This window comes from Coffea arabica, chromosome 6c (assembly GCF_036785885.1).
Source record: "Coffea arabica cultivar ET-39 chromosome 6c, Coffea Arabica ET-39 HiFi, whole genome shotgun sequence".
In the NCBI taxonomy this organism is placed as follows: domain Eukaryota; kingdom Viridiplantae; phylum Streptophyta; class Magnoliopsida; order Gentianales; family Rubiaceae; genus Coffea; species Coffea arabica.
Genome location: NC_092320.1, coordinates 27,693,908 through 27,765,996, shown reverse-complemented (window position 1 = coordinate 27,765,996; position 72,089 = coordinate 27,693,908). Strand labels below are relative to the sequence as shown.

The following is a 72,089-nucleotide window of genomic DNA, read 5'->3' as shown; positions in this document are numbered from 1 at the left end:
TGTCTAAGACCCTGCATGTTAATTCTATGAAGTTAATTGATGAATTAAAGAACCTAAGAAATTCTGGTTTGATGTCAATCTTCTGCCGAGCATGACTAAAGACTGATTTGTTTAATTAGCCTAATTTTGATTGTAACACTTGAAAAGCTGGGTGTATTGGAACATGAACTAAAGCAAATTTTGAAGGAAAATATTTTCCAGCATGGCTGAATTGGTTGGGACTTTTAGTGAGTTTATTTGTTGGATTTGTGTATTATTTGCTTTAATTTGGGTTGGTCAGATTATAAGCTATATGTTTAGTGAATCTAGCAAGTAAAAGTCAAAGGTTTAATGGACACCTTGGATTGAATTTTGCTGGGTTTTTCTTGACTACCGGATCAAGAAAATAAAATCTGAATTTCAGAACTACTCGGGAGCCAAGTTGGCTGTAGTTTTATTCTTGTTTTGAATGGATTGGTGTTTGAAGTGAGAATTGGTTGTCAAGAGCTAATGATTGATGAAGCTCTTGACCATTTGAGTAGTTTTGCAATAATTTAATTTTTGGTGAATTTGTTCAAGTGATTGGTTGAAATGCAATTTGAAGGTCCACGATTTGTGATTTGGAATTTGTTGTGATACCTTGGACTTCCTTTGCTGAATTTTGTTTGGAATAAAATCTGTTGAGACCTAGGGCTAATGATTGATGAAGCCCTAGCGAGATTTATATTTGAGTTGCGTTTTAGCTATATTGGCAACTTGGAATACAATGTGCATATGAATTGGAATCGTAAAGTCCATTTTAATCTCTTGAATTCAAATACCTTTAAATCAAGCCTTGTAGGTATATTTTGTCTTAATAGCAAGCTGTAAATATATATATATATATAGTATGGTACATTAATATTAAAATTTAGATATCGGGACTTTTACACCCTTGCCGACTAGTTAATTCTTTTATTTTGCTTAAACTAGTTTTATTACCTTTAGAGAGTAATTGTATTTAACCTTTAAACTTTAAGTTTTCATAAAACTATTCTTGACTAGTTGTTTTAAAGGAAATTTGGAAAAAAATACTAGATTTGAATAATTTCAAATAAATGGCATAGAAAACTTATTTGGCAAGAAAACCCATTTGAAGCAATTTGGTTATAGTTTGCCTTTAGAGGGAAATATCTTTAAAAGAAATCACACGAAACATTTTATTTCTTTACTAGCTTCGATTTTTAGAAATTTAATAACTTGTTTCGAGAAATTAAATTAGTTTTATAAGATAACCTTTTATATATAAAACAAGAGTTTGTTTGGTAAAACTTATAGTTTTTGAAACTTGGATTTCTAGGATTTAGCGAGGACTTGGACTACGATTCCCGGCTTGACCTTTGAACTTCACTCTTGGTGAGTGTTCCTTATTTGTTATATTTCTTTGGCTTATTGGCTTGATCTTATTGCTTGATAATGTGTTAAATGCTTTCAATGATTGTCAAAACGAGTTTTCAAGGCGAGTGTGTACTTTATCGCACTTAGCCTAAATGATTATGAAATTTTAATGATTGAATGATTGACATATTACTTGTGCATGAATGTAAGCCCTTTTGGGCTGAACTGGCCATTGCCCCTTGTTACCGGTCGTCTCGAGCCAGTCGGACTCGGTCGAGCGATTAGGGACCTGGGTGAACGTTTCGGTATACTCGAGTATTACCCTGTAGGTTGGTGGAGCCTGGCCAAAAGCCAGGGACGGGGTGAATGAAAGGAATGAACGAATGAATGAACGAGGGGTTTTACTTATACAAAATGCGTTTTGCAAATGACTGGAGGAATAAGGGGAAATGTCAGGAGAACGAACGAACGAACGAACGAACGAACATATGGCTCCCTGTGAGCCCGTATCCTTTTCATGAACGTGTTTATTACTTTATTTGTATTTGTCTCTTGAATTATTGGTTATATGTAATGAATGCATTGATTTTCTTGTTGCCTATGTGTTCGGAACCTCACTGAGCTTTAACTCACCACACGATATTTGTTTTCCTTAACAGGTTTCGGAAATCTAGAGACTTGAAGTCTATTTTATCATTTTGTAAATGTTATTTCGAATCATACTTGTATCTTCGTTTTGGGTTGCCACTTGAAGCTGGAAAAGTGCAAACCCTAAGATTTGGCTTGTATGAATTTTATCTGAGCTTCATGAACTTACTGTGTGGTTTGTATTGTATATTTGAGATTATGTGGTGATCTGGTCAGAGATGTATTTAGGAGTGAACGGGTGGATGTTCAATGGTAAGGTTATCTCTGAAGTTAATGTGTTTTAGTATTCAAGTCGCTTAAAGGTTGGCATGTTCGGATGGCGAATTGTGTTTTGGTTTAAGTTATACGTGGATAATTGGTCGGTTTGCTTGTGTGAGTCCTGGCGAGAGCTGGGCAGGCGACCCGCCAACCCTCTGGTTCGCCTTAGGGAGAAGTGGGGTCGTCACAGTTTTAAGTTAAATTGGTCAAGTTAGTTATTGAGTTTTTGTAAATGGGTTACCAACTTAAAAACTTAGGCCAAATATTTACAAATTGGTTCTTCTTTCAAGGCTACGATTAAATAAAAGCCATTCAAACTATATGTCTATTGGGCCACTATGGGTCAATTTGGAACTAGTTATAACCAGAAAATTTTACATTGGACCAAAATTCTTATTGGGCCTATTTAGTCTTCTAAGAAAATCAACATAAAATTTGTTTATTAGACCCAAAGATTAAAAGTTGTAGCATTTATATTTGGGCCTCATATTTAGTCATAAAATAATAAGGCACAAATACAGCTTAGTTTTAATCGTCATAAATCTTCTTTTAATGGATCAAGCTCAATGCTTCTTTTAGTAAAACTATTCAATTAGCCTAGTATTAGCAAATTGAGCCAAGAATAACTTCTATAAGCTCAAATTAACTTCTAAACCCAAGTTTAAATTTTAAAAAAAATTCAACTAATAGATTATCTTAGTCTTAGAACCAAGCACCACTACAAGAATTTTGGCCATCAGTGACAACTACCTTTCGCCACAAAAAATAAAAAAGTAGTCACTGATGACCATTATTGACAACATTTCGGTTGTCGCAGGGTCGTCACTGAATCTCCGTCGGTAAAAGTAAACAGTGACAACTTTAAAGTCGTCAGTGAATAGAGAGTTTTTAATGACAATATAGGTCGTCAGTAAAAGCAGAAAGTATACAGTGATGACCCTAAAGTCGTCAGTGAATAAAACTTTTTTATGACAACCTATATCATCAATAAAAGCTATAAATCTAGTGACAACATCTTTTCTTGTCAATGGTGCATGAAGGAACGGTAGTGAGGGTATATGGGAATTAGTGACAACTTTGTTGTCAATAAACCCCTTATCAACTGTGACTATAGTCCCTTATCAATGGACAGTTTTGATTGAGTGACAATAACAATTGTCAATAAAGACTATTCTGCCTGAAAAAATACTACTCATTTACAGTACCTTACACATGATTTTCCTACTACAATAATATCTAAAAAATGAAAACATCGGCAATGTTTAATAAATAACAAACGTAGGCACCCATTACAATAGAAAATGCCAGAATAACATATTAAATATTCAAATATCATAAATAAGTGCAACATCATAGTACAAATATTTTCATAAGTTTCAGTAGAACAAATACTACTCATAAGTCAGGGCTGCACTAAAAAACATATTTCAAGTCTCAAAACATTTTCTGTGCTACCGAAACATTTTCTAAACCTAAGACAACACTATAACCATAGTTTTTGAGTCGACATGTAAGCCGTACTGCTAATTTTCTTCGAAACCTCCAAAATGAGCAATATATCTGCAATAAAGTAGTAAAGTTATTAGTAGATGATAAAAAAATTTAAATGGTGCATAGAAGACCTTGAAATCTGAATATACAGGATACAGAATACAAAATAAATGACTAACAGTACAAAAAGAAAGTTCATGGTCACAAAGAGAAAATGCTTTTTAAGATCAGTTAAGAATAAGCAGTGCATAAAAACACTAACGAGTTATTAAATATTATGTGCGTGTGTGGTTCTGGGAATTTGGTTCAAAAGTTTCAGTAAAATTCCTCTCCTTCATTTGGGCCGCAAAGCAGGAATCAGTGCAAATAAAGACATCAGTATATCAGTTTAAGCTTCTTTAGATGTCGAGGAAGTAATTTACATCAGAATAGAGAATATGCCTGCAGCTAATGTATTTAATTCTGGGATTAAACACCGTATCATATTCATTAATCAATACCAACGTTATTGTTCCATAAGTTTAAAGTTCTTCTAGATTTGTCCAAGCAGTAGCTTTAAATCATCAGTAAGTCATGCAAACGTGTCAAGCTACATATGCGGCTGCAGAATTGACAGAGAATTATGATTTATGAATGTTCTACTCAAACTCTTGCCATGCGAGGGGGCGAAAAACACAAAATTGCAATTCGGACAACTCCGGCAAAAATAAAAATGAAAACAAACATGTGAAATAAAGTTACAATTCGCCCGCATTAAGTGCAAATAGATGCAGAAATATGCTACCGCAGGCTTGGTGTAACAGCAAATTAAACAAATTCCAGTAGATCCAGTGAAAATGAAAAAAGCAACGAAATGTCTTCATAGCAGAGATAATATTGATATTAACACAATAAATTTAAGGGAAAATAAAGGAGGAGGGGGAAGAAAGAACTGATAAACAAAAGTAGTACCAGTTGGACAAAATTTTAAGGACGAAATCTGAATTTATTTTTTATCTGGATTGTAAGTTTTATGTTACGCCATTAAATGGTGCATAGAAGACCTTGAAAGCAAGCTGTAAGTTTTATCTGGATTGTAAGTTTTATGTTACGCCATTCTAAACTTCTTTGTTTTAATATGTAGATGTCAAAAGACAGCAACATTGCAATTTAGGCGACAAAAGCAAAACAATCTCTAATTGCTAAATAAACAACAAAAGTAACAAGCATTCACTAATATCCTCAGTCTTGATATTACAAGTTAATATTGTACCCTATCAATAACTAATTTTCAATAACTTATGTTAACTTTAAACCATAGCAGCCATTATATCTATTTAGACAAGTATATATAGTTTAGAATTGCTTACCAAGCAGTACGTTCAGATGTGCCTTCATCAACTTGCTTGTTGGCTTGCAGCTGTGCTTTCAAAGATTTAAGGAGATCTTGCATTTCACTTTGTTGGTTCTGCATTTCACTTTGCTGGTTCACAAGCTTCTCCATAAGTTGTTGTTGAGATTGGACTGTTATTTCCAACTCAGCTGAGCGCTTCTCTGCTTGTTCTGCTCTTTTCTTGAAATCATCTATCTCTGCGAGCTTTTGGGCAATTATTCCAGCTTTGGAGGGACCATGGCCATGTACATATCCGGTTACACGTCCAGTTACTTCAATGGAAATGTCTTCTTCAGTCCTATTTGCACCACTGGATTCAGATTCCAACTTTTTCTCCTTCATCATGCTCTGTCACAAAGGTAAATTCTGAAGTTAGACGTTGATAAGACTTGTACAACAATATTAGATTACCAATTCCATTTTTCTTACTAAGTTCATAGCAAATGTTTCGTCAACCATTGCATTCTTCTTCTTGCTGTAGTGGGTGATATCATAAAGTTCTATTGGTCCAACTTCCCTCCCCTCTTGTGCTTCCTGTTACATTAAAAAGTTAAATAACCTGTCCAAGCAATCCAAAAGACATGTCTTCAAGATAATCAATTACCCGGTCAGCTTTATGACGAAGAAAGGATTTTGTTCCAGCTGTATGAGCAGTTTTTTGCTTTGATCTATTGATCTTGTTCCTCTCACTTATTTTCTGCACTTATCAAGTTCAGCCGTGATCAAAATTTCACACGAAAAAAACATGGAGAAGCTCAAAAGTAAATGATCAAAAGTCGGACTCTATACCATACAATTTAGACTACAGAAATAGTCACAAAGGTAAATCCAATCAGATTCTTGAACATATTGTGGACGATTTGCAAGTGCTTCCTCTTTTGTACTAAATTTCTTGAAAATCATGTGAAAATTGTATCATCGACTTCTGTACTGTATATTTAACTGCTTAAGAAGTGCTGGCTTAACATGTTCTCCTTCATCATAAGCAAAACTATTCTGAAATATGAGTGAAAAATTCTATAAATGTCAGAAAAAGTGCATAAATGACATGTTGCAAAACTATTTGTACCCAAGTCAAGAAGAAAAACAAGCCTTCAAACCAATTTCACTTACATTAACAAGTTTTAGCATTCCTTCTCTATCAGATTCTTGGAATTTGGACCATTTTTCTGCTTTCCATTTGCCATATTTGCGAATGACACAACTTGCCTCTGAGATATATTGTTGTGCCCCTTCTCCAATTACTCTTCCACTAACTTCAGAGACCTGGACTTTTACCTTTTTGCCGGCCTTCTTTTCCCTGGACAGTGCAATATTGTGAGTATATCCTCTTTTCCTAGTTACATTGATGCCATCTACCAAAACATAGTACACAGTTAAATGGATGTGAGTGGAAAAATCTGACATGAAAGTAGCTGTGTAATATAAATTACAAGTAAATCTTATATACCAGTATCATTCTGTTGAACATCCTCGCTCTCATTATTCTGGTCACTTCCACAACCAATGGACTGGTTAGATCCGACTTGTACTGAAGATGGAGTAGTATCTTGCTGTTGAACAGATGTGGGAGTTGTCAACTCATGTCTTGATGATCTTGTAGCAATTTTGCGACCATTTGAGGTAGTAGGACCCTAAAATCCAGCCAACTACACATTAGAAAGTGATTTTTCGAATATTGCCAGCTACCAAAAGTAAGAACTAACCTCAGTCTCATCAAATAGGCGAATTTGAACTGACTTTCTAGATAGGCTGAATTCAGCACCATTATTGGCATTGCTAGCCAGACTACCTTTTGGGACACCAACTTGCTACAGTGAAGTAAGAAATACACAGCAGGGCAGATGCTTAATTGGTTAGAACCAATGGTATAAAGAAGTGAAGGTACAAGTACATAGTTGAGTCAATTTTCCTTACTTGTTCACCTATTTTTTCTCTAGCTTCTGCTGCATTAGGCATTTCAGCACCTCGAGTTGGTCGCATAGGACATTTTCCTTTCTTCCCTGGTCCAGCCATGTAACTACATCGAAGAAAAAAATATCAGTCAGCGATGCATTTAGACTATGTCTAGAAAGCCATGGCATGGTACAATTACCAGCAATCAAAGGAGGAACTTAATTAATATGCCTTGTATTTTACAATAGATATTGCAAATTAGAAGTTAAGAGTGACTAAAAATAATTCAAGATAAGAAATACACTTGATATGAATCAAAAGTTACATGGTAACTATAAATAGAAACTGAAAATGTTATTTACAACATCGTTTAGTCAGACTCATAGTCATCACTTTCCACAAATTTTTCACTTTCATCTTCACTCCAGCTCAATTGCTGAATCTCATCATCGTCAACAAAAAAATCATCCATTTTCCTGGCACGTTTAGCCGAAGAATCAGAATTTAGGATGCCAGTTTCTATAGCTTCATCAGCTAGCATATCGCCTCTTCTCAAGTTAGACAAATCGACATTCTCTTGAACCCCAATTAGGTCTTCAAGATAATCTTCTTGATAAGCCTCTTCCTCTTCACATGATTTATCTTCATCCTTTTCAACTACAGCATATGATGAACGAGGACAGACTGACTCGATAACATGCCAATCACCTCCAAGCCTCATATCCTTTACATAAAAGACCTGTTCAGCTTGGGAAGCGAATACAAATGGCTGGTCTATATACCATTTTTTTGACAAATTGATGCTGCTTAGATTACTCTGTTTGTCTATTTTAAGACATGAGCTATTTTTTAAGTCCCACCAATCACACTTGAATAGAACTACTCGGCTTTGACTAAAGGAGTATTCAACCTCTAAGATATCTGTAATAGCACCATAGAAGTTTATTTCTACATCAGCATGCTCACCCTTCACCATAATGCCACTATTCTGGGTTTTTCTGTCTACCTCACGTGTTTTGGTATGAAATCTAAATCCATTGACATTACAACCAGGATATTTGATCACTCTAAAATCCAGTCCTTTGGCCAAAGACAACAATTCATCACAGCATCTGCCTTGTGTATGCATGTAAGTGACCTATACAACCCAAATAAGAAATTAGCATGATTGAATAGAATAACAACTATATAAATACCATAAGTTTCCTAGTAGTTTGTTCCATACTTACACGCTTTTCAAACCACTTTGGAAACTCTAAATCGTGCATCTGCTCTACATTCGACACATTTTGCTGCTGAAGCAATTCTTTGTGCATCCTATACAATAGTATTATTAGTTATCTATGTGCTACGGTTAGTGCTATAATTGACTAAACATATAACACTTCTCATATGTATAAGGTAATAAATTTATTACCTTATGTAATCATCAATTTCTTCACAATTTTTCAAGATGAATAAATGTATTTTCATCAACTCTGATTCACTTAAGCAACAAAATGTTGCTGCCCCAAAAGGCCGAGCCATTCCAGAAAAAATAGACAAATTTCCAGCAGCCTCAAAGCATTCTGTGTTTTTTTCTGGTTCATTAAATATTGTAGGAACATTGTGCAAGTACCTAGAAATGAATGTTCGACATTCATCATCCAAGTAACGCTCAACAATGCATCCTTCTGGTCGAGCTCTGTTGTGCACATAACCTTTGTATTGATCCATTTTTCTGTGTCACAAAAATGCAGCCATAAGATGTCATAGCAGTAGGACCCTATGAAGCAACATAAGATTCAGTCTTAAAATAGCCTTTACACTACCTCTCGAATGGGAACATCCACCGGTATTGTGCTGGGCCAGCAAGTTTTGCTTCAGCAGGTAAATGGACCATTAAATGGACCATTACATCGAAGAAATTTAGAGGGAAAATTTTTTCAAGTTTGCAGAGTATTACAACAATGTTTTTCTCCTGTGCATCTAACTCATCTACGTAAAGAGTCCTGGAACAAATTTTCCTAAAAAAATTGCTTAGTTCTACCAAAGTTTGGGAAACATCCTTTGACAGCATGCCTCTAATTGCTAATGGAAGTAGACGTTGCAAGAATACATGATAATCATGACTCTTCATCCCTGAAATTTGGCACTCATTTGGCTTAACACAACGAGATATGTTTGAGGCAAATCCATCGAGGAACTTGAGTGAGCTCAAAAAGTGGCATAGTTTTTGTTTTTCGCTACGGGAAAGAGTGTAGCATGCAGCAGGCATCACCTTTGAATCCCCTCGAGTTTAAAGATGCAATTCGTCCCTCAATCTCATTTCCTTCAAATCCTCTCTAGCTTGCCAAGTGTCCCTATTTTTGTGTCCCGTACCCATTATTGTACTCAACAAAATTTCACACACATTCTTCACACTGACAAATAGGCATATGCTAGAAAATCACTTATAATCCACAATAGAGCGGCCCGTAACATAAATGTTTCTCCCACGGCTGCATCATAAGTCTCAAAGCCAGTGTCAAAAAACTCTTTCAACTCATCAATTAGAGGCCTAAAAATTATATCCATAGCATTTCCTATGCACTTAGGACCTGGAATAATCATTGATAACAGGAAAAAAGGGTCCTTTAAGCATTTCCAAGGTGGTAGATTGTAAGGAACAAGGATTACAGGCCATATACTATATGCATTATTCATGTTTCCATAGGGATTGAAACCATCAGTTGAAAGCCCCAACCTAACACTACGAGGATCTTTGGCAAAAGATGGGTGAGTGTTATCAAACTCCTTCCAAGCTATTGAGTCAGCAGGGTGTGTCATTGTGTTTTCCTTGGGAACGCGTCTCTCTTTATGCCACCTCATATCTTGAGCTATCTCCTTGTTTATGAATAGTCTTTGCAACCTTGATTTTAAGGGGAAATAGCCTAGCACTTTTCTAGGAATTTTAGAACTCGAGGATTTATAACGAGGCGCTTTACATTTTTCATTTGGGCAGTGATCGAGGCTTTCATTTTCTTTCCAATAAAGTGCACAATCATTTTCACATGCATGTATTTTTTCACACTTGAGTCCTAGCTCATGAATTAAATTTTTTGCATCATAGTATGAGCTAGGAATTGATGCCATGGGAAAGACTTGAATGAGGAATTTCAGTAGCATATCGATGGATTTGCAAGTCCACCGATTCATAGTTTTCAAATGAAGGATATGGACAACAAAGGAAAGTTTTGAGTACTTATCACAACCCGGGTAGAGACTTTTTTCAGCTTCAGATAATAATCTAAGAAACTTACTTGCTTCCCCCTCTTGCTTATTTGGTATATCCCTATTATGTTCCCCCGAATTTCTCCAATTCTCACCAAAGTTTGCAGTACCAACGTCATTTAACATTTCTTGAATATCATCTGACTCACTGTTTTCTTCATCTAAAACTATGTTATCATCTTCATCCTCATCAGAATCCTCAAACCTTTCACCATGATATACCCACCTAGTATAGCTCTCAACAATTCCCCCACACAAATGACTTTTCATGACCTCCATAGTTTGATCCTCAAAGTTGTTGCACCCTTTACATGGACAAGGGAGCTTATATGTGGGATCCTTGCCTAAATAAGCGAACTCAATGAATTCTTTCACTCCTGCCAAATATCTAGGATGCAAGTAATCTTTAATTGTCATCCAACTCCTATCCATGTTTTTTCAAAAGCACCGTTGATCCTAACACAAAAAAATATGCAACCATGATATTACAACAACACATATAATAAATATAGGAAATTAATCTTCCCATACAACAATAATAAAAATTAAACAAAATACAACACAGCTATTACTAAATTCAAACATGTCACAATGTAAGCATGTGAGAAGGCTGTGTGCAATGCAAAACACAATGTAAGGCAGATAGGAATTAAAATAAGACTGTGTGCAATGCAAGACACAAACTCGTCCTACAAGCTGAATAAGACTGTGTGCAATGCTTTTGGTCAACTTTAACCAAAAGCAAATTTAAGATGGTAACCTTGACTGAAATTAATTCTGGAGTCTTGTGAGATTTTCTTGGCAAGCACTACTGTATCCCGGGCCACACAAACACACAAACAATCAGCTTAGTTAGCAACATAGCCAGGGCCAGCTAATCAAACCAGAAGTTTCAGGGATGAGAAGGCAAAGTTTAAGCTGTGTAAGGTTCGATCAGTACAGTTTGGACAGAAGGGCATTCCATACCTGAATACCTATGATGGTCGTACCATTCGTTACCCAGACCCACTCATCAAGGCCAATGACACCATCAAACTTGACCTGGAGAACAACAAGATTACTGAATTCATCAAGTTTGATGTTGGGAATGTTGTCATGGTGACTGGGGGAAGGAACAGAGGTTGGGTTGGAGTAATCAAGAATAGAGAGAAACATAAGGGAAGCTTTGAGACCATCCATGTCCAAGATGCCACAAGTCACGAGTTTGCTACTCGTCTTGGTAATGTCTTCATCATTGGAAAAGGTGCAAAGCCCTGGGTGTCTCTTCCAAAGGGCAAAGGTATCAAGTTGTCAGTTATAGAGGAACAAAGGAAAAGGGTTGCTGCCCAGGCGGCTACTACTGCCTAATTTTTCTACTATTAGCGTCTTTGGGAGGGTAACATTTTACTTGCAAAACTAGTATTAAGATGTTGCAATTTTTGAGTTGGGTTTAATGTTTTATTTGTCTTGTTTAGTTACAGTTTTGGACATTAAATATTTGTGTTGGCGCGGTGATTGTACTGCTATCTAGAACCCTACAGTTACAGGTTTAAAAAAAATACATATAGATATATGACTGGTTTCTGATAATGTGCCGCCATTGATGTTCTTTTGTATGTATATTAATTAGCAGTATTCTGTGCCACAAGCAAACAAGGATTATGTGCCCCTACAGTGTTCAACTTTCACTCATTCTCACTTTTTAGTTAAGTTTATCAGAATCTGTCCAACTAAGTAACAAAACCTGGTTAATGGATGGATAAGCATCGAACTTAGTCCAGCTTAGCCTGTCAGATGCTGTCTTAATTTGCTTAATGACTCTGGCAGAGAATCAACACTGGATTTTTTTGTTTTTTTGGTTAGAGGGTACTACGACCAACAAACTCGAATCAAATAGGTTTCCCTCCCCAGTAAACAGTTATTCCAGCCCCATAAACCCTTTTTTTTTTCTCTTAAGACTCAATCCTGTCGCTCTAAGGACTCCTCTAAATTCAAACTGCTTCAGCTCTTATCACTCATTAGGTGTTCAAGTCAAACATACAAACTCCAAAAGCTAAATGAATAACACAAAACAATGAAACAAAACTAAAAAGTGAAGAAGGAATAAAAATGAAAAAGCACTACCAACATGATGTGCGGGCACTCTACTTTTCAACATCAGTCAGATTGTTTACATCCAAGCGAAAGCTCATTAATTACAGCATTCGTTAACAGATTTTATAGGTAAAATCAAGTTTCATCTTTTGAGCAAATACAGTAGCAGTAGTAATGCTAAGTTCCATACATTCAACAAATTCTTCAAACTGAAATTCTTAATGGTGCCAAAAAAACAATGATCTTAAAAAGTCCCTCAGGGTCAGAATTTAGGTAATGAAAATACAAGATTGCATTTGCCTTCCGCGGCCTATTACGAACCCATACATACCCACAATCCAATCCCACTAAAGCCTTTTATCTTGTACAAGAAAATGTTGACCAAAAATTAATAAGGGTAAAACCCACAAGTAATCATATTCCAAAAGGAGGAGATGCCGCCATCCATAAATCAAATGAAACCCAAAAAACTGGACTGAAATTTTTGGCAAAAAAATTAACTAGGGCAAACCATTTGGGGGAAAATTAGGGAGGCAAAAGAGAATCAGCATACCTTTTTTTGTAGAGAGTTGCTAAATGTGGTCTTCTATTTCATCATTTCCGAGCCAAGATCGATTAGCAGATGGCGAGGAGATGTTTCTTGGTTCTCGGCGAGGAGATGTTTCCGGCAAAGATGAGCAGTGTGTTTTTTGGTTCTCGGCAGAGATGAGGAGCAGTGTGTTTTTTGGTTCTAAGTGTTGCTTGTTGGCTGTTGGCTCATGGCTGGTAGTGTTTTGTTCGGTGAATGACTAAACATGACCGCGAGTTGTTGGTTTCACTAAGTGTTCAAGTCAATTCCGCGCTTCTCCTCAAACTATTGACTTTGAATGAAATTTCAATTCCTTACATTTCCCCCCCTACTCGTACCAAAATTTCAACCCAAGTTTTTTAGTTTTGAATTAATATTTTACTAATATATTATTACTTGCAACTTTTAAATATTTTTGTAAAAATATTCATAATAGGTAATTTTTTTATGACATCAAACAGTTGATCCCATATTAATATTGATATCACTTTCGCAAAATTGTGAACTAAATTACAACTTACTTATCTTTCTTTTCATTATTTTTGCCCAAAACTCCAGAATTTTTTTATTTTATAATAAGGATAGATGATTTGTTTCAAATGGTTAATTTCACTTCAAATTATTGCACTAATGTTAATTTACATGACAAAATTTGAGTTCCTAATAGTTAAAAAAATCATTAGAGAGCAAAAACAGAATAACAATTGGTTGTCACTAATGACCAAATTTCTTGTAATAGATTTGCAAGATATAGGGCCTGTTTGGCACCCTAGTTTTTTACCAAGTTTTTTAGCTACTAGTTTTTTAACAACTTTTGCTACAGGAACCCCAAAAAACTTTTCAAAGTTTTTTACCTACACATTTCAAAAATCTATACACAAAAAATTTCTCAAAAACTTTTCTTCCTCCCTCACCCAACCCACCACACCAGACACCGCCTCCACCACCTCACTCGGCGCCGATCACCTATTCCGGCGCCGCCGGTAACCTCAAAAGATCTTTTTGAATTTTTGAGTCCCTCACCCTCAAAAATTTATTATATATATTATATATTTATAATATTATATATTTATTTAAACATATTATAAATATTTTATTTTATTTAAAATATATTTTTATATATTTATATAAATATTATATACCATATAAATTAATATTAATATAAATATGTAATTATACATTTATATAAATATTATATATTATATATTTAATATATATAATACATATTATATATATTACACATTTATGTATATATATTTATATACAATTATATTATGTATTATGTATAACATAATACATTTATACATAATATTAACACACAATATTAATTATACATTTATACATAATACTAATACATTTATATATTTATATTAATTATATTAATGCATTTATACATAATATTATATATTTATAATATATTAATTTATATATTTATATAATATTCATTTATAATAATATACAATTATTACATTTGTAAATATATTTATATTATGTATTATATATAATATAATACATTTATATATTTTTATATAACTATATAAAAATATTTATTTATAAATGTATTATAAATGCATAAATATATATAAATATTTAATCAATAAAAATTATAAATTATAAACAATATTAACTATACATTTATACATAATATTAATACATTTATACATTTATATTAATTATATTAATACAGTTATACATAATCATCATATATATTTATAAATTATAATTTATACATTTATATAATATTCATTTATAATATATACATTTATATTAATTATACATTTATACATCTATAAATATATGTATATTATGTATTATATATAATATAATGCATTTATATATTTTTATATAAATATATACATATATTTATTTATAAATATATACATATATTTATTTATAAATATTTATAAATGTATTATAAATGCATAAATGCATATAAATATTTAAACAATAAAATTATAAATTATAAACAATATTAATTATACATTTATACATAATATTAATACATTTATATTAATTATATTAATACATTTATACATAATCATCATATACATTTATAAATTATAATTTATACATTTATATAATATTCATTTATAATTTATACATTTATATTAATTATACATTTATACATTTATAAATATATGTATTTTACGTATTATATATAATATAATACATTTATATATTTTTATATAAATATATAAATATATTTATTTCTAAATATTTATAAATGTATTATAAATGCATAAATGTTTAAGAATATAAAAATATAAAAACTATAAATTATAAAATACTCAAAAATATGTTTTAAAAATACCTCTAAAAATAATCCAAAAAACGTCTACAGTAACATTTCAAAAACTTCTACAAAAAAGTTTTTCACCTTACAAAAACTTCTACAAAATTTTTTCAAAAACTTCTACAGTGCACTACAGTAAAGTTTTAGACAAACCCTCAAAAAGCTCAGGTTCCAAACAGGCCCATAGATTTATGGGTAATTTCTTTTTTTTTTTTGCTTTCACATATTTAATTTATGTTAAATACAAAACCTACCAGTTTCCCTTTCATAAAAATATTAGTGCAACACTTTTTGAATTTTACTTACAAACATTTATGTATTTAACATAAATTAAATGATTCAGAGTGAAATGCCCATAAAGAGCAAAATATTTGTTCATGTAATGGAGGAAACCCACAAAGAGTTGGTACTTTATGGGCCATTTTTTTTTAAAAAAAAATTTAATTTATGTCGAAAAGATAACCTGCCAGTTTTCGTTTTGTAAGAAATCAGTGTAACACTTTTTGAATTTTACTTACAAACATTTATAAATTTATCATAAATTATATGTTTGCGAGTAAAATGCGCATAAAAAGTTGGTACTTTGAATAGATAATGCTCATTTGCCCATAAACTACACTCCCTGAAGGCTATTTTGTTAATTCCTTTGCTAATACTACTTGGCATGTAGTACAAAGGATAAATCTGGCATAAATTTCTTATTCCATTGATAAAAAGACCTGCCTGCCTTAAAACTATTGTAATGAAAGATATATCTTTAGAGTTTATAACAAATTATTACTTAAGTTTGAGAAAATTATAAAATATTTATGCATAGTTTATCAAGATACCATTCGCAATTTCCTAATAAAAAAATAGGGGCTAAATTGTAAAAGCTAGGGTGTCATAATAGAAATAATAAAATTGGTGTATTACATATGGGGGTTAAATTGCAAAAGTTAGAGTGTCATAGTAGAATTAATGAAATTGGTGAATTACATATGGGGCTAAATTACAAAAGTTAAGGAGTAATAATAGAATTAAAGACATCGGTGTACTACATATGGGGCTAAATTGTAAAAGTTAAGGTATCATAATGGAATTAATGGAATTTTTTACAACATTTGGGGCTAAATCGCAAAAGTTAGGGTGGCACAGTAGAATTAATGAAAGTGACTTAGAAATAAGTACTTTAAACAGTGACGATTAATTCTTGTCACTAAATCCGAATCGGTAGAGTGACAGTGACGATATTAGAAGTTGTCACTATATAGATCATTTTAGTGACAACATTTTTCAAGGTCGTCACTGAAAACTTAGTTGCTTTGAGCAATTATGACCATATTTCTTGCAGTGTAGTTTGTGACGAAAATAACGGGTCGTCACTAAACATTTAGTTGCTTTGATGCAATTGTGACAACTTTAGGTGTCGCGACTAAAGAACCTCCTTTTGTGACGACTTATTGTCATCACTACAAAATGTTGTCACTAATAACTTTTTTTTTAGTGATCAGTGACAACAACAAAAAGTCGTCCGTAAATAGGGCAAGCAATAGTGATGATGTTCTTAATGTCGTCACTATTGTGTGTTCTAAACACTCCCGCGCTCTTGCTAAATCTTGGTGGGAATTTACTAGTGTCGTCACAAATGAGTTGGCTCCCATTAGAGGTTTGTGACGAGTTAGAAAGTCGTCAATAAAGGATCCACTTTTGTGACAACTTTTTTTCGTCACAGAGAAAAGTTGTCACTGATGACCAATTTTCTTGTAGTGCACGAACCTAAATCCGGCCCAAATGAATGTTGGCCCATTTATTCAAAAATAGAAAATTAATTATTGGGTAATTAAGTTAAAACAACCTTTCATAAAATGAAACTTTCTAAAAATATAAAACTTTCAATTTTGGCAAACTTTTCAAGCAGTTTGTAGAACTTCCAAACATGAATTTTAGGGTTATTCAGAATAGAAACATGTACTTTAAGAGTATAGAATACATACTGATTAAGGTATACATGTGCTTATAGGAACGAAATCAATGAAACACATTAAGATCTTTTCACATCAACAGTCTGAGATAGGTGGTGCTTGCCTCTTTGTCTCTTCGAAATGTTGAATATAAGTTTTTCTCAAACAAAAGTATTACCTTGTTATATGTAAAATGGATCATGTATGCTTACTTGAAATACTTTTCTATGCTGTGAAATATAAAATGAGTGGCATGTTTATCAAAGGAAAAGAAATATGCATGTGATATGTTAAATGTGCTTATGATACGCAAAGCTCTGAATAGGCATGAAATGAACGAGAGGGGCTATAATCCTGATATGTTTATGGACAATCATGATAGTTATTGTGCTGGGCTGATTGACTCACGTTAGGATTTATGATCAAGTGATAGTCCAAAAACCTCTTGATGTCACTCAGAAACTAGATATTACATGTACTTGTTTATAAGTTGATATGAAATGCCGTGAGTAAGATGTTTAAAATTGCCACACACTAGTATTTTATGTAACAAGTTTGGTTACGATTTTGAATAACTATGCATGTGATATGTGGACAAATACTACCAAAATTTATTATAGTACAATTGAATGATCCAGCAAAGGTGTAGGTGCTACCTGTTGAATATTTATCACTCAACCCATTTTTTTTTTATTTTCTTGTACTTGAGGACTATGAGGTAGTTTACATCAAGGAATGGAAGATGATTTCTATTAGAATGTTTAGTTTCAAGGAAATAGGTATTTGGTTTAGAATTTGATAATTATGAAGTTGACTATTTGTTAATATTAAATATTTGTTATCTGTCTGAGCATGTGAGCTCAACTGGATATTTAATATTAAAAAATCATCTTCCACATTATAAATAATTTCATTGTTATTTAGTACTGTAGTATTGTTCAATTACGAATGTAGTCTTGTATTTCTCAAGTGAACCTTGAGGATACAACGGATATCTTGTGCCTGACACGTGCAGGCTAGATCTGTGACAAGAGAAGCATTAAGTAGATACCTGTTTGGTTTGCTCTTAATGTATTTTTGAAACTCATATACTAGTTTCATCTTTCTTATAGTTTACTCAATTGATTTCATAAGTAATGTACTCTTAAAGGTCATCTAGTATACACGTCTTGCAAGTTCAGTATGAAGGCAATGGGACTAAATCATTTTTGTGCAATTAAAGATCTTTGAATTTAGTACTTTAAGCTATTTTAAATGCTATATTAGGCCAAGGAACAAATTTTGTATAATTGCAATAAAACAAATTGTTCTAAGTTGCAATAACAGAGAAATGACACTATGCAATGGTGCGCAAGTCCTTGAAACTACTGATGATGTTGTTATGTATAAAACAGGTGGAGATGTGAGTTTAAACATATATCAGTTATGCCTTTGTTTTTTTAATCACTTTTATGCCCTAGTTTATTAATGTGTTTTTGACTTTGAGTGCCTGTTTCAATATATTGCTTTCATTTTTTGGTTGATATAATTGAGGTTGAGTCATACTTATTAAAAGAATTTGTTTACACTGCTACATTTACCAGATTTTCAGTTTGTGGCTGTAAATAAGGTTTTCCATTAACTTAATCGATTTAAATGAGTAATTTAATAGGAATTCTATTGTCTTAGGCAGCGATGCTTAATGCAAGAGAAAGAGAACGTAATAGAAAGGTATGCACTTGACAAGGTGTTTGTATAGTATTTATGGGCTGGATCTTCTTTCAAGGTTAAGATTAAATAAAGGACTATTTGAACTAAATGTCTATTGCGCCACTATTGGTCAATTTAAAATCAGTTATAAACAAAAAAATTTACATTGGGCTAAAATGCTTATTGGACCTATTAAGTCTTCTAAGCAGATGAAACAAATTTGTGTATTATGCCCAAAGAATTAAAGTTACCACATTTATATTTGGGACTCTTATTTAGGGCCTATTTGGAACCCAAGTTTTTTGGCTAGTTTGTTTGCTACTAGTTTTTTAACAACTTTAACTATAGGAACCCAAAAAAACTTATCAAATTTTTTAACCTACACACTTCAAAAATATCTAATACACAAAAAACTCTCTTTTCTTCTTCTTTCTCCCCTATCCCAATCCACCACACCTTCATCGCCGGCCACCACCTCCGCCGCCACTTCCGGCGCTGGTGTTCCCTTTTTTTTCCTTCCTTTCTCCCTCCTTCCCTCCCCTCTCCCCCTCTTCTTCCCCTCCCCTCCCTGGCCACCCTCCCCCTTCCCACGACCACTCTGCTCCCCCTCCCCTCCCACGACCAAATCGCCACCCTCCCCCTTCCCACGACCAGATCGCATCCCCTCTCCCCCTCTTCTCCCCCTCCCCTCCCTGGCCACCCTCTGGTCACGCGACCAGATTGGGCAAAGAGGGAGAGGGAGATGGAGAAGAGGGGGAGAGAAAAAGCAAAAAAAAATTTGAAAAGGGCTTGGGTGCTGGTTCTCTAGCTTCGGGAGGGAGAGGGGGGGAGGATGAAGGGGAGTAGAAAGGGAGAAGGGAGTAGAGACGGAGAAGAGGGGAAGAGAAAAAGAAAAAAAATTTGGGCGTGCTGGTTGTTGTTTCTTGTGGGAGACAGAGGTGGCGGGGGAGAGAAGAGGAAGGGGGAAGGAAGAAGAAAAAGAAAAAAGAAAGAAAGAGAAAAAAAAATGGGTAGGGCCATGGCTGCTGGGGAGGCAGAGGTAACGAGGGAGGGAAGGGGGAAGGGGAAGGAAGAAGAAAAAGAAGAGAGGAAAGAAAGGAAAAAGGAAAGAAAGAAAAAGAAAGAGAAAGAGAAAGAGAAAGAGAAAAAAAAAAGGAAAAAAAGAAAAGGGAAAAAAAGTTTTTCATCTTAAAAATTTTTTTCAAAAACTTCTACAATACACTACAGTAAAGTTTTAGACAAATTTCCAAAAAACTTAAGTTCCAAACGGGGCCTTAGTCATAGAATAATAAGGCGCAAATATAGTTAAGTTTTAGTTGTCATGAATCTTCTTTTAATAGGTTAAGTCCAATGCTACTTTTAGCAAATCAATTTTATTACATTAGCCCAGTATTGTCAAATTAGTCCAACAGTTTCTGTAAGCCCAAATTAATTTTCAAACCCAAGTTTAAATTAAAAAAAAAGCCTAATTAATTGATGGCCTTAGTTTTAGGGCCAAGTCCTAACCTAATTTTGGCCCAAATTCATGTGGGCTTGTTTATAAAAAAAAATGGAAAATTATTTCTTGGGTAACTAAGTTAAAGTAATCTTTAATAAAAGGAAACTTTCTACAAGGGCAAAACTTTTCATTTTGGAAAACTTTTCAAGCACATTTTATACAACATCCAAACATGAATTTTAGGGTTATTTAGAATAGGAATATGAACTTTAAGATTATAGAGTACAATAAGGTATACATGTACTGATAAGTATGAAATAAGTGCGAGACACATTAAGATTTTTTCGTGTAAGCAATTTGAGGTATGTGGTACTTGCTCCTATGTGTTTTCAAAATGTTAAATATGAGCTGTTCTCAAATAAAAGTGTTACTTTGTTATATGTAAAATAGATCATGTATGCCTACTTGAAATACATTATGATGCTATGAAATATGAAATGAGTGGTATGATTTACCACATGGAAAGAAATATGCATGTGATGTGTGAGATGAGCTTATGTTATGCAAAATTCTAAATGGTCATGAAATGGATAATAGGAATTATAGTCTTGATATGTTTATGGATGGTTATGGTAGTTATGTGTTTGGCTGAATAACTCATATGTTATTTGGTCAAGCAGTAATCTAAAAACCTCTTGATTGCCCTCCTAGAAAGGGTTTATTCTTTAAATTAAGTACTTAGAATTTGGATATTACATGTACTTGTTTATGAGCCAGTATGAAATGTTTTACACTTCTAAGATTTATTAAGCTTGACTATGTTATGCCATGAACAACAAGTTTACATTACCATTCAAGAATATTATATGTAACAAGCTTTTGTTAGGATTTTTAATTACCATGGATGTGATAAGCGTACAAATACTTTTAAAATATATTATATTATATCTACATGACCTAGCAGGGGTGTAGGTGCTACCTGTTGAGAGTGCTGAGTGTTCGTTACTCAACCTACTCTTTTTTTTTTTTGTATTTTCTTGTAGACCTCGAGAACTATGAGGAAGTAAACATCGACGAACTGGAAAATGATTTCTATTAGAATGTTCAGTTTCAAGGAAATAGACGTTTATTTTAGAATTTGATAATTATGTAGTCGACTATTCCAGAATATTAAATGCTCTCTGGTTTGTGTTTCTATTAGTTGTTTTGAGCATGTAAGCTCAACTAGATGTTTATGTTATTTCTAATTTTAGACATTTTCCACATTATAAGTAATTTCATTATTATCTAGTGAAGTAATGCTCAATTATGAATATAGCCTTGTATTTTTTTGAGTAAGTCTTGAGGGACAGCGAAGTCTCATACTTAGTACGTATAGGGTAGAGAAGTGATAAGAGATGCATTGGATACGTACCTTTTTAGTTCGCTCTTAATGAATTTTGAACACTCATATACTGATTTCATCTTTCTTATAGTTTACTCCATTGTTTTCACAAGTAATGTATTCTAAATGTCATCTAGTATACGTGTGTAAGTTCAGCATGAAGGCAATGGGACTAAATTATTTTTGTGCAATTAGGGATCTTTGAGTGTAGTACTTTAAGCTATTTTAGATGACATATTAGGCCGACAAATAGTTTTTGTATAATCTCAATAAAGGAAATTGTTATGAGTTACAATAACTAAGAAATGGCACTAAGTGATAGTGCACAGTGTTTGAAACTACTGATGATGATTGTTCTATTAAAACTGATGGAAATGTGATTTTAAACATAGGCCAGTTATACCTTTGTTTCTTTACGTTTTTTAATGTTTTTTTGACTCCGAGAGCCTGTTTCAATATACTGTAGCTTTTTATTTTTTGGATTGTGGTTTTATATAGAAAAATTATTACGTTCCCATGAATACATTTGCCAATCACTTTTTTTTACCTCATAGACATCAAATCTCTACAATACATTTTTCTACAACAACTCCTAAAAATAATAATCCAAACATTTGTGGCTGTAAATAAGCTTTTCCATTAACTTAGCTGATTTGAGAGAGCAATTTATTAGGACTTAATACTGTCTTAGGCAAGGATGCTTAATACAAAAGAAAGGGAAGGTGATAAGAAGCTGTGTACTTTTTTTTTTCTGAAACGATATAAATATATTGATCAAAATCATAACTATACAGTTGTAGAGCAACGGCTCCAAGAAACTTTACAAAGGTGTTAGACACCTTGAGGATCGTTCCATTCCTCATCAACACAAATGCCTACAGCATAAGTACTCACAGATTTACTTATATTGTCATTTGCTATATCAAAACAAAATGAGAATTTTTGAAACAATAAGAAGTTGTGTACTTGACAAGGTGTTTGTAGAGTACTAAATTTAGGACATGTCTCTTCAACCATTTTCTTCATTTATTAACCGGATAAATTTATAATTTCGATAGAGTTATAACTACGGATTACTTGAGTTTAAAACTCTTAGGTGATTTCTAGTATTAAATTGAAACATCATATCAAATTTCTAGTGTTTATCATTTAATTGAAGGGTTATTATCACTGTACCCCCTTAACATTTGGTGTCACTATCAATTTCCCCCTTAACGTTATCTTTTAGTCACTTTACCCCCAAAACTAACGGTCAAACTTAACGGAGTTTGTTAATTAAAGTAAAAAAGACAAGTTTAGCCCTTAAAGTTATTATCATTTTACCCTGATAAACTATAGTCTCGTTATCAATTTACTCCATAGAGTTATTTTTTAGACAATTTATCCCACCATTAAACCAATTTAGTAAGTTAAAAAACTTTAGAAGAAAGTACCCTCCTCTTTGTGTAATAAAAATAATAAAAATTTTAGATTGGCTCTTCTTCTCTTTAGTGTCAAGAAAAAAGGTCAAAGTATTCATTTCTTTCTTCTTGGAAATCTTATTAAGTTTAAAAAAATAGAAAGATCGGAAGGGGGAGGGAGAGGGGGTAAGAGAGATAGAGAGAGAGAGAGAGAGCTCAATTCTTTTTTTAGAAAATACAAATAAGCAAGAATTAAATACTTTTATTATTTTAAAATTATTTCACTTTACTGTTTACCATCAGATTTCAATTCTAATCCCAACAACCTTAAATTAATACGATAATATTAGACTTTTTTTTTTGCAAAATCTAATTTTCTGTCTCCTTCTTTCCTATCTCTTTTTCTTTTCATAGTATTAATAAGTGTAAAAAAAAGAAATTTGAGAAAATCCTTTTATTTTTATATTTTTGGATCTCTTAAAGTGAAAAAAAAAGAAGAATAATCATTCTAAATTTTTTATTTGTAATTATCTATATAAGGGTAAAAATATTTAAAAAATTTTGACCATAGTAGTTAGATTAACGATGAAGTAAAATATCAAGAAAATAATGTTAGGAATTAAATCAATTATATCACTATAATTTAAAGGAATAAAGTAATAATAACAATGTAGTAATGCTATAGAATAAAAGGGTATTTTTGTCCAAAATTTCTTAACATGTTGAGTTGAATTACTTATAAGGTGAAGTGACTAAAAAATAACGTTATGGGGCAAACTGATAGTAGTGATATAGTTTAAGGGGGTAAAGTGATAATAACCCTTAATTGAATGGCATCTGTTCCAGTACTATTAGCCTCGTCACACTCAACTCCACCCCTTAACAAGGTTTTATTGGTAGTAGATTGCCTAAATCATGTCGGGGCTCACTAATCTACTTATCGAAGCACAATTTCTTTTATTGAATTTTACAGTGAAATTAAAAATTACAACACATCCCAATAGAAAAACAAAAATCACTTCACTTCTAGTCTTTTTACATGAAGATTCTAACAAAAATTCGGTCTAATCATTGATAGGTCACTCATATGGCACCTCAGCAACCAAATCAGCATGTGCAAAATCTATTTATGTTGGAGGTGAGCTACACAGTTTAATGAGACCCCTAGGCTTATGTTTTAGACGCATAGATAGACCTAATATAAATTGTACTCAACAAGCAAAGAAAAAATAAATAAATCATAATACAATAAAGGATACGACATTGATTGTTGGTGACAATCCTGTTTCACCTTATACTACCATTACGAGTTCAACCTCCTACTCCTAATCAATAAGTCAGTTCTAAAAATACCTTTTACTCTTGATCTAATAAGTGAACAACCTCCTACCCAAGTATTGCATTGGGACCAATGTGTGCAATGACGTTCGACATAACTCTTGCTTGCTTGACGGATCAAGGCACAATACTGGCATAACTACTTGTACCAGTGTGATAAAGTACACAATTGATACGGTCAAACACATGCAATCACGATTCACTCTTTGACATAACAAATTCATGAACATTTCCTGATGTGGTAAAGAATACAACCGGCAAATGATTCAATTCACTTGTAGACTAATTCAATGATCAAGTACAATCATCATGTATTTAATATAATAGTCGCACATTAATCATTTATGATCACTCATCAGTTAAATAAAATAAGGGCATGCATTATGGTAGTATTTAGATGCACATGAGTAGTAATTTTAATTTAACTTTGTTCGGTTTTAGCATCGATCTAGTATCATTACTATATGGAGTGTAGATCTAAAACTATATGTTATAATAGAACAATATTTGAGAATTATAGTATTTATATAGGCAAAACATATATCTGCATGAATGTAAATGGCACTGACTTTGGATATTCTTGGTGTTAGATAAGGCTCACCTTTTCTGACACTATTTTCTTATTATTGTCTTCTCTTCTTCTCTTTTAGGACACTCCTCACTGTATCCTTTCTCTTTTCAACTTACTTTTTTACTCTCTTGTGAGTGTAGGTAAGTACTCCTAAATTTTGACATATGAATGAGAAGGAGGGCTATTTATAGTAGTTCGTAAAGAAGATGAGTTAGTGCCACAAAAGAGAGGTGATGACACGTGCCACCTCAGTATGTGAAATGTGTCGTGCTGGTTGCCACTTGTCATCACAAGGCGACATATGGTAGACAAAGTGCCATGTGTCTTGACACGTGGTAGATGAAAGATATGTGTCTTGGGCATGTGGTAAGAGGCTTTGCCCAATTGTAATTGGGTACTCCATGTTTGCGTAAACTGCATTTAGGCCACAAGCAGTTCCACCTATCAGCATTCAGGACTTATTTCTGTGTATTTCTATGTAATGTTATTTAAATAAATGTCTCGAACTTTTACATGTCCATTTACTTAAGATATTACGCATAAATAAGGAAGTATCTCCTCCCCTCAATTTGGATTCATTAAAAATAGTTTCAAGGTCAAATTCTTAATGGATAAAAAGTCAATTTTCCCATGAAGAACATATTCTAAATTTTCAGCTCAGGGTTTAATTTTAAGAGTCTTAATTAGTAGGGTTACATGATTAGAAAATTTCCAAAAAAAATAGATTTAGCTTAATTTAATCACAGAGAACAATTATTGGGATTTTTTGTTCTAATTTTCTAAGTACTTTGAATACCTAACTTTTATGGTATTTTTAGTCTCCACATACTGGTCAAACTTTGGTATGATGAACTCTATTTATTAAGTGCTTTATTATATTGAGAAATCCTTCTTCATGAGTGAGACTATATGATCCAATTGTAGGGTTTGACAGCCTCACATCATACATGCAGCAATCTGCAAATTTTTCAAGTCCTCTTCTATTAATATTATTAATTCCATGAATTCTAGTTTGAGTTTTATTCAACTACTAGCTCTTAACCAACACACGTTCAGCCGCACCCATACTTTATTGGAGCAAGCACACAAAATAACACTAACACCAGTCGTAACTGTTGGAGCACTCCACGGAGAATAAAAACTTTAATGACTATTCTATACCATCATTTCTTTGCTATAAAACTAATGATGTATCAATTAGATTCTAATAATTGTATAATTAAATACCAAAATTAGATTTGGATCAAGAACTTAACATTGCAATAGGAGAAACCGGGCCTGACACCTCTTTCTCTTTCCAGTTAGCTTATATTTGGGCCAGACAGTTCTTTTGAATTACATCAATCCATATGCTATCAGACAGGTGACTAGCAAGTTTCCTGTCCTCACTTCTCCTGATAAAACACGGATAAACAGTGTGTATAACATGTGTTTCTTTGTGCTTCTACTAATCCCAAAGGTGTGTTGTGGGAATTGGTTATTAAGTGTATGGGAATTCCCCTTTCTTATTTTGTTTGTTGTTTCTAGTTGTTTCATTTTTTTAGTGTTTTTTCATCCTTTGTGTCAGTGTCAATCTTTCGGCTGGCTTCCTGTGGATGATTGGATCCTTCAACTGTTTCTCTAGAGGTCGATATGACCAACTCGCAAAGCCACACAATTTTATTTTTTACTTGCTCTTATTACCTTACATGTATGACAAAAGAAAACTGACAAAGAATTTTACTATTCTTGAATTACAAGACTTGTAATTCGAAATTTTCAATATGAAGTGTATGACTCTTGAATAGAATTATGCTAGAGTTGAACTTTTGGGTATATTATAGTGTCTCAATGCAATAGTGAGTCTAGCCTGTCCAAATAAAAGAAGGGTGAGTTTCCTACTATGCAAAGGGACCTCTTGCTACCAGTCAGCCGGAATTTTTGAATAAAATTGGAGGAAAAAGAATAATTAAGGGGTGTGCCTGGTATTCAATGAGGTTTGTCTTCTCTTCTGAATTATATAATATCCAATGCCAGCCAAAACAATAAAAATAATAAAACCATCAACCACTCCTATCACAATTACACTCCATTTCTTCAATCCAGAACTCTTGCCATGGACCTGATCTCGACTTCCCTTCGGCATTTTAACCCAATAACTCCCTGTGCTTCCCCTCTGGATCTCCTTAACTCCCCTAACCAATCCATAGAGAAAACATTGCTGCAAGTTTGCATCAGCTTCAGCTGACGAGATGTATAATGCTGCAACACAAGTACAGTTATCCAAACACAGATTTGCACATGTGTCTTTGCTGATATTGACCTCGCTAGGGATTCCCTGCCTCAGAATGCTCGTAACGCCTTGCAGCTCAACCATCTCTGCCTGGTTCCTTCCACACAGCCCTTCAGATATGCCATCAGTACTGCAATCTGGAAGTGACTCGATACCTTTTGTCATTAGTCGAATGCAAGAGCAGGCGTTGGAGAATGTACAAATTCCATATGGATTGCAAGCCAAAGGAAGATCACATGTCCCATTGAGTGCTTGATAGGAAGCTTGGAACATTTGTCTCTCAGCTGAGTAATAGTAGAGCCCTAGATTACCAGTGGAATTTCCCAGTGCTAGAAACCTCACGGGCTGAAGCTGTTCTGAGGTAATCTGAGCCACTTTCTGGAACTTACCATTGAATATTTCAAGCGCTTTTGAAGTCAATTCTATATATGTAATGTTTTTCTCACCATAAGGGTACGGCTTAAATTCCCAATAAGAATACTTCCACTTGCCAGAATTCAAATACAGTACAATCTTATCATACTGAATTTCAAACGAATAGAATAAACTCGAGTTGTTGCTGATGAAAGACGTTAGCCGAGTCCTTGAACTTAGCCTTTGCCCCTGAAGCATTACATCAGTTGGGAAATTGAAAGTTTGCCACTTAATCAAGTTCAGAGGATCTACTAAAATGAGATTACCTGTCTCTAGCAAGTGCAGCCTCTGCAGAAATACAGAATTTGATGGAACATCAATCAGATAGTAGTATATCAAGATTAAAGAATGAGCACACATTTTGTCAAAGAAGAGATCAAGTAAGCACAATCACCTAGGTAATTAAGGATCTGCTTTGCAATATTTACCTGGACGCCTTGTCCAGATGTTCCACTCCTCCATCCAATTATTTCTTTCTGACCTTTCAATTGCAGATCTCCATCCTCTGTGAGCTCGAGCATGCATTTGTCTGCTGTGTAGAATCGAGAGAAATGGCCAGAACTCCATACCTTAACATTTCCTAGGAAGATATCTAGTGAACACGCGTACTTGTCATCCAGAGCTTCAACACTGACTGCAGTTCTAAAGTTGGGCTCGGTTTGGTCAGTTTCCATAATGAAAGCTCTCCCCACGAATCCGCTGCTGTATGCTGGAGGTATAGCCAGTGTTACATGGTAGCCAACGAGAACATCAGAGTCACAATAGGCATGGAAGAAAAGAAAAACAAGGAAAACGAGATGGCAAATTTTCATTTCAAGATTGGATTATAACAGCAGTGCATATTTTCGTGGGGGGCAGCTCTGGTACTTTAGTTTAGGGGTCTTATTTTCGGGTGGAAGCAATAGAAATGAGTGGAAGAAAAGTTGGCATGCTGCCATGCCTTCGATTCACAGACTCAGAAACAGCCTAAAAGCACACTTGTCTAGTTGCCCCTTCATCGTTGCTTTTGTTTTGGTTGGTTTTTTATTTATTCCCATTCAATTGTAACTAATTATCTCATTACCAAATAAAGTAAAATAAATAAACAGCTCATTATTTTTAAATAAAGATTATAATCGTTTAACTCTTAAAGTGATTTTGCTTCCCAACGTATCTCCTAACCTTATCTCCCTACTATTCCTGATTCCATGAATTAAATCCTCTAATGGAAAGAAACAACAGTTTTCTCAGTTTTCTCTACGTTTCATCCTCGATTGAAAAGAACAATAGTTTTCTCTATATTGTTTCTATCGAGAGACTCTCTGCAAAAAGGGTAAACAAATAAAAGAACGCAAAAAAAAAGCATGAAATTCCTTCAACCAAGTAATAATTCTCTAGGAGAAAGCCCAAAAACTCTAGTAACTTACAAGTGTAGACGTTAGAAGATAATACTCGTTTTCTTATTTATACAAATATTGACTTTCACTTCCTTTTGTAAAGCAAGTTGTGGTGAAATTCATCTGTAAGGTAAATAACAATACATCATTTTTCTTTAATTTCCTTTCCTTCTTTCTTTCTTTCTTCTTTTCTTTTTTCTTGGCATGGCCTTGGCCCTAGTACTGTTATTGAAGGACAGTTGTAAGAATAATTAGAGTCAGAAAGTTGCTCAATATAAAATTGAACCAGCAGTTAAGATTGTCCAACTTTCCAGCTCTATCAGGTACTGTGATTTTATGGAAAAACAGAAGAGTGAGCAGGTGGAGGTGGTGGTAGAGCTGGAGTAAAATAGATTGTGATTTGTAATACTGACCCCATGTGTCTGAAGGGTCAATTGGATGCTTCTTCTTTTAAGGTTAGAGCGTGCAATGCCCTTTATGAGTGGTGGATTAAAATTAGACTCTTTTCTGTTTGTGGAAGCTGACGTCATCATGCCGGCATCACCACCTGTGGCATTTGTCTTGGGGTGACACCAACTCTCGCGCATGCATGACGCCTGAAAAGTTTGGTGTGGGGGGAAAAAGAGAAAAAAAAAAAAAAAAAAAAAAAAAGACTGAAGTTGTTACACTGGAGCACAAATCAAGCAGAAATAGCAAAATTTGTTCCTTCTGATGATCACAGATTTTTGCTTATGCTTAGCATGAGACATGGAAGAAAATCAAGGATTGCAATTTTCGACACGGTAAGTGGATAAGACGCAAATACCAAAACGAAAAAAAAAAAAAAAAAAAAAAGAACAAGACTTGACTGAAACAAGATAAAGAAATAATTTATGTCAAAAATGGATTGACACAAACACTGATGTGTTGACACGATTATTCTATTAGTGACATGTCAAGACATTGTTTCGAATGTGCACTTTTTGCTTAGCTAGTAATGATGATAATGATCTTTGTGCTAATGTTAGCTCATATGCCTTAGGCATTTTGATGGATGAGAAAATTATGTTTCCTCCGTGTCTTTGAACATGAATTGTACAGATTTTCGGGCATTTGCTCGAAGTGTATTCTCTCGTTATAAATCAATGCAAGTAAGTTAAAGTTTCGAAACAAAACAAAACAAAACAAAAAAAAAAAAGACTACTGTTCCGTTCCTCCCTCATACGACACCAAAAATGAAGTTGTTCTCATTAAGGTTCAAGAAATGTGTTGGTGTGGATCTTTATCATGCTACTAAATCAGCCGGAGCCAGCAACCTTTGTCGCGAGTTATTACGTTTTAATTACAGAAAGCAAAAAGGAAAAAAAATGCCAACTTGAAGCTCAATTCAGCAAAGAAACTTTTGTTATCGTCAGACGTTACAATTACACATGTAACCATAATTTTATGCTGCGTACACAAAAGTAGTTGGCTTGGTATTCAGCCAAATTGGCACATTCTTTTATCTTGACAGGTGTTGAATTGGTACTCGTTAGATAAGCTCTAATTTTAATTTGATGAATAGAAAAAAAAAATCAATATTTTTAGCTTACATTTTAAATTTTGAATGTTTGCAGTTATTTAGTTAAAATTCAATTCCCGATATCTGATTTATCAAAACAAAATTTGGACGATAACAAGATGGTGGTCTTATTGAAAAAAGTTATTTTTTTTAAACCAAATTATGGATCACAGCCATTGAACACCCCAAGTCAGTTTTATTTTCTATACTAGAGGGAAGTCCCACGCGAAGCGTGGGGATTGATACCTGTGGTGTGATCAAATAATTTAACAGTGTTTGATAACTTGATATCAAGTGAAACACACTTATATGTTCCTTAAGCTTTCTATTGTCATAATTAGCATTACATTTTTCTGGTGCTTGGCTAGATTCTTTTCTTGAGCAGTAACGGCACGGTTCCCTACTTTCTTTTTCCATGTCTAATACAAATGGAAACTCATGGTGTTATCATATGTATCATTTTCCCCTAAGTTTAATCTTTCAAACAAAATTAGCTTGTTCAATCAAGAACACTCACCATTGTTTTGTTTAATAGTTTTAACAAAATGAACATGAATTTTTAGTGCTTTACGCTTATTTTCTGTTGTTCTAATCGTACTTTATCTTTTTCTTCTACTGATAACAATACATATCTTTTTCTTGCCTTTTGATTCCCAAATTGCTTTTAGCATTAAGTTTTTCAATATTGTTTGTTTGATCCATCCTAAATTTCAACCAACAAGCCCTAAACTTAAACATAGAAAATTTATATATAGCATTTGTTTGCTTGACTACTACAACTAAGAACCATTATTTCAATCAATACATGCATCTACAAATAATTAGAGAGCAAATTAATTTTCCTCATTACAAACACTAACTTATATCAAACAATTATCAGGTCTACGAAATTCAATACAAAAATAAAAAAGCATGTAAGTATAGTCATTTATCTATTCAAATGGCAATTTCTACCCACACACAACAACTCAGTCACTTAACTATTGAACCAATAAATTGCATCAACTACAAGATAATTTTCAAAGTGGAACAATTATTCACACACTTGTTCATTTAAGCACATGATTCAAATGGATCAAGTATAATTGTAATAATATTTAATCAATAAATGACATGCATCAAGTGGAAATATAGAGTTACCTTGTACTTTCGGTAGTAAAATGCAATCTAAGAGCAAAATCTCTCCACACTTCGCTCGCTTGCAATAGAAAGCACAAAGGCTTATTCAGGATTTTGAAGAATGGAAGCTATGCAACTCATAGACCAGCAAGCAAGAGCAAAATTGAGCATACCTCTACAAACCCAACTTTGGTATTGTGCAAACCTTCTTAATCCACAATTTTGTACCTTAACAATAGCCATTATTGTAACCTACATTACAAATTGATGAGCAAATGTTGAAGAAAATGGGAGGTCTTGCGTACTCTTGTAACATTTATTCCAAATGATTCTTTACCTCTCACACTTTAATGGCCTTATCAATGTGCTACAGTTACTAATTCAAATAAGTGGCATTTGTTGCAAGAGTTGAATTAATGGTTCTTGAGCTTTAATGATGAAGAAGATGAAACTTTCTACAGTTACAATTCAAGTATTCATTTTTAGCCTTATGCACCAATATTATCTTAAATGCATTTAATTTGCATAATCAATTCAGCTAAACATACTTGAGGGGAATTAATTTCGTTTTTCTACCCACTTTGCTAAATCAATGGCAAAGTAGCCAAACCATTAGCCACTAAAGGGTACAGTAGGTAAACCATGCGAAATTAGGCAACAGAAACTTGTGCATTATGCTTAATCAATACTGTTATATTTTTACCATTACCAAAACGCCCCTACAAATGTTAGATGAAAATCACCCAAGAGTCATACAACAACTCCTTTTTATATATATATAGGATATTCTTATAACATCATTAATGGTCCGAAGCACAAAAATGTAATGTGGCCTAGGCCCTGATGGATAAAATTGGGAAACCCAATTCAAATACCAGAAAAGCAATAAGAAAATTGAGTCCAGAAACTCGAGAATCCCATTAATATGTAAGAGGAATTAAGAGAACTGAGTGCAGAACCTCAAGAATCCCATTGATACTGTTAATGAGTAGATGACAGGGCAGGAGATGGTACATTAAGGAGGAAGATGGAATGAGACCTGGGGAACAACAACAAATGAGAAAGAAAGCTCAACAGAGCAATTGTTTACTCTAAAACAAAATGGTCAAAGCGTGAATACAAGACCGGAAAATGCAAAACGACAAATGGCCAAATAGAGCTATGCCAACTGGATGCTCTAACAAGGGAAAACGGAAATATTGTGGCTTGAGACCTTGACTCCTTTTTTCCAAATCACGCCTTTAGCTAATTAAAAGCACCGCCAAAGAGACACAACAAAAACCTGTCTTACGACCTGCGCCTTCTTCTTAACTTCTTTCTTCCAAATCACGGCTTCAGGTAATTAAAAGCACGTTTTCAGCTCACTTCAACAGAAGGGCAAACGATAACGCCGCAACCCATATTTTATTTTCGCAACAAATTTATGTTAAAATGACAAAACTACTCCTCCAAAGTCTAGATTGCATTAGGACCTGAGAAGGATAATTTTGACATATTGTGCAAAAATGACTGCGGAGCTACAAAATGGCCTGTAACATTAACGGCACCCGAATAGAATGCACGTGACCTAATCAACCCTATAACACCCATTAAACTCCTCGGCTAACTAACTATTCAGGACTAAAGGGTCCAATTATTACCAATGTTTTAAAAACCGGACCGTTAATCGAACCGGTGAAGTGAAAGGGTCGAGGTTCAACCGGTCGGACCGGTTCAACCTCGGTTCAATGAATTTTTTAAAAAATAATTTATATAAATATATATGTGCACAAAATAAGACATGTAATGGATAATTTAATACTTTATATGATGAAAAGTTTACTATTTTTGAATAACTTGGATTTTTAAAAATAAAATTTTTAAATTATAAGTTAAAACAAATAAATTTCATCTCAATTTCAATTATATCTACCAAAAAAATCTTAAATATAATCCAAAAATATCACAATATTTGAAATTATACAAAATTCACGTCTATGAGAATTTAGACATTGTGAACTTAAATTTTAATTTACATTTTGGAATTTAAATTTACAATTTAAAAAAGGAAGTTTGGAGTTCGAAGAAAATCAAGAGAATTGAAAATAGAAATGCAAATTTGATAAGAAACAAAAAATGAAATAAAAGTGAGTGGTTGTGGTATTAAATAAATTGGGTTAAAGAAAAATAATTCTTTTTTAACTTTTTTAAATTTAATGGACAAAAACAAAATTAAAGTATGGAAGAAAACATCAATAAATTAAAAATAAAGAGGTTTGATTAAAAAATGAGTGGCAAAAGAAAAGATGATAGAGAGAGAGTGTGTGTGTGTGTGTTGAAGATTAAAAAGAAAGAGTCATGAAAGGATGATATTTTGTAAAAAAAAATGGAACAAAAGAAATATGAGTGTTTGTTTTATATAAATAAGTTATCAAAAAAAAACTAATAAGATGTGATAGTGCAACGGTTACTACATTGGTCATCTATTACAAAGGTCTTGAGTTCGAATCTTGATAACTACATTTTGCAAAAAAAAAAAAAAAAAAAAAAAAGGAAAACTCAAAAACCGGAAATAACCGGTTCAAATCCAGTTCAGCGATTTCGCGGTCCGACCGGTTTTTGACCGGTTTCTTGACAAAGTCAAACCTGGCATTGAACCGGACCGGAGCCATGGCCGGTTCGCTGTTCAACCGGTCGAACCGGCCGGTCCGGTCCGGTTTTCAAAACACTGATTATTACTGCTCCTACAATGTTATTGTCAAGCTCCATCATCTTACCGGAATGGTTACCTTAGAGTTGGTGGTGTTAGGAAAACAAATTTTTTTGTTGGCTGTTCTACGAAGAAGTATTGACTTATGTGGAACGGAGTTAGTAGCATTCTTACGAGAAATATGAGAAGAAGGCATCATCTTCTTGTTCATTATTATCCCCATTTTCATCACTTTTACAGCTTTTACCATGGTGATTATCCTCTAATTGTTTACCACTATAAAAAGTGATTGCATTCACATGTTCTTTAGGATTCACCTCGGTTTTACTTGGAAATTTGTCCAATTATCTCAAATTAATGGAATTAACAATATTACCTAATTGGCCTTAAATATCCCTAATCACGGGCATCATATTGTTCATGCTTATTTTAACATCATCAAATCTTTCTTTTGTTTCACGAACATGTTTTTCAAAATTGACGTCCAAAGTGGAAATACATGACTCAAGTGGCCTTGTTGAAAAATTGGGTGGATTGATAGGTTTTTGTGAATTTGATTGGTCTCTCCACCCTAAATTAGGATGATTCTTCCAATCGGGATTGTAAGTGTTTGAAAAAGAATTATTTTGAAGTGGCCAATTATAGTTGTTAACATTATAAATTTGCTCCACATGAAAACAAATAGCACTATCATGATCACCGCCACATGTTGAACATTATGCAACACTTACATGAGAATTTGACCAATTTCCCCCTTCTTTACTTAACAACTTCTCAATGTTATCCATTCGAGAATTAAATATATTTTCTAATTTAGCCCTTAAAAAGTTGAGAGTGTCAATTTGATACATACATGCCACTCTTCTTGACTTATCTCTTTCATTTGTCCATTGATAGTTGTCAGAGGATATTTCTTCTGTCAAAGATCGAGCATCCTAGGTTGATTTTCCCATTAAACCTCTACCAACAGCAACATCTATGTTGATCTTGGTTGGATAGTTGAGTTCATTATAGAAAGTTTGAACAACCAACCAATCGGGAAGGCCATGGTGGAGATATCTTATTTGAAGATCTTTAAATCTCTCCTAAACTTCATATAATGACTCGCCTTCATGTTGAGTAAAACCTGTGATATCCATGTGAAATTTAACTATTTTTTTGGGAGGAAAATATTTATTCAAAAATGCTTTTATCAACTCACCCCAAGAAGTGAAAGTATTAGGTAGATAAGAATTAAGTCATACTTTCGCTTTATCACAAAGTGAAAAAGGAAATAACCTTAACTTAATTGTATCATCACTTACTCCATTTATTTTGATTGTATCACATAAATCCATGAAATTAGCTAGATGAGTATTCGGATCTGCTGTTGCATTTCCTCCAAATTAACCTTGTTGAACCATTTGGATGAACGAGAGTTTGACTTCAAAGTTGTTTGCATTAATTGCCGGCCTTGCAATATTAATTTGTGCTCTCGATTCCTTTGACAAGGCATAATCCCTCAAAGGTTTTGGCCTTTGCTGCTCTATTTCGACGGGAGTTTTACCTAGACTTTCCATCTTAATTTACTCTTGTTGGGTGTGTCTTCTTCCTTTTCTCGCCGTATTTAATTCTTGAAGGTAAATTGTGCCTTTGATGAAGAATTTAGTACTTAGAAATAGCCAAAATTAACCATGGGTGTTTGTACCACCTAGTTATAAATAATAATATAGGAGGCCATTAGATGGTAAAACCAACCATATAGGAGGTATGTTGCAAAATAAATAAATAAAAGTAAAGACAAATTAGATTAGAATTGTTTAAAAATTAAGTGAGAAGATCTTAGGGATTAGAATCCCTTGTTATATCAAGATTAGAAATTAGTAAAGATGATTATGCTTATGATTCAATAAATTATCAAAGAATAACTTCCAAATGTATGTCCTTACTTTCGCCAATGGGCTTTCTTAAGAGAAACTACCTTGGCTAATTCCTCTAAAAATTACTATTGCCAATTTCTTTAATTTCTTGAATCATCCTTCACCCATGTTCATAGAGAAAATATAAGAAACAAGCTAAATAAATTCAATGAAGTTATTGTATGAATCCAACAAACTATTATTCACTACTTCCGTGAGAATAAGACTAATGTTTAAGAACTTAGATCTATTTCAAGGTAACTTTCATTGCTCAACAATTATTAAATCATTCATAGTTGATGGCCAAACAATTTGAAAGCATAAGCACAAGTTCTCAAACTAACAAATCATGAAAAAGCATGATCATCTCCTATCCAATCAAAACTACAAGAAGTTCATCTTCACTCTAGAATATGAAAAAACATAGCTCAACATCATATTAAGAACATCTAAGTATGAAACAAACTTGTAATAAAGTATGACAAATAAGAACAAGAAACAAAGTTTAGGAAGAAGAATTCTTATTCAATATCTTCAAGTTTGAATTTTTGAATTCCTTCACAAGTTGATCTCTCAAATAAATTTGGTATAAGGGTGTTTTCATCTTCCTCTCAAAACTCTTAAACTAAGAAAGAAACTCTCAATATGAAACTAGAGCTAAACTATTTCTATCTCTACTTCTACTCTATTCTACTTCTTACTACAAGGTGGAACAAGATGCTAAAGGTGCTCAAATGAATGAGATACAAGGGGTATTTATAGATATTTTTGGATGAGAAAATGAGCTTATAATGTGGTCCTAAAGTTGTTCTTCACTTTTCCAACTCAAATTTAGCTAGAACCAGCCAGATTTTATCAGAAAAATTAGTCCATAACGTAGTGTGAAACGAATACAAGTTGCAGAATCAACTTGTAGAAGCTTCTTAGGGATATACCTCACGGATCACCTCGCAGTTCTTCATGTTTTTCAGTTTTGCACTTTTTGCTCAAATCTCAACTTTGCTCTATTTTTGGACCAACTTCAACTGCAATTTTCTTGATGATGGAAGCCGAATTAGCTCTTGCACAAAATATGAAAGTTATAGCTCTTTGAATTAACTTTTCAATGCATCAAGAGTAAGCTTATTTGAATCTCTGTAGTTTAATGAATGACTAAAATACTCCTAATTGGTCGATGCTCTATTTTATCTTTTGACATAAATTTTTTCAACTGTATTTTGAATTTTGGCTAGGAAAATCAATGAACTGGATTTTGATGTCTCACAAGAATTGTAGGGATACATATGTCTTAGCTTTTAAATGGATTAGGAATCATCTCAATCCGGTACTTGTAATTCAAGATATTGCCAAATATCAAGATGTGTCAAAACTGTCAAACTCTTCTTGAGTTGAATCAATTCAAAGGATACCAAAACCTACAAAAACAACACAAATTTGCATATTAATCCAGACTTTTGCATGTTGTGGTTAAGAAACACTACTTGTATAAAAAACAACTTATAAAGGAATTCAATTCTTCCATTTTAACTTAAAACACACCAAAAATTTACCCTAAAACCTAACTAAAAATAGGCAAAATAAATGCTAATCACTCATCAACACTTCTCCTTCACAACTCCACCCCACCAACAATTTTAGCAAGATCTTCAAGGGTTTTTCATTGATTTGCAGTAATGTCCTCTATTTCTGGATCTTAGGGTTTCTATCTCATTTGTGAAGAAAATGATAGTTTTTCATTTTCTCTCTTTTTGTTTGGTGTATTTAATTAACAAGAGATAAAAAAAAAAGAGTAGTTAAGTTTTGGATGGGTTTTCTAATTTAAAAGAAAAAAGAGAAATAGTTCGAAGGTGGGGCTTTGTTCAATTCTTTAGGCCCCATCGACATTTCTCCTTAGCAGCTCCACCCCACCAACAATCTCAACAAGATCTTCAAGGGTTTTTCATTGATTTGCAGCAATGTCCTCTATCTCTGGATCTTAGGGTTTCTCTCTTGTTTGTGAAGAAAATGATAGTTTTTTGTTTTTTCCTCTTTTTGTTTAGTTTATTTAATTAACAAGAGGTAAAAAGCAAAATGAATAGTTAAGTTTTGGATGGGTTTTCTGATTTAAAAGAAAAAAAGGGGAAAAGTTGTTAAGTGAAGTCACGTGACTGCACATGTAATGATTCCGTTAGAAAATTAAACGAAATCTATCACTTACCCAATTTTACGCAAAATTAGATAGATTGGGGATTACATTTGCTTTGATAAATAGATTGGAAACTAGATTTGCGCATGGGGACTAAAATTGTAACTAGTACACTTAAAATGGGTTGATTAATCTATGGATCAAATTCAAGAACATTTCTTCTTTTTTCTTATGTGAAAGGTAGTTTTCAATATTGTTTATGACATGATTTATGACTATGAAGATTGTATGATTAAAAACTGGAAACTTGCACTTGTATATTTTGTAAATAACATTTAATTTTCTTTTTTCATTTGTCTTAGTTCACAATAACTCAAAGGATTTTTCATAATAAGTGTCAATGGTTAAGCTAGAAGACCAATATTTAGAAGGAAATCAGAGTAAATAAGCTAGCTTATTCTATGTCATTCTAGGTCACTTGTTATTTTGTGTGTTCATCCTTATCCTCTCAACTTCCCCGCAGATCACTTACTAGGAGAGGTTTTCATGGATCGGGTCACGAGTCCATTGACACCCGATCCATTGACAATTTCACCGACTCTAACCGCAAATAGCAATTTGGTAAAATTGTATTTTATACCCTAATTCTATTCAATAGATTAACTGCTAATTGGTTAACTTGCAAGATAGGGTCAGGTATGCAGGGTAACCTAACCCTCTTGTACTTGTAGGAAAAAAGAAAAACAAAATTAGATTAACAAAGAAAATAACATAATAGTTGTCCAAATTAATAAAAAGTATTTAATCCTATAACTCTAAAAAAACCACCAACAAAATAGAAAATCAAAAGACAATAGATAATTAAAACATAAAATATTCCAAACATTTTCATTTTTTTTTCTACTTCTTGAAAACTATTAATTCATTTTTATTAAGGATGACAGGTTGCTTTACAATAAAAAATGCATCGTCTAAATATTAAAACCAAAATAAATAGCGTGGTGAAAGGGATAGAATTTATGAGAAATGAAAAGGAATTTTGAACAAAGAGAAAAAAATAGAGTCATAGAGTAAATGAAATTAGTGGCAAAGAAGATAGGAAATGGACAAAAGAAATGGAAGATAGGGTTAAATATATAAGTTCATAAGTGATGACAAATAAAATGTATAATGACATGTGGTTCATAATTTAAATTATTATTAAATGACTAAATAATTTTGGGTTGAGGTTTGGATACTGATTATTTTAACCAATCTTCCATACATGCGAGTAGGCTCAAGTAACAACCCCATTTTTTAAAATTGAAAACCATACCCTAACATAATTTCTCAAGTAGGTTCAAATAACCTACCCATTTTTAAAATTATGAATTGGCACCCTATTTTTGGGTTTGGACCAATTCGATTTTCTTGGTTACCCACCCTTTCAATTCTTTTTGAATAACCCTAAATGACATAATAGTGTACAAATATTCCGTTTAGGTTTAATTTATCAATACGGTCATATATCTCTTAGCATCCAAAAAAAAAAAAGTGTAGGGCTACAAGACAAAATTAAGTTACTTTTTTTAACCTTTGAACCTCATCCAAAAAAATTGCAATTAGAGCTAGAAGATAAAAATCAATGCTTAATCTTTCAATCGAGCTCCCCATTTCAAGATTGGTTCATAAATTTAACCAAACCAGACTCAAACAAAAGCTTTATGCTCATTAGTTTTGAAGCTCAACCAATTCTAAGTATAAAATAGAATTTGTATAAAAACCCAAACAACTTGAGGTCAACTCGACATTTACATTGAGCTGGATAGAGCAACCTGCTTTAACATCTCATGCTTTCCACCGCACATTCGGTTTTGTAGGAAAGATTTATATTAAAACCAAACCTTCCTTGTCCCGTACATGGCTAAACATATTTCATCATCATTTCATCTTCAAACATACCACATCAGCATAAATTGTAACAAATATCTCTCTAACAATGTAATATACCAACAGATTTCCTTATACAATGTGTCCCCTCCCCCTGTCCCTAAATCATGCTGAACAAATCCCACCAAAACAGATATTTCTATTTTTTTTAAAAAAATCATGCTCAAAAAATCCCATGTTACAAACCCCAATGCTAAATCCCGATTTTCTTTTGTACAAGGAACATCTCTCCAAATACTCACAGCCAATCTAAACTATGCCAACAATTCCAGCTACAACAGCACAAGTTGAGGGAGAACGATGCTGAATTTATTACCTCATTCCTCATTCGCCAAAGTTGATAGACTGTAACAGCTAGCATTAGCCTCTTCAAATTGACAGCAAAAACACTTGCCCTTCCAATGGTGACACATCCAATGTAGCTCATCAGGCCAAGCACTTGCATGCAACGTGATAAGTAAAACAAAAGGCCGGTACTTTCTGCAAGACATTACACACAGAAAGGATGATTAATGGTTTCAGCCTCAATCACCACATGAAACACAATTAGAGGGTGCAGCAATACCAACTCCTTAGCCTGTCTCTGGTCAACAGCTTCTTCTTACATGCAAGCCACAGGATGAAGAAAATTTGAGAACAAAACCTGTGCTTCACACCAACTGGTACCATTCAACTTTACTGCCTGGACATCTCAAGACACGAGGGTTCTATCGCTGATTTCAAAGAAACTGAACAGGTGTACTGGCAGTCCAGTAGATAGAATCAGAGCTATCAGGAAGAGGAACAAAGCATATTGGAGTAGCCAAGTTCAACCTTCTCACCTTGAGATTAAACTTTCTACCTTGAGGCCATTGCCAATCCCTACATTTAATAAATTGAGCCACTTTAGACCCTTTACAATAAGACCAAGAGGATGGAGAAATTTCCCACTGAACTTCTGGTGTGGAGGGCCTATAAGTTGCCAAAAATCAAACCAAAAACTCGTATTTTCCCCAACATCTATCACATGCATGATATAATGGTGTACCTAACGCCTTAGCTTAAGCAGTTTACACCACACCCAAGAACAAACAGATGGTCTCTCATTACTCGATGATGTCCTAACAAGAATAGGCATGATTGTATGTCAGATGCCATAACAGCATTTCCGCTTATTCAGTTGTGTAATGAGATCGTATCACTTGAGCTATCAATTGAGAGAAATTTCTTCATCATCAATCCAAATATTAGGCACATGAACTATCTTAAACCAGTCTTCACCTCCATCCTTGCGGCATCTTTCTGTAACCTTTGGACAATCTCTTAAGATTAAAGATTGAAGTGAAGGAGGAAGTTGATGTTCTGCATGCAAAGATTGCAGGGCTGCACAGTAGCTTATCTCAAGTTTCTTGAGTGCTTTAAAATGTGAAAGCAATGGAAGATCATATAATTTTGGGCAGCATATTATAGACATTTGAAGAAGGCATGGAAGGTCTCCATTCTCCATTCCGGTCCATTCTTCAAGGTTAAGCATGTTCTCAAGTGTCAATTTCTCCAACTTGGGAAATGCTTTCAAGCCTTGACTTCTGTAATTTCTGCAAAACAGACGGTTGATGTCTCTTAGGCCAGCCATACCAACTATTTTGAGGATACTCAAGGAGGGTAACTCTCCCATAGAGGGTAAAAGATAGCAGTTCTTGCAGTTGCAAAGGGTGATGCTTGCGAGATTAGTGAATGATGGATTACTAATCCAACTTGGAAGTAATGAACCATTGTAAAACAGTATCTGTAAGCTTTCAAGATTTGTATGTGGCTGAAGATACTCCAAGATCTGCTCTTCAGCCTTGGAGTTTTGATATCTATGTTCACCCCATCTTAACTCAAGTTTTGTTATGTACTGCTTGCTGTTTAGAGCAGCTTTCTTAGCTTCAACCACGTTTGCAACATTTTCAAGCCTTGCGATGCAAAATGTTCCAGTGATATTATCCAAATCTTTTAGCTCTGCAACACTGCATCCTTCTTCCCTTCCAACTAGGAATGCTTTCAAGGTTTGAAGATTTGTCAAACTCCCCATTCCTTTCGGAATGAAGTTTAATTGACGTACAATGTCAAAGTCCAAATGTCGAAGACTAGTCAGATTTCTCATTCCCGGAGGCAATGAACGAAGAGCAAAGCAATCTCTGAGTTTTAGTGTTTGTAAACTATAAAGGGTTTCAATTGATCTAGGCAAAATTCTAATGGGAGTATAAGAGAAGTCGAGGTAATGTAATAATTCTAAACACCCTATAGAACTTGGCAATCCTGATACGAGGGTTCCACTTAAATCCAAAGTTCTTAAACTCTTCAAGCATAGAAAAAGATCACGAGGTAGCTGATTGATTGAAGGGACACACTCTCCAAGAAATAGAAGCGTGCGCAATTGTTTGCAATTTTTAAGAGCCTCAAAATGACTTGAATCCAACTTTTGCAAGGATAAATGTAAGGTTTTTCTAGATATGTCCTCCAACTTCCCTTCCTCAAACCTTACATAGGATTCCTCAGAAAAACCTTGTTGAAAATACCACATAGAACACTTAGATTCATTAACCTTATACTTTTGCTGTCTATAGAGCTTATCGAATCTTGAGGGCACAATATAATCCTTATATACCAAAATATCAAAACAAATGCCACCCTGATTCTCCAGTTTTTCTTTAGCTTTGGCAACAATGAGTTCCTCTGCAATCCATAATTGCACCAACGTATCCTTCTCAAATTCATAACCAAGAGGAAACAAGGTGCAATATGTTACACACCTTCTGACATACTCAGGCAAATTCTTAAATTCAGCATCCAAATTTGTAGCAATCTTATTTGACTCTTTCTTCCCTCCCGTACAATATGTTCTCTTATCCTTGGATCCAGGTTCAAATGGTTCAAGTGGAGATTCTTTGGCCTTGGCTATTTCACTTGTCTGTTGATTTCTAGATCCAGTCCATTTCATTACAGTTGCCCGAAATTCCTCTGGTGATACATGAATTAATGTAGTGGGAACTTTTGATCTTCGATGTTTCAAAGGAGCATATCCGGATGTCAGAACAGCTTGCTTAGGCTTGGAAATTTGGTATCCAGTGACAAGCACTTTCGGATGATTTTTAACATCATCAGCTGACATCCCACCACCAACTACAGCTGCCACTTTTTCCCAACGATTGGGACAGTCCTCAGAAAACAACTGCAGAGCACTCTCAAGCAACTTCTCTTGAGTTAAAGTCCACGTAGTTGAAGAAGAGATGGGAGAACCAAATGATGGTTCTGAGGGCACCTGTTTGCAATTGGAAGAGCACAGTTTATTACAAAAGCTACACCTTGTAGATTAATTGCATCTACATTTGTGTAGATTATTCAATAGCATCTACATTTGTACACTTTCTTCTGGAGGAGATTAGTACTTGGTGTTGAATAAATCAAAAAGAGAATCTTCTTTAAGAGACTCATTATTCTGTTTCTTAATGTCTTTGATAGTTGATATGGTTTTAAGAGAAACTAAGACCCCTTAACTTCTGAAGAGATCAATAAAAATCTAAAAGTATCAACAAAGATTAACCAAGTGCAGCAGTACAAATTTTCCCACCATTTCTCTTGTAAGTTACCTACCAGTACTTTGATGGCTATATTTATAAAGGCCAACATGGTTTGATTCAATGGCTTCCGATTTATCTTGGACAATGGTTGCGCTTTGTCACAACTATATATACAAGTGCTAGCTTAAGTTAGTTCACAATTAACAGGTCTAATACTTCCATGAATTTTGATTCATTTTGGAAACTATCTTACACAAATAAGAACAGGAAATTCGAAAAACCAACTTGGGAAAATTACCGCACATAACATGATCTACGTATGCGAACTCTCAAATGCTTTGCTAGTTCTCACTGATTAACAAAATTATTTAGGCTAGTTATTGCAGCCTGAAATTTCTGGCTACTAGCTCTAGTAGTTTTCCTGAAACTTCCGAAAGCTATTCCACTATAATGTGAGGTTTACGTACTCTCTCATGGAAAAAAAGTTTCAACCAACTTAATATGCATAGTGTGATTCTGACTTTATTATGTCTTGATGTATGATATACATCAAATAATGAAAAAAAGGGGTATTTAATCAATATAACGGTCCCTTAGTATCTAGCAGTCACTTAACTTTCAAAATCAAAAAAAAGCAGAGAGATTATGTTTATGCCGGAGCCATAAACACAGATTTAAACTTCCGTCACTTTCAGAAAACAGTTAACAAACTAAGCTTCCTGTACCACAATTGCATTATAGAGATTACCGTAGATTCACCATAGTCTTTAAAATTTCCCTGATGCTGCTCATGTTCATCTGGAAAGTCACCCACTGAAGCCAACCTGTAGCCAGCCTCATTGCGAGCTTGTTCAAATTTCAGCCGATGGGACAACTTCTGAACCTGTTCCCTTTCAATTTCATTCACACATTCTTTCTCACGCCCAAATCCCCTCAGACCAAGTCCTCCTTGATGCCACCTGATTCCGGACTCTTCTGGAAAACTCGCAACACTGTATACCTTATATATTTTCCTGACCTGATACCCTCTCACATAAGCCTGCCAACAGATTTACTCTGATTAAGACGAGTATTTCAAATCTTTTTTAACTGAACCAGTTTCAAAGGGCTTATGTCATTTGGCTGCAAAGTTCTACATGACGACAAATTATACTTTGCATCCTCAACATATTCTTCAATATTCAGTCTCCGTTTTGAACTATTATGTTTTAAGCATCATGTTTCAAGAAGCAAGTAAATTTTTTTGACATTGGTTCTGAGATACCCAGGATTTCAAAATAAACTCTACTTTTTGAATTCAGATTCATTCTTCTCGGAATTATATTAAAAGAAAAGAAGAAAAGCATTTTCAGAAACATCCTAATAAACAACATAAAGAGTGAACTGCATAGGGCACTGTGACTAGAATATGACAATGAAAAAGCAAAGGAAGGTACTTTAATTCAGAAATTAACAAAATAGATTGGCGTAATTTCAATAGTTATAGCTGAAGTATATGTAAGTATATTACACATCATGAGATGTAAATGTCACCTGTATCTTTATCACTTTCTGCCGTCTTGCAAGAAAATCCTTGTGACCTTTCCAACCTCGATATGTCTTCTGTATGGATAAAGCAGCTGAGGTATGATCCCTTGAATCACTGAATGCCAAGTTTGATGCATCCAAAAACCCCTGAAATGACAACTTGAATGGATTACATTACTTTATGAATCTTTTTTATCATTACTTGAAGAATTACATTAACAGGAGCATGTGAACAAAGACTACACAGAATCACTTATTTCAACATTTATAAACAGAGAAATAGAGAAATAGTAAAACCTTTCTTCGAGCAGCATCCATCAAATTGTTTGCCCCGGGTTCGTTTTCAAAATTTTAAGAACGTATATGAATTACATTTTCATTCTTTCTTTCGCTTTCAAAAGTTTAAAGATTTATTACCACCAATAACAGTTAGGGCCTAATCCTAAATTTTAGCTGGAGTAACTATCGACTAGGACGAGTAAAAATTGAATCCAAGAGAGGATAGAATCAAACTCCACAAGTAAGCTTTTCTTAGTGAAGGTAATAAACTATAAGCAAGCTTCGTTAATTGAAGGTAATTAACTAACCTGGATTTTCCTGCTTCCAATTTTTCTGAGAAAAATAAAAGGATGGCCAAGTAGTTGCTCAACAGTCCATCTTTTCCCCTGATCTTTCTTCAAACAACACGATATAAAGTCAGCAAATTCTGGTGATGCTGTTGGAGGAGCTTCAGGTGGCTGTTCATGCCAGATTGTCTGCTTAAGTATTTCCCAGTCAGATTTTCTTCCACAGTTGAAGGGGAATGAGCCCAGATACAACTCAAGAATGGTTATCCCAAGGCTCCATACGTCTCCAGAGTACCCATTGTCCATTCGTTGGTTCAAATCTAAATCCAAGTTTTCAGGACTTGTGTATGCTGCCATTGAAAACCCACCAAGGAATGAAAAGATTGGTCCCAAAAATGATATCTTTATACCCTTTTGAGAATTCATGAAGATTTTTGAAGGTCTGATGTTTCGATGCAAAAGCTTTCTCCTATGGAGGTAAGCCAAGCTGGACAATACTTGACTGGCTATGTCTGAAAGTGTGGATTCCTTGGTGATATGGCTTCCCTCGAGGGTTTTGCAGTTCAAGTACTCAAGCAAGAGAAGAAAGTTTTCATCTTGATCAAAGAATTGGTAGAATTTAATCAAATTTGGGTGGTCTAAGTGCTTGAGGATGTTGATTTCATGGTGGATTCGTTCTTTTGAGTAGAAATCTTGAAAAGGGGATTTTCCTAATTGTTTTAGTGCATAGAGGTTTCCGGTTGGGTGATGCACAGCTTTGTAAACTTTGCTCCCTCCATCTCCTTCTCCAATCAGGCTTAGCTGCTCTAAATCATCAAATTCAATCTCTGGTGATGGTTTAGACATATCGTAGGAACTTGTTGGACTTTGAAGGTAAGCTTGAAATTTGTGAATACAAGAGAAGACTACGGAGCTTAGCTTGTTTGTATGATGGTCTTGGATGGATAGTAGATGCCATTACACAAATAAGGTAGAGTTTGACGACTTTTGGGATATGGTGAACGACGTACACTCCACTTGTGATTTTTTCCTTTTTGCCGTTGAGTAAAAAATCAAGTAGTGTAGTCTCGCGCTTGGATAGATCGGTTTCAAAGATTTAAAGGTTTAATTGTGTCACCATTTCAGTAAATAATGTGATACAATCTGGATGATTAAATCTTTGAAAATCAAATCAACTCAAGTTTTGGCCAGCAAAAAATATTAGCTCTGTTTGGATTAGCTATTTTTTGAAGTGTTTTTTAAAAACTTTACTGTAGTTGTATATATGAAAAACTTTTACTGTAGATGTTTTTTGATTGTTTTTAAAGGTATTTTTAAAATATATTTTTAAGTATTTTTATAATTTATAATTTTTTTGTAATTTTTTAAAATTATATACTAGCTATGTTTCTATTTATTAATATTTATTTATTTATATATATAATATTTTATTACTTCAATTTTGTTTTATAATATGTATATTAATATATATATTTATATATATTTATATATGTATATTAAATATATATTAATATACATATTATATTTATGAATTATATTTATGTATATATAAATATATTTATATAAATATATTTATATATTTATATATATTTATAAATATATTTTAAACAAAATATTTATATTTATATATAAATATATTTATTTATTTCAATTGATATAATATATATAATATACATATCAATATACATAATTGAAATATACGTATTAATATTAATATAATTTATATATATAATATAATATACATAATTGAAATATACATATTAATATATATTAATATACATATTATAAAATAAAATTGAAATAAATATGTTTATATGTTTATATAAATATATATAAATATATTTTAAACAAAATATTTATATTTATATATAAATATATAATATTTATTTCAATTGATATAATATATATAATATACATATTAATATACATAATTGAAATAAACATATTAATATTACTATAATTTATATATATAATATAATATACATAATTGAAATATACATATTATAAAACAAAATTGAAATAAATATATTTATAAATTTATATAAATATATTTTAAACAAAATTTTTATATTTATATATAAATTCCAGACGGAACGAGGGGTTAGCCCCTTAAACCAGAAAAGTAAAGAAAATAAATTAATTAAAAAGCATAAGAGTTAAGGAGTGGGTCACAGTCGGGCTGCCAATCAGTTAGAGTGTTAGTTTAGGCGGTTAAACCAGTCATGTATGGTTAGTATAAACAAAATAATTAAAAACAATTAAATGAATACGAATATAGGCAGTTCAGCCGACCATTTGATTGAATGAGATAAAATATGAGAATAAAAGAACTTACAGGATATGAAGCTTGCACAAGGTTTGTTCCTTTGTTTGATTTTAAAAACTAAAAACTAAAACCAGTTTATATAGAGAGAGGGGAGAGTTTTCATTAAGTCTAGAGAGAAGGAAGAGCTTGACGAATGGTGTTCAAAATTGTGTTCTGAATGGTGTGTGGAATATGTTGGATTTGAGGGGTATTTATAGCAAAATTTTTGTAGTGCTACAGTATTCGCTACAGTGTTTTGCTACAGTACCGCTACAGTGCATCGTTTGTCTTTTGTTGTCGTGCTTGCATAGTAACTTGTCGGACTGCTACAGTGCTTCCGGTGCTACAGTAATTGCTTTTTTCTTGTTTTCTTCTTTCTTGTTCGTTGTTTTGTGATCTTATGGAATTTGTGAGAAAATTTCATAACAGTCATCTTCATTTTCTGAGCCTTCATGTTCATCAAGTTTTGTTCCAGAACTGGAGGCCTTCTCTTTGTTTGAAGTTTCTTTTGATTGATCTAGTTGTAAAAGTATATCTTTCAGTTGTTTGATATACTCTTATTTGTCAGAGATTGATGCCAGCTTGGCTACTAAGATGGATTTCTGCTGCAAAAACTAGCTTGTTTGACTGTCTCCGGATTTTATTAAGCGAGAATTCCTTTGAAATCATGCCTGGATGTTTGCTGGTTGAATGAAATTTTTATTGAATGTTGGCCACCACTTTGAATATCCTTGTCGGACTAATAATGGCGGGAGTTATGTTTGCTTTATGTATTCGTATTTCCACTGGTAGACCCATGCTACCGAAAATATGGAAAAAAAAAAAGTGCAAGCTGATTGGTATATAGTTGTTTGGGGATTCAAATCTTTCTTTGAATAGTTTGTAGCTTTATTGGATATCTGGAGGAAGAATTTTCAGATTAGATTCAAGTGTTTTCCACCATGCTAGAAAATCATATTTGTTTGTTTTCAAAAAATAGAAAAGATAAGAATGTTGGTTTAATTCATTTTGGAAGGTGAATGCATAGAACCAGGCTGTCTTATAATCCTAATAAGTATACCCTGGGGGATTAAAGGAAGTGGTAAAAGGTTTGGGTTTGCTTAGGTTTGTTCCCTATTCTGACAGCTTGAGAACGTTTAGAATTTGGGCACTGAAATGAGTATTGATGTATTTTCCGGTAGGGTTTCCATTTTTGTCTTTCATCTATGTTTTGTGGGGTTTAAGGACCAGAGAATTTGAATCTGTGAGAATGAGTTTGTAATACTTAAGTGTTTTGGTAAGAGTTTGAGGTATGAAATTGTAAGTGTCTGGAAGAATAGTTCGGACCAGTATGTTTGGGTCATCATGCCAATAATCAAGTTCGATTTGGACCATAGGAATGTGGGTATTTGATTTGACATAGGGGCAGGAAGTTTTGTTTGGTTTTGGTTCATAGTTAGCTAGGGTCTTAGATTCCTGGATAACAATAGGTTTGGGCTGGGTGTTTTGGTCTAAAGCCAATTTAAGATAGCTTGGTGTATCCCAAATAGGATATCCCGGTGAATTACGTTGATATCCATGAGATTCAACCCATTATTTGAAATGGTCAAAATATTTTTGTTTTTCATCTTCTTCCTCGACTATGTCAGCCCATGTTTTTGGAGAGGCTATGGATATGGGTTGAGGTGAGGAAAGAATTTGAAATCTGTTTGAGGGTGAGTTTGAAGAGGATTGTTTTTTCCTATGGGATGGACTAGATGAACTTGAAGAGCTTTGTTTGACTGTTTGGGAAGAAGGCTCTGTTTGTTTTGAGGATTTCTCCTGTTGTTTCCTTTTTCTGGGCATCTTATCTTCCCTGCAAAGATTCTCTGGTTAGATAATCAGGAATGGAATTTGAAGATCCTTTAATATATTCAATGTCAAAATCAAAGATTGATAAAATTGTTTACCATCTTGCAAAAATTTGTTTAAAGGCAAGGTTTTTAACATCTTTTTGTAAAACATCTTTGGCTGATTTATAGTCAATCCGAAGTAAAAACTTCTGGTTTAGTAGTTCAGCTTGGAATTTTGTAATATATAAAACTATTGCTAAGATTTCTTTTTTGATAGTAGAATAATTTTATTGAGAATTGTTCCAGTGTTTGGAAGCAAAAGTAATTATTTGTTCTTTATTATTTTTTGTTTGTTTAAGAATACCACGATATCCTAAATCAGAAGCATCCGTTTCCACAACTTTTTGAGCTGTTGGATCTGGAAGAGCAACACAAGGAATGGCTTTGACATCGGTTTTGATTTTTCTGACTGTTTCTGTATAAACATCCGTCCATAAGGGTGGAGTAGTTTTTAATCTGTCATATAATGGTTTGGCTAGGTTACTGAAATTTGGTATAAAATCTGAGACATAGTTCAGATATTCCAAGAATCTCTGGAGTTGTTGTTTGTCAAGAATTTGGTCAGGAAATTTATCAGCAAACTGGATTGATTTGTTTATAGGGGTAATGGTTCCTTGGTGAATATGATGTCCAAGAAACCTAATTTTGGTTTGGAAAAGACTGATTTTCTTTTGAGAGACAACAAGGCCACTTTTTTGGGTAATATGAAGGAAGGTATTTAGGTGTTTGAAATGTTGCTCAATGCTTTCTGAGAATACCAGAACATCATTAATATAAACGATGATGACTGAGAAATAAGGACTGAATATTTCATTCATAATCCTTTGGAATTCAGAATGAGCATTTTTAAGTTCAAATGGCATCACGTTCCATTCGTAATGTTCAAATGGTACTGTGAATGTTGTTTTGTATCTGTCTGAGATATGAATATGAATTTGCCAAAATCCTGACATCATATCGAATTTTGAGAATATTTTGACAGAATAAAGCCTTTGAAGTAAATCCTTCTTGTTTGGTATAGGATATCTGATCCACCGAAGAGCTTTATTCAAGCCTTTAAAATTGATTACAAGCCTAGGAACTCCTCTTTCAATCTCTGATTGTTTGTTAACATAGAATGCTGGACAGCTTCATGGAGATTGACTTGGACTAATAATGCCTTTGGATAGGAGGTCATTAATTTCCTTTTGACAATGTTGGAGCAGTTCCTGATTCATCTGTATAGGTCTGGCTTTTGTTGGAATATCCTTCTTCTCAAAGTCAGGTTCATAAGAGAGATGGACAGTATGCTGTTTTCTTGTCCAAAATGCATTTGAAACTTCTGCACAAACCATTCCTTGGATTCTTGTTTGCAGATTCTGGATTTTTTGCAGGATTTATGGTTTCTTGAGCTGCTCATCTATCTTTTTGTAGGCAATTTCTTCTTTTAAGAAATTGATTTGCCTGTGTTTGAGGGATAGATAATTTAATATTTTTTTGAATTGTTTTTCTAGAGAAGGGTAAGAGCATCTTGCCCATATTTTTGGGGTACAATCCCCTCATCAGTGGTCAAATAAGAGATAAGTTTGGTAACAAAAGTTGTTCCAAGAATAACATTGTTGGTTAGGTCTTTTGCCAAGAGGAATGTTTCTTTAATGGATACAGAAGGAAATTGAACTTGGACATTTGAAAGTTTGAACTGAATGTTTAATTGGGATCCATTGGCTCCTCTAAAGCTTTCTTTTATTTTTTCAAAAAACCTTCTTGAATACAGCTATTATCCGCTCCTGTATCAAATAAAGCTTCTGTTTCTACAATATAATTGTTACTAATAACTAGTCTTATAAGAACAAAATATTTTTTGTAAGATATTATGTTTGATTGCGGAGGATTTTCAATGATATCTTCTTCAGTGGTTGATTGGACTGTTTTTTCGATTGTTTTAGATTCGCTTTTGAGAGAAGATATTTCTGTTTGAAGATCTTTGACAGTTATAGGTTTGATACTAGGTTGAGTTTTAGTTATGACATTTATTGAGGAATATCCTATGTCTAAGGAGTTTCCTATGTCTTTTCTTACATCAAGACTAGTGGTATTATCAGAATTATTCATTGGTTGACCGGATATCAAAAGTTTTGAAGTTCTAATAGACTCTTGGTTTGGTAAATCTATTGGATTTGATAGATCCACTGGGGAATCTAGTAGATCTATATCTGTTGGGTTTATATGGATTGATTTTGATGGATCTATGGATTCTGAAAATTTATGAGAGGATTCTAGTTTATGGGTTGTTTGAGACAGATCTATGGATAGATCCAAAGGTTCTTGTATAGAAGTGTTTATGGTTTTTGACATAGAGGATGCAAGTTTTGAAATATTTTGAATTGGATTATTGAGCTCTGGTGCGGACACCTTAGATGTTTAAAACTCATACCAGTCAAAGAAATGAATATGTTGTTTTGTTTTTCTCAAAAAAGTCATAAAAGTTTTCTTGAATATTTTTTCGGGTTTCTCCCTGATATTTGTCAAAAAATTGTTTTCTTTTAAAATGGTTGTGATTTGCAAGGAATTCCAATTTAAGATATTGTTTGTCAATCTGAAATTCAGAAGTTTGTTTTCTAGTTTTTCTTGAATAAGGATTGATTGCTCAATTCGAGCAATTCTGATTTGAAGATCATTCAATGGTTTGTTGTTTAAAGAAGAAATAGAAAACTAAAGTTTGTTTTAACAGATGAAGCCATAAGCAAAGGCAAATAAATAAATAAATATTTAAACAACTTATAATCCTCTTCCCTTTGGTACAGAATCTTTCGAGATCCATGGAGAATAACCATTTTTCTAAACAGATTATAAAGGATAGCGAGAAAACTACAAGAAAAGATCTAATCTTTTGAAAAAGATTAACTATACATGACGACCATATTTCCATCATAATAAAGATAGTAATAAAGTTATAAAAATAAATCTAAATCCTTTGAGGAAGATTAACTATGCATGACGACTATATTTTCAAACAAAATCATAAGTTTGATAGTAAAAACCCATTAACCCTAGATCTAATTTTTCGGTACTTCATCGTCCTGGATCTCGGACCACAGGAGCTGTAGACACCAAATTTTTGTCAATTTTTACTATTTTCTTGAATTTTTTATATTTAATAAATTATTTATTTTCTTACATTTTAATGTGCATTTTTCTTATTTTTTGCAAGTTTGTTTAGAAAAAAAAAAAAACAACAGCACAAAACAAAAAAAAAACATAAACAAAACAAAACAAAAAAAAGAGAAAATAAAAAAAATTATCATAATCATTTTCCCTACCAAATGCAATTAACCCATTTCTACACTCCATCCTCATGAACATTTCTTCCCATTTTGGTAAAAAATTCATCATTGGTAGCCCATGCATATTTCTTGTCATTTGGAAGAAAAACCATCATTTTGACCAACCCAACACTCTTTCTCCCAGATACATCTCTCGGCTCTCTCTTTTTGGCTCTGGAAAAAAAAAAAACAGACAAGAAAAAGAGGGGAGGCTATCGGCTCTCTCTCTTGGCTCTCAACCGAAAGAAAGAAAGAAAGGCACTCTTCCTCCTCCCAGCTCCCTCTCGACTTTTTCTTTGCTCACTTCACACAACACACTCACACACAACTTCAAACATCAAAAGAGAGGCAGCAACCGGTTGGATAATTGGAGCTTTGCATTAGAAACTTCAACCAAGGGATTGCCACCTACATTGAGGTAATTTTTTTAGTTTTGTTTAGCACATTAAATCCATGCTTCCTTGTTTAATTTTCTTTTGATTTTGCTGGTTTCCTTGGTTGTTGGGTTGTTGAGTTTTTGGGACAAGTCATGCACAGAATTAAGGAAAAAGAAACGGGCCCATGAATGCATGTCAAGTGTTTGTGAAAATGCCAAAATGGAAAAAATGAATTTTAGGGGGCTGTTTTGCTTTATTCTAGCCTTTTTATGTTGTTTACTGGTCAAACTAAGATTATGGTTGTAATGTAGAAGTCATAAGGAGGGTTTTGGCATAATTTTTATGATTTTTGGTGAAGGTTTAAGGGTTTTAAAGGAATAAAAACTGGATTGATTTCTTGGCAATTTGGCCACTTTCGGGTTTTTTTTTGTTTTTGTAAAAACTAAGTCCAAAAATGGAACCTACACGAAAAATTGAGTGAGGGGGTGTATTTTGGTGAAATTTTGTGATCGGAAAAAATGGCCGGCGACCGGCGGTGGCGGCGCCGGCAGCCGCCATGTCAGCCATGGCTGGCGGTGGCGAGGAGTTCAGCTGCTCGGGTGGAAGAAGAAAGAAGAAGAAGAGGAGAAGAAAAAAAAAAGAAAGGAAAGAAAGGGAAGAAAAGAAGAAAAAAAAAATAGTTGGGCTAATGTTTTTTTTATTCTGTTGGGCTGGTGGTTGTTTTGGTTGGGTTTTGGGAATGGATCTTTGTTTATTTCTTTTGGGCTCCGGTTGGGCTAGAAGGTCAGAGCCTATGCATTTTTTTGTTGGGCTTGAGTGATAAAAAGGGGGCTGGCCTGCGTGTTTCGGCCTGGACTTTCGGCTGGGGCTTAGTGTGAGAACCCAGAACAAAAAAAAAAATTTTATTTAGGGTTTTATTCCTGTGCACCCGTTTTCTTTTATTTTCTTTATTATATTACTTTTATCCACATGTTATCAGTAAATATAGTTTTTAAATTATTTTTCTAGTATAAGGTAGTTCGTGAGAAATTAGGAATATATTTTGGACGTGGGGCCCACTAGTGTATTTAGTGAGAGAAATTCGGCCAATTTGGTTCAATTTTTTTTCATAAAGGGATTTAATTACAAGGTGTTAGTAGATGATTAGAGGTTATCTAGATGGTTTAATTATGGAGGGACAAGAAGATAACTCTAAATAAAACAAAGTGCCAAGTGTCCATTCGTTATTGGAGGAAACTTGCCTAACTTTTGGCCTAACTTTTCTTACTTCACTTAAAGTCCAATTTTGACCCAAGAAGTCTTCATTTTCACCTCTCCTTGGCCGAATTCTTCTAGGGAGCAAAGGAAAGAAACCTTCAACCTTTCATTTTCAAATCCTTGCTCAAATCTTGAAAACTAACCGATTATTTCTTGAATTAGTTCATAAAATCATCTTGCTAAGGGTGTTTGAAGAACTTGGTGGTGTTGTTTTGGAAGAAAACCTCCTAAGCTACAACCTTTCTTGAAGAACTAAGGTATCTTGCTTGGAACTCATCTTTTGTTTCTAATTTTGGCCAATTGGTGCCTTATAGTAGCTATATACGTGATTTTACGGAAGATTTGGTGGATTGGAGTGAAGCTAGCTAATTTTCTGATTTTTGTGGGTTTATTTCTGTTTTCCTATAATGGATATGTTTGGGCTTGAATTGATGGTTCTAAATGGTGTTAAATAGCTCTCTTGTACGTTAATTGTGGTTATTTGCGAAAAATTTTCGCTTGTGCGGAAAATTTCAGATTTAGGGTTTCAAATTGGGGATTTTCTATGGATGATTGTTGAGCTTCTAATTGGCTATAATTGAGGGGTATTGTGACCTTAATGAAGTATATTGAATGGCTTATGAATTGTTTGGGTGCTTGTGGTTGCGTTGGATGGCTTTTAATGATTGTCTTGTAGGTTGGAAAGCTGAAATTTTAGGGGAAATGTTGTCCAAGTGTCTAGGGTATTGGTTCTTAGTACCACTTATCACCCCCAGACGGATAGACAGTCGGAGCGAACGATTCAAACCCTCGAGAATATGTTACGAACTTGTATTCTGGATTTTGGGGGTAACTGGGGTCAACATATGATTTTGGTAGAATTTGCCTACAATAACAGTTACCATTCGTACATTCAAATGGCACCATATGAAGCCCTCTACGGACGGAAGTATCGTTCGCCCATTTATTGGGATGAAGTAGGAGAAAAGAAAGTTCTAGATCCAACAACCATTCCCTGGATGGAGGATGCACAAGAAAAGGTTAAATTGATCCGTCAAAGACTCCAAACAGCTCAAAGCCGACAAAAGAGCTACGCCGATAACCGAAGGAAAGATTTGGAGTTCGAAGTTGGAGACCGTGTTTTCCTTAAGATCACGCCACTACGAAGCGTCACTGCGGGTAGAGGAAAGAAACTGCAACCACGATTCGTGGGACCCTACACAATTCTCCAACGAGTTGGAAAAGTAGCATACCGACTCGAGTTGCCGCCAAATTTATCTCGAATTCATGACGTCTTCCATGTCTCGATGCTGAAAAAGTACTATCCTGATCCAACCCACATTGTGTGACCAGAGGAGATTGAGATAGATAAGGCACTCACCTACGAAGAGAGACCTGTACAAGTACTCGATCGAAAGATTAAGGAACTGAGGAATAAGCAAATTCCATTAGTAAAGGTTTTGTGGAGGAATCATGGAATAGAAGAGACAACATGGGAAATGGAGGAAGAGATGCAAAAGAAATACCCTGAGCTGTTTAATCACCCAGGTGAGCAATTTCGAGGGTGAAATTTCTTAAGGGGGAGAGGATGTGAGAACCCAGAGCGAAAAAAAAAATTATTTAGAGTTTTATTCTTGTGCACCCGCTTTCTTTTATTTTCTTTATTATATTACTTTTATCCACATGTTATCAGTAAATATAGTTTTTAAATCATTTTTCTAGTATAAGGTAGTTCGTGAGAAATTAGGAATATATTTTGGACATGGGGCCCGCTAATGTATTTAGTGAGAGAAATTCGGCCAATTCGGTTCAATTTTTTTCATAAAGGGATTTAATTACTAGGTGTTAGTAGATGATTAGAGGTTATCTAGATGGTTTAATTATGGAGGGACAAGAAGATAACTCTAAACAAAACAAAGTGCCAAGTGTCCATTCGTTATTGGAGGAAACTTGCCTAACTTTTGGCCTAACTTTTCTTACTTCACTTAAAGTCCAATTTTGACCCAAGAAGTCTTCATTTTCACCTCTCCTTGGCCGAATTCTTCTAGGGAGCAAAGGAAAGAAACCTTCAACCTTTCATCTTCAAATCCTTGCTCAAATCTTGAAAACTAACCGATTATTTCTTGAATTAGTCCATAAAATCATCTTGCTAAGGGTGTTTGAAGAATTTGGTGGTGTTGTTTTGGAAGAAAACCTCCTAAGCTACAACCTTTCTTGAAGAACTAAGGTATCTTGCTTGGAACTCATCTTTTGTATCTAATTTTGGCCAATTGGTGCCTTATATTAGCTATATACGTGATTTTACGGAAGATTTGGTGGATTGGAGTGAAGCTAGCTAATTTTCTGATTTTTGTGGGTTTATTTCTGTTTTCCTATGATGGATATGTTTGGGCTTGAATTGATGGTTCTAAATGGTGTTAAATAGCTCTCTTGTACGTTAATTGTGGTTATTTGCGAAAAATTTCCGCTTATGCGGAAAATTTCAGATTTTGGGTTTCAAATTGGGGGTTTTCTATGGATGATTGTTGAGCTTCTAATTGGCTATAATTGAGGGGTATTGTGACCCTAATGAAGTATATTGAATGGCTTATGAATTGTTTGGGTGCTTGTGGTTGCGTTGGATGGCTTTTAATGATTGTCTTGTAGGTTGGAAAGCTGAAATTTTAGGGGAAATGCTGTCCAAGGGTCTAGGGTATTGGTTCTTAGTACCACTTATCACCCCCAGACGGATGGACAGTCGGAGCGAACGATTCAAACCCTCGAGGATATGTTACGAACTTGTATTCTGGATTTTAGGGGTAACTAGGGTCAACATATGACTTTGGTAGAATTTGCCTACAATAACAGTTACCATTCGTCCATTCAAATGGCACCATATGAAGCCCTCTACGAACGGAAGTGTCGTTCGCCCATTTATTGGGATGAAGTAAGAGAAAAGAAAGTTCTAGATCCAACAACCATTCCCTGGATGGAGGATGCACAAGAAAAGGTTAAATTGATCCGTCAAAGACTCCAAACAACTCAAAGCAGACAAAAGAGCTACGCCGATAACCGAAGGAAAGATTTGGAGTTCGAAGTTGGAGACCGTGTTTTCCTTAAGATCACGCCACTACGAAGCGTCACTGCGGGTAGAGGAAAGAAACTGCAACCACGATTCGTGGGGCCCTACACTATTCTCCAACGCGTTGGAAAAGTAGCATACCGACTCGAGTTGCCGCCAAGCTTATCTCGAATTCATGACGTCTTCCATGTCTCGATGCTGAAAACGTACTATCCTGATCCAACCCACATTATGCGACCAGAGGAGATTGAGATAGATAAGGCACTCACCTACGAAGAGAGACCTGTACAAGTACTCGATCGAAGGATTAAGGAACTGAAAAATAAGCAAATTCCATTAGTAAAGATTTTATGGAGGAATCATGGAATAGAAGAGGCAACATGGGAAATGGAGGAAGAGATGCAAAAGAAATACCCTGAGCTGTTCAATCACCCAGGTGAGCAATTTCGAGGGCGAAATTTCTTAAGGGGGAGAGGTTGTGAGAACCCAGAGCGAAAAAAAAAATTATTTAGGGTTTTATTCCTGTGCACCCGTTTTCTTTTATTTTCTTTATTATATTACTTTTATCCACATGTTATCAGTAAATATAGTTTTTAAATCATTTTTCTAGTATAAGATAGTTCGTGAGAAATTAGGAATATATTTTGGACATGGGGCCCGCTAATGTATTTAGTGAGAGAAATTCGGCCAATTCGGTTCAATTTTTTTCATAAAGGGATTTAATTACTAGGTGTTAGTAGATGATTAGAGGTTATCTAGATGGTTTAATTATGGAGGGACAAGAAGATAACTCTAAACAAAACAAAGTGCCAAGTGTCCATTTGTTATTGGAGGAAACTTGCCTAACTTTTGGCCTAACTTTTCTTACTTCACTTAAAGTCCAATTTTGACCCAAGAAGTCTTCATTTTCACCTCTCCTTGGCCGAATTCTTCTGGGGAGCAATGGAAAGAAACCTTCAACCTTTCATCTTCAAATCCTTGCTCAAATCTTGAAAACTAACCGATTATTTCTTGAATTAGTCCATAAAATCATCTTCCTAAGGGTGTTTGAAGAACTTGGTGGTGTTGTTTTGGAAGAAAACCTCCTAAGCTACAACCTTTCTTGAAGAACTAAGGTATCTTGCTTGGAACTCATCTTTTGTTTCTAATTTTGGCCAATTGGTGCCTTATAGTAGCTATATACGTGATTTTACGGAAGATTTGGTGGATTGGAGTGAAGCTAGCTAATTTTCTGATTTTTGTGGGTTTATTTCTGTTTTCCTATGATGGATATGTTTGGGCTTGAATTGATGGTTTTAAATGGTGTTAAATAGCTCTCTTGTACGTTAATTGTGGTTATTTGCGAAAAATTTCCGCTTGTGCGGAAAATTTCAGATTTAGGGTTTCAAATTGGAGGTTTTCTGTGGATGATTGTTGAGCTTCTAATTGGCTATAATTGAGGGGTATTATGACCCTAATGAAGTATATTGAATGGCTTATGAATTGTTTGGGTGCTTGTGGTTGCGTTGGATGGCTTTTAATGATTGTCTTGTAGGTTGGAAAGCTGAAATTTTAGGGGAAATGCTGTCCAAGGGTCTAGGGTATTGGTTCTTAGTACCACTTATCACCCCCACACGGATGGACAGTCGGAGCGAACGATTCAAACCCTCGAGGATATGTTACGAACTTGTATTCTGGATTTTGGGGGTAACTGGGGTCAACATATGACTTTGGTAGAATTTGCCTACAATAACAGTTACCATTCGTCCATTCAAATGGCACCATATGAAGCCCTCTACGGACGGAAGTGTCGTTCGCCCATTTATTGGGATGAAATAGGAGAAAAGAAAGTTCTAGATCCAACAACCATTCCCTGGATGGAGGATGCACAAGAAAAGGTTAAATTGATCCGTCAAAGACTCCAAACATCTCAAAGCCGACAAATGAGCTACGCCGATAACCGAAGGAAAGATTTGGAGTTCGAAGTTGAAAACCGTGTTTTCCTTAAGATCACGCCACTACGAAGCGTCACTGCGGGTAGAGGAAAGAAACTGCAACCACGATTCGTGGGACCCTACACAATTCTCCAACGAGTTGGAAAAGTAGCATACCGATTCGAATTGCCGCCAAACTTATCTCGAATTCATGACGTCTTCCATGTCTCGATGCTGAAAAAGTACTATCCTGATCCAACCCACATTGTGCGACCAGAGGAGATTGAGATAGATAAGGCACTCACCTACGAAGAGAGACCTGTACAAGTACTCGATCGAAGGATTAAGGAACTGAGGAATAAGCAAATTCCATTAGTAAAGGTTTTATGGAGGAATCATGGAATAGAAGAGGCAACATGGGAAATGGAGGAAGAGATGCAAAAGAAATACCCTGAACTGTTTAATCACCCAAGTGAGCAATTTCGAGGGCGAAATTTCTTAAGGGGGAGAGGATGTGAGAACCCAGAGCGAAAAAAAAAATTATTTAGGGTTTTATTCTTGTGCACCCGCTTTCTTTTATTTTCTTTATTATATTACTTTTATCCACATATTATCAGTAAATATAGTTTTTAAATCATTTTTCTAGTATAAGGTAGTTCGTGAGAAATTAGGAATATATTTTGGACATGGGGCCCGCTAATGTATTTAGTGAGAGAAATTCGGCCAATTCGGTTCAATTTTTTTCATAAAGGGATTTAATTACTAGGTGTTAGTAGATGATTAGAGGTTATCTAGATGGTTTAATTATGGAGGGACAAGAAGATAACTCTAAACAAAACAAAGTGCCAAGTGTCCATTCGTTATTGGAGGAAACTTGCCTAACTTTTGGCCTAACTTTTCTTACTTCACTTAAAGTCCAATTTTGACCCAAGAAGTCTTCATTTTCACCTCTCCTTGGCTGAATTCTTCTAGGGAGCAAAGGAAAGAAACCTTCAACCTTTCATCTTCAAATCCTTGCTCAAATCTTGAAAACTAACCGATTATTTCTTGAATTAGTCCATAAAATCATCTTGCTAAGGGTGTTTGAAGAACTTGGTGGTGTTGTTTTGGAAGAAAACCTCCTAAGCTACAACCTTTCTTGAAGAACTAAGGTATCTTGCTTGGAACTCATCTTTTGTTTCTAATTTTGGCCAATTGGTGCCTTATAGTAGCTATATACGTGATTTTACGGAAGATTTGGTGGATTGGAGTGAAGCTAGCTAATTTTCTGATTTTTGTGGGTTTATTTCTGTTTTCCTATGATGGATATGTTTGGGCTTGAATTGATGGTTTTAAATGGTGTTAAATAGTTCTCTTGTACGTTAATTGTGGTTATTTGCGAAAAATTTCCGCTTGTGTGGAAAATTTCAGATTTAGGGTTTCAAATTGGAGGTTTTCTATGGATGATTGTTGAGCTTCTAATTGGCTATAATTGAGGGGTATTGTGACCCTAATGAAGTATATTGAATGGCTTATGAATTGTTTGGGTGCTTGTGGTTGCGTTGGATGGCTTTTAATGATTGTCTTGTAGGTTGGAAAGCTGAAATTTTAGGGGAAATGCTGTCCAAGGGTCTAGGGTATTGGTTCTTAGTACCACTTATCACCCCAGACGGATGGACAGTCGGAGCGAACGATTCAAACCCTCGAGGATATGTTACGAACTTGTATTCTGGATTTTGGGAGTAACTGGGGTCAACATATGACTTTGGTAGAATTTGCCTACAATAACAGTTACCATTCGTCCATTCAAATGGCACCATATGAAGCCCTCTACGGACGGAAGTGTCGTTCGCCCATTTATTGGGATGAAGCAGGAGAAAAGAAAGTTCTAGATCCAACAACCATTCCCTGGATGGAGGATGCACAAGAAAAGGTTAAATTGATCCGTCCAAAACTCCAAACAGCTCAAAGCCGACAAAAAAGCTACGCCGATAACCGAAGGAAAGATTTGGAGTTCGAAGTTGGAGACCGTGTTTTCCTTAAGATCACGCCACTTCGAAGCGTCACTGCGGGTAGAAGAAAGAAACTGCAACCACGATTCGTGGGACCCTGCACAATTCTCCAACGAGTTGGAAAAGTAGCATACCGACTCGGGTTGTCCCCAAGCTTATCTCGAATTCATGACGTCTTCCATGTCTCGATGGTGAAAAAGTACTATCCTGATCCAACCCACATTGTGCGACCAGAGGAGATTGAGATAGATAAGGCACTCAACTACGAAGAGAGACCTGTACAAGTACTCGATCGAAAGATTAAGGAACTGAGAAATAAGCAAATTCCATTAGTAAAGGTTTTATGGAGGAATCATGGAATAGAAGAGGCAACATGGGAAATGGAGGAAGAGATGCAAAAGAAATACCCTGAACTGTTTAATCACCCAGGTGAGCAATTTCGAGGGCGAAATTTCTTAAGGGGGAGAGAATGTGAGAACCCAGAGCGAAAAAAAAAATTATTTAGGGTTTTATTCCTGTGCACCCGTTTTCTTTTATTTTCTTTATTATATTACTTTTATCCACATGTTATCAGTAAATATAGTTTTTAAATCATTTTTCTAGTATAAGATAGTTCGTGAGAAATTAGGAATATATTTTGGACATGGGGGCCGCTAATGTATTTAGTGAGAGAAATTCGGCCAATTCGGTTCAATTTTTTTCATAAAGGGATTTAATTACTAGGTGTTAGTAGATGATTAGAGGTTATCTAGATGGTTTAATTATGGAGGGACAAGAAGATAACTCTAAACAAAACAAAGTGCCAAGTGTCCATTCGTTATTGGAGGAAACTTGCCTAACTTTTGGCCTAACTTTTCTTACTTCACTTAAAGTCCAATTTTGACCTAAGAAGTCTTCATTTTCACCTCACCTTGGCCGAATTCTTCTAGGGAGCAAAGGAAAGAAACCTTCAACCTTTCATCTTCAAATCCTTGCTCAAATCTTGAAAACTAACCGATTATTTCTTGAATTAGTCCATAAAATCATCTTGCTAAGGGTGTTTGAAGAACTTGGTGGTGTTGTTTTGGAAGAAAACCTCCTAAGCTACAACCTTTCTTGAAGAACTAAGGTATCTTGCTTGGAACTCATCTTTTGTTTCTAATTTTGGCCAATTGGTGCCTTATAGTAGCTATATACGTGATTTTACAGAAGATTTGGTGGATTGGAGTGAAGCTAGCTAATTTTCTGATTTTTGTGGGTTTATTTCTGTTTTCCTATGATGGATATGTTTGGGCTTGAATTGATGGTTTTAAATGGTGTTAAATAGCTCTCTTGTACGTTAATTGTGGTTATTTGCGAAAAATTTCCGCTTGTGCGGAAAATTTCAGATTTAGGGTTTCAAATTGGAGGTTTTCTATGGATGATTGTTGAGCTTCTAATTGGCTATAATTGAGGGGTATTGTGACCCTAATGAAGTATATTGAATGGCTTATGAATTGTTTGGGTGCTTGTGGTTGCGTTGGATGGCTTTTAATGATTGTCTTGTAGGTTGGAAAGCTGAAATTTTAGGGGAAATGCTGTCCAAGTGTCTAGGGTATTGGTTCTTAGTACCACTTATCACCCCCAGACGGATGGACAGTCGGAGCGAACGATTCAAACCCTCGAGGATATGTTACGAACTTGTATTCTGGATTTTGGGGGTAACTGGGGTCAACATATGACTTTGGTAGAATTTGCCTACAATAACAGTTACCATTCGTCCATTCAAATGGCACCATATGAAGCCCTCTACGGACGGAAGTGTCGTTCGCCCATTTATTGGGATGAAGCAGGAGAAAAGAAAGTTCTAGATCCAACAACCATTCCCTGGATGGAGGATGCACAAGAAAAGGTTAAATTGATCCGTCCAAGACTCCAAACAGCTCAAAGCCGACAAAAGAGCTACGCCGATAACCGAAGGAAAGATTTGGAGTTCGAAGTTGGAGACCGTGTTTTCCTTAAGATCACGCCACTTCGAAGCGTCACTGCGGGTAGAAGAAAGAAACTGCAACCACGATTCGTGGGACCCTACACAATTCTCCAACGAGTTGGAAAAGTAGCATACCGACTCGGGTTGCCCCCAAGCTTATCTCGAATTCATGACGTCTTCCATGTCTCGATGGTGAAAAAGTACTATCCTGATCCAACCCACATTGTGCGACCAGAGGAGATTGAGATAGATAAGGCACTCAACTACGAAGAGAGACCTGTACAAGTACTCGATCGAAAGATTAAGGAACTGAGAAATAAGCAAATTCCATTAGTAAAGGTTTTATGGAGGAATCATGGAATAGAAGAGGCAACATGGGAAATGGAGGAAGAGATGCAAAAGAAATACCCTGAACTGTTTAATCACCCAGGTGAGCAATTTCGAGGGCGAAATTTCTTAAGGGGGAGAGAATGTGAGAACCCAGAGCGAAAAAAAAAATTATTTAGGGTTTTATTCCTGTGCACCCGTTTTCTTTTATTTTCTTTATTATATTACTTTTATCCACATGTTATCAGTAAATATAGTTTTTAAATCATTTTTCTAGTATAAGATAGTTCGTGAGAAATTAGGAATATATTTTGGACATGGGGGCCGCTAATGTATTTAGTGAGAGAAATTCGGCCAATTCGGTTCAATTTTTTTCATAAAGGGATTTAATTACTAGGTGTTAGTAGATGATTAGAGGTTATCTAGATGGTTTAATTATGGAGGGACAAGAAGATAACTCTAAACAAAACAAAGTGCCAAGTGTCCATTCGTTATTGGAGGAAACTTGCCTAACTTTTGGCCTAACTTTTCTTACTTCACTTAAAGTCCAATTTTGACCTAAGAAGTCTTCATTTTCACCTCTCCTTGGCCGAATTCTTCTAGGGAGCAAAGGAAAGAAACCTTCAACCTTTCATCTTCAAATCCTTGCTCAAATCTTGAAAACTAACCGATTATTTCTTGAATTAGTCCATAAAATCATCTTGCTAAGGGTGTTTGAAGAACTTGGTGGTGTTGTTTTGGAAGAAAACCTCCTAAGCTACAACCTTTCTTGAAGAACTAAGGTATCTTGCTTGGAACTCATCTTTTGTTTCTAATTTTGGCCAATTGGTGCCTTATAGTAGCTATATACGTGATTTTACGGAAGATTTGGTGGATTGGAGTGAAGCTAGCTAATTTTCTGATTTTTGTGGGTTTATTTCTGTTTTCCTATGATGGATATGTTTGGGCTTGAATTGATGGTTTTAAATGGTGTTAAATAGCTCTCTTGTACGTTAATTGTGATTATTTGCAAAAAATTTCCGCTTGTGCGGAAAATTTCAGATTTAGGGTTTCAAATTGGAGGTTTTCTATGGATGATTGTTGAGCTTCTAATTGGCTATAATTGAGGGGTATTGTGACCCTAATGAAGTATATTGAATGGCTTATGAATTGTTTGGGTGCTTGTGGTTGCGTTGGATGGCTTTTAATGATTGTCTTGTAGGTTGGAAAGCTGAAATTTTAGGGGAAATGCTGTCCAAGTGTCTAGGGTATTGGTTCTTAGTACCATTTATCACCCCCAGACGGATGGACAGTCCGAGCGAACGATTCAAACCCTCGAGGATATGTTACGAACTTGTATTCTGAATTTTGGGAGTAACTGGGGTCAACATATGACTTTGGTAGAATTTGCCTACAATAACAGTTACCATTCGTCCATTCAAATGGCACCATATGAAGCCCTCTACGGACGGAAGTGTCGTTCGCCCATTTATTTGGATGAAGTAGGAGAAAAGAAAGTTCTAGATCCAACAACCATTCCCTGGATGGAGGATGCATAAGAAAAGGTTAAATTGATCCGTCAAAGACTCCAAACAGCTCAAAGCCGACAAAAGAGCTACGCCGATAACCGAAGGAAAGATTTGGAGTTCGAAGTTGGAGACCGTGTTTTCCTTAAGATCACGCCACTACGAAGCGTCACTGCGGGTAGAGGAAAGAAACTGCAACCACGATTCGTGGGACCCTACACAATTCTCCAACGAGTTGGAAAAGTAGCATACCGATTCGAATTGCCGCCAAACTTATCTCGAATTCATGACGTCTTCCATGTCTCGATGCTGAAAAAGTACTATCCTGATCCAACCCACATTGTGCGACCAGAGGAGATTGAGATAGATAAGGCACTCACCTACGAAGAGAGACCTGTACAAGTACTCGATCGAAGGATTAAGGAACTGAGGAATAAGCAAATTCCATTAGTAAAGGTTTTATGGAGGAATCATGGAATAGAAGAGGCAACATGGGAAATGGAGGAAGAGATGCAAAAGAAATACCCTGAACTGTTTAATCACCCAAGTGAGCAATTTCGAGGGCGAAATTTCTTAAGGGGGAGAGGATGTGAGAACCCAGAGCGAAAAAAAAAATTATTTAGGGTTTTATTCTTGTGCACCCGCTTTCTTTTATTTTCTTTATTATATTACTTTTATCCACATATTATCAGTAAATATAGTTTTTAAATCATTTTTCTAGTATAAGGTAGTTCGTGAGAAATTAGGAATATATTTTGGACATGGGGCCCGCTAATGTATTTAGTGAGAGAAATTCGGCCAATTCGGTTCAATTTTTTTCATAAAGGGATTTAATTACTAGGTGTTAGTAGATGATTAGAGGTTATCTAGATGGTTTAATTATGGAGGGACAAGAAGATAACTCTAAACAAAACAAAGTGCCAAGTGTCCATTCGTTATTGGAGGAAACTTGCCTAACTTTTGGCCTAACTTTTCTTACTTCACTTAAAGTCCAATTTTGACCCAAGAAGTCTTCATTTTCACCTCTCCTTACCCGAATTCTTCTAGGGAGCAAAGGAAAGAAACCTTCAACCTTTCATCTTCAAATCCTTGCTCAAATCTTGAAAACTAACCGATTATTTCTTGAATTAGTCCATAAAATCATCTTGCTAAGGGTGTTTGAAGAACTTGGTGGTGTTGTTTTGGAAGAAAACCTCCTAAGCTACAACCTTTCTTGAAGAACTAAGGTATCTTGCTTGGAACTCATCTTTTGTTTCTAATTTTGGCCAATTGGTGCCTTATAGTCGCTATATACGTGATTTTACGGAAGATTTGGTGGATTGGAGTGAAGCTAGCTAATTTTCTGATTTTTGTGGGTTTATTTCTGTTTTCCTATGATGGATATGTTTGGGCTTGAATTGATGGTTCTAAATGGTGTTAAATAGCTCTCTTGTACGTTAATTGTGGTTATTTGCGGAAAATTTCCGCTTGTGCGGAAAATTTCAGATTTAGGGTTTCAAATTAGGGGTTTTCTATGGATGATTGTTGAGCTTCTAATTGGCTATAATTGAGGGGTATTGTGACCCTAATGAAGTATATTGAATGATTTATGAATTGTTTGGGTGCTTGTGGTTGCGTTGGATGGCTTTTAATGATTGTCTTGTAGGTTGGAAAGCTGAAATTTTAGGGGAAATGCTGTCCAAGTGTCTAGGGTATTGGTTCTTGTGAGTTGGGTTGAGATTGGATAGAAATGAACGGTTTTAGGGATTGTTTCTACTTTTAACCCTAAATGTTATGTATTTCTTATTTCCAAGCTATATTTGGTTCTTGCCTTAATAGTTCTTAGAAAAAGGTATTCGACTTGTGTTTGAGTTTTAATTATACTTTCTTGATTATTATAGGGCGTGTCGGTGATCCGAGGCTCACGTCGGGCGAAAACTTGTGAAATTACTTTGTTTGACTTGGTGAGTATACTACTCACATATTTGTTATTCCATGGCTTTCTTGTACTTGAATTCTGTGATTTGGGCCAGTTATGATGATTGTTTGAGCTAGGTGAGGCGAGGGTGTACTTTACCACTCTCGTACTCTCTGGCCTCCTTGACTGGTTATTATATTAGGCTTATTTGACTGTTTATTATATCACTTGAATACTCTTGACTGTACTTGATTTGGTGTCGCTTGGATACCAACATTTACTGTAACTCTGGACCTTTACTGTTCAACCTGAGCTCTACCTCATTGGAAGTCAATGGACTCGAGCCAGTGAGGACTTGGTCGGGGACATTTGACAAGCCATGGGGACTGTAATTGGGAATCTTTGGGTATGAAACCCTTGATTCCGGTATACTCGAGTAATACCAATTCTGTACTGTTTGGTGTTCGGGCCCGGTAAGGGGAAAGTGAGGTGGACGGATAGTTGGAGTAATAAGGAGTCTACGGTCATGATTACCTGGTATACATTGACGGAGGGTCAATGAGATGAGATCAAGTATGGCAAAAAAAGGAAAAGGGCTCTTGAGAGCCATCCGTATCCTTTTATTCCTTATACTTGGGTGTTGTTCTTTTGCTTAATTGACGTACATATTTGGATTGAATATTCTTGTGTTTATGTGCTCCTGGTATATTCACGTGATGGTACCTCATTGGGCGAAAGCTCACTCCGTTAAATTTTGTTTTCCTTACAGGGAATTACCTTTTGGGACTTTTGCTTTTGAAGAATGAATTGAGTAGAGCTAGTTGAGAGATTTTGTATAGCTCCTCAATAGTTGAAATCCTAATTGTATTTGGATTTAAATGTTTTCTTTTGGCTTGTAAACATACGACTGTGGTTTGTAATAGTGTGTGTACTCCTGTTCAATATATTATATTTGGCTTGTATATATTCCTTTCGGGGATTGTTGGAAATTACTTGTATTTGATTGAATCTTGGCGGATTGTGATGTGGCAATCACTATTCGCTTTACGTTTTAATTTCCATTTTCCGTTTCTCGATTGTTGGTTTGGTTAAGCGCGCTAATAGTTTCCCGAACGACTTGAGTTAGTGGTTGACCGTTTTAGTAGTTCTGGCGAGAGTTGGGCAGGCAATCCGCTAACTCCTTTGGTACGCCTTAGGGGAAGGTGGGGCTATCACACTTAGGTAGTGCTTGGCCCAAAGAAATAAAATGATGGCCTGGTGGCCCATTTCTAAAGAATATTAGAAACCAAAATTTGCACTTTAGCCCCTGGTCTTTGGAGTAGTATCACTGCGGTCCAGAATATTTTAAATTTCTTTCATATAGGTCCTTAAATTAATTGCACTTTGGTCCTTGAATTTTATCTTTCATTTAGTTCTGACCCCTAAACTTTGAAAAATATAATTTTTGTCCCCAAAAGTTTTTCAATCTTTGCAATTCAATTCTTGGCAAATTTTGGCTATCTTTATTATGATTGTTTCTTTTCTTTAATAACTAATTATGTTACTTTTGAACATATTCAACTTGTAATTTTTAGATGTTTTAAATTTCTTTATGTTTGACATATTAGCGTGAATTTAGTACTTTTATTATTATTGTTTTTCAATTAAATTGGTGTCATGATTCTTTTGTTCATTGTGAGTATAAAAAGAACAATTTGACTCTATTTAGTCACCACTTCAAACTGGAGATACCTCTATTTTTATTATTTCAATGTCAATTACGTGCTCTTATGTGCTCCTATGTGTTTATATATTTTTATATGCTTTATTTATTGGATTTAAATGTTCATTTAAATTTTCTTATATTATATTTGTTTAGTTAATTTTTATAATTATTCGAGAGGCATTTAAATACCTCAAAAATGTAATAGATAGGATAACTAATTTTATTTTATCATATCTTTTCCATTTTAGATTGTAGTTAGATTCCCCGATGTAATAGATAGGTTGCGTGTTTATGTGGCTTATGTGTTATATGTTTTATCCGCTTTTCTTAGGATTTTGGCATCTAAATATTATGTTTACGTGATATGTGCTACGTGCTCTTATGTGTTTATTTGTTTTAATTTATGCTTTATTTGTTTTACTATGAATTGTTAATGCATGACGTCACCACACTAGTCCAATGCTAGTTGTGGCTTCTCCCTCAGCTTACTTGCTAGTCCAACGCTAGTAAGAAGTTTTAAAAATGAGCTAGTCCAACGCTAGACCCTTTAGGTCGTCTTGCGCTAGATTCATCTTTGTGTGTTATTCACTACATTTTCATGCATATTTTCATTTTTAGGATCTTTTCTCATTTGCATGATATTCCTTATTATATTATTCCCTACCCTCTATAGGTGCTATTCATGTCATTTAGAATTGCATCTCATTTAAGCTAGTTCATGTTAGGATAATCATTTTTCAAACATGGGAAATGGGTGATTATAACTTTTTAGTTTAAATGCCCTATTAATCCTTGTATAAGAAAATTTTGTCATGAGTTTTTGCCTCCCGTATCCTTTATGTTGCATTCCCTTTTTCTTTGATCACTTATATATATGTATATAATTTAATTTAATTTCTTTTATTTTAATTTCATCATTCGCATACTCGTGGCACTTTCAAGAAATCATTTTGGCCTTCGTAACTAATGCGATTGGTTCAATTAAACCCTTGAATGAACATTTTGTCCCTTTCGATATTTTATAAATTTAGATTTGCATTCATGTAGGAAACATCCAAACATGATAAAATTAAGGGTTGGATTAGGAAAATTTTGACTAAACCCCGCAACTAGCTTAGACTAGGTTGAAAGGGTGCCTTAGGTTTGAGTTAATCGAACATTTGCCTTCCCTTTCTTCAACCGTGACTCCCGAATCCATTTTCTCTTGTTTTCAAAAACTTGGAGTTGTCGAAAAGGATTTTATTTTATTTTATTTAAAAACACTTTTTAGATGACTTGGTACACCCAAACTCGATACCAAGTGGCGACTCCTAATTTTTCTTCAAAACCCTTTTAGACTATATTTTGAACCCAAATTGTCGCATTTTTTTAAAGTCCCATTCTAAGTCCTTTTTCATTTATTATTAATAAATCACATCTTTTTATAAACACTTTCTTTTCCATCGCGAAAAATGGGGGGCGCGACAACTTGGCGACTCCATTGGGGACGTCAGAGAGTCCAAGCACTTGGTTTAGTTGTATTTTCTCTTTGTAGCCCTTTTATTTATCATATTTGAATGTTTTAGGTTGCATTTTTCTTTTTAGGATGTTTTGCATTTCACACTCGTAATTGTTCCTCGTCTTGCGTGTATGTGATGAATGGCTTATTTATTTACTTATATGTATCGTGCTTTGCATTTGGGGTGGGGAATATTACCCTAGAGCCTCACATTGGTTCTCGATCCCTCCCCTCCAAACCGAGCACTGGCATACGAGCATACGTTTTATTTTTTATCCCTCATTTATTTTTCTTTTAGTGGTTTGTCATGCCACTCTTCCCTGTTAGGATTAGGCGACTCACTTGGACGTGTGATCGCGACACGACGTGTGCGTAGCATGATCCGAGGGGTCACTCAATCTTTCATTTTAAGTTTTGGGTTGATAGCCTTTAGCTTTTAGTCAAAAATTGAGGATTTTTGATAGATTCATTTGGACATGTGGCTGTGGCACGATGTGCACGTAGCAATGTCTGGGGAATCGTTCGAGCCACCGACAAAGAATTTTGGGATTGATGATCTTTGGTTTCCAAATCTGAAGGCTCGGGGACCTAAAACCTATCGAGTCTAGATACATTAGTGAGTCAATACTTCATGCATCCATGATAGTTTACCTAAGATAGAGTCTGCCTTACCCTATTAGGGACACTATTCACGAGGGGAGGGATCCAACCCCTCTTTTCCTTTTATTATTTTCTCTCTTTGTATTGCTTTGGTACAATGTGTTATGTGTATTTGTCTAATTGAACTAACTTTTCTTAATTTTTGTCTCCATTACATTCATAAGCCCTAGAAAATAAGAGTCCTGATATGGTACTCTCTAGGAATCTACCCTATTTGATATGACACGTTTAAATTCCATGCTTCGCATTTATAGCATGAATACATTTCATTTTAGGCTCATCCCGGCATACAAAAAGGGGTTCTTTTAGGTCATGTTTCATTTGTATACTGCATATTTAGTCGATTTGATAAATTGGCATCATGCATAAACCTTAGAGGGAATGCCATTTAGGGGATCCCATGATAGGAATAAGCTGCCTTGTGTCTCAGATATGTAATCCAATGAAACTTGCACGTTTATATTTTTTGTACCATCCAAAGAGGTAATGCACAAGGTAAGGTAGGATTCGATCACTTCCGTGTGAC

At 34.6% G+C, this 72,089-nt stretch overlaps 4 protein-coding genes and 2 long non-coding RNA genes across 9 annotated transcripts; 3 read left to right on the top strand and 3 right to left on the bottom strand.

Moving 5' to 3' along the window:
* Positions 1–9,418: 9,418 nt before the first annotated feature.
* Positions 9,419–10,705, bottom strand: LOC113693539 (uncharacterized). Its single transcript, XM_027212079.1, has one exon. It carries the CDS (start codon positions 10,703–10,705, stop codon positions 9,419–9,421), a length of 1,287 nt encoding a protein of 428 aa, XP_027067880.1.
* Positions 10,706–11,025: 320 nt separating this feature from the next.
* Positions 11,026–11,620, top strand: LOC113693540 (small ribosomal subunit protein eS4-like). Its single transcript, XM_027212080.2, has 2 exons — positions 11,026–11,060; positions 11,161–11,620. The coding sequence occupies exons 1-2, from the start codon at positions 11,026–11,028 to the stop codon at positions 11,618–11,620; spliced, it is 495 nt and encodes a 164-aa protein (XP_027067881.1).
* Positions 11,621–26,900: 15,280 nt separating this feature from the next.
* On the bottom strand, positions 26,901–28,468 carry LOC113692079 (G-type lectin S-receptor-like serine/threonine-protein kinase SD2-5). 2 transcript variants are annotated; one of them, XM_027210420.2, is made up of 2 exons: positions 28,085–28,468; positions 26,901–27,944 (listed from the first exon to the last, which is right to left on the bottom strand). In XM_027210420.2, the coding sequence occupies exons 1-2, from the start codon at positions 28,466–28,468 to the stop codon at positions 26,919–26,921; spliced, it is 1,410 nt and encodes a 469-aa protein (XP_027066221.1). In that variant the 3' UTR covers positions 26,901–26,918. The 2 variants fall into 2 exon arrangements, with proteins under 2 accessions (XP_027066221.1, XP_027066222.1); XM_027210421.2 differs by having other exon boundaries at positions 26,901–27,845.
* Positions 27,912–28,748, top strand: LOC140008586 (uncharacterized). 2 transcript variants are annotated; one of them, XR_011816091.1, is made up of 2 exons: positions 27,912–28,036; positions 28,151–28,748. It is a non-coding gene; the product is annotated as an uncharacterized lncRNA (long non-coding RNA). The 2 variants fall into 2 exon arrangements; XR_011816090.1 differs by having other exon boundaries at positions 27,920–28,054.
* Positions 28,749–40,303: 11,555 nt separating this feature from the next.
* Positions 40,304–46,946, bottom strand: LOC113694331 (uncharacterized). Of its 2 annotated transcripts, XR_003449310.2 has the most exons (5): positions 45,989–46,946; positions 45,408–45,548; positions 44,623–44,913; positions 40,898–43,615; positions 40,304–40,812 (listed from the first exon to the last, which is right to left on the bottom strand). XR_003449310.2 is itself a non-coding variant. In XM_027213256.2 (4 exons), exons 1-4 carry the CDS (start codon positions 46,811–46,813, stop codon positions 41,522–41,524), a joined length of 3,351 nt encoding a protein of 1,116 aa, XP_027069057.1. In that variant the 5' UTR covers positions 46,814–46,946; the 3' UTR covers positions 40,304–41,521. The 2 variants fall into 2 exon arrangements, 1 of the variants encoding a protein (XP_027069057.1); XM_027213256.2 differs by having other exon boundaries at positions 40,304–43,615.
* Positions 46,947–53,507: 6,561 nt separating this feature from the next.
* Positions 53,508–68,664, top strand: LOC140008032 (uncharacterized). Its single transcript, XR_011815447.1, has 3 exons — positions 53,508–53,863; positions 67,684–67,746; positions 68,470–68,664. It is a non-coding gene; the product is annotated as an uncharacterized lncRNA (long non-coding RNA).
* Positions 68,665–72,089: the final 3,425 nt, after the last annotated feature.

Excerpts from the sequence above, each read along its gene's own strand:
- LOC113693539 (XM_027212079.1), bottom strand. The coding sequence starts at position 10,705 with ATGGATAGGAGTTGGATGACAATTAAAGATTACTTGCATCCTAGATAT.
- LOC113693540 (XM_027212080.2), top strand. The coding sequence starts at position 11,026 with ATGGTAACCTTGACTGAAATTAATTCTGGAGTCTT. Across the intron at positions 11,061-11,160 it reads GAAATTAATTCTGGAGTCTT|AAGTTTCAGGGATGAGAAGG; the intron begins GTGAGATTTTCT and ends TAATCAAACCAG.
- LOC113692079 (XM_027210420.2), bottom strand. The coding sequence starts at position 28,468 with ATGAAAATTTGCCATCTCGTTTTCCTTGTTTTTCTTTTCTTCCATGCC. Across the intron at positions 27,945-28,084 it reads CATCTGGACAAGGCGTCCAG|AGGCTGCACTTGCTAGAGAC; the intron begins GTAAATATTGCA and ends GTATTTCTGCAG.
- LOC113694331 (XM_027213256.2), bottom strand. The coding sequence starts at position 46,813 with ATGTCTAAACCATCACCAGAGATTGAATTTGATGATTTAGAGCAGCTA. Across the intron at positions 44,914-45,407 it reads AGAAAGTGATAAAGATACAG|GCTTATGTGAGAGGGTATCA; the intron begins GTGACATTTACA and ends ATCTGTTGGCAG. Across the intron at positions 43,616-44,622 it reads AAGACTATGGTGAATCTACG|GTGCCCTCAGAACCATCATT; the intron begins GTAATCTCTATA and ends AATTGCAAACAG.